The sequence below is a fragment of the Populus nigra genome, chromosome 1, assembly GCF_951802175.1.
Source record: "Populus nigra chromosome 1, ddPopNigr1.1, whole genome shotgun sequence".
Classification (NCBI taxonomy): Eukaryota; Viridiplantae; Streptophyta; class Magnoliopsida; order Malpighiales; family Salicaceae; genus Populus; species Populus nigra.
Window position 1 is genome coordinate 35,244,298 of NC_084852.1, and position 72,089 is coordinate 35,316,386.

At 32.4% G+C, this 72,089-nt stretch overlaps 4 protein-coding genes across 10 annotated transcripts; 3 read left to right on the forward strand and 1 right to left on the reverse strand.

The window, feature by feature from the left end:
- The first annotated feature begins 4,165 nt into the window (after positions 1-4,165).
- LOC133672610 (transcription initiation factor TFIID subunit 12b-like) lies at positions 4,166-11,460 on the forward strand. Of its 7 annotated transcripts, none has more exons than XR_009834882.1 (9): positions 4,168-4,905; positions 5,451-5,666; positions 6,316-6,915; positions 7,038-7,112; positions 8,550-8,628; positions 9,457-9,521; positions 9,943-9,978; positions 10,063-10,311; positions 11,088-11,460. XR_009834882.1 is itself a non-coding variant. In XM_062093082.1 (9 exons), the coding sequence occupies exons 1-8, from the start codon at positions 4,357-4,359 to the stop codon at positions 10,243-10,245; spliced, it is 1,803 nt and encodes a 600-aa protein (XP_061949066.1). In that variant the 5' UTR covers positions 4,168-4,356; the 3' UTR covers positions 10,246-10,254; positions 11,088-11,460. The 7 variants fall into 7 exon arrangements, 6 of the variants coding, with proteins under 6 accessions (XP_061949074.1, XP_061949081.1, XP_061949066.1 ...); XM_062093082.1 differs by having other exon boundaries at positions 10,063-10,254; XM_062093090.1 differs by having other exon boundaries at positions 4,166-4,905; positions 5,514-5,666; positions 10,063-11,460.
- Positions 11,461-33,401: 21,941 nt separating this feature from the next.
- On the forward strand, positions 33,402-36,318 carry LOC133696318 (ubiquitin-like protein ATG12). The gene is made up of 6 exons (XM_062118484.1): positions 33,402-33,534; positions 33,631-33,689; positions 34,657-34,725; positions 34,828-34,890; positions 35,800-35,896; positions 36,021-36,318. The coding sequence occupies exons 1-5, from the start codon at positions 33,501-33,503 to the stop codon at positions 35,857-35,859; spliced, it is 285 nt and encodes a 94-aa protein (XP_061974468.1). The 5' UTR covers positions 33,402-33,500; the 3' UTR covers positions 35,860-35,896; positions 36,021-36,318.
- Positions 36,319-46,111: 9,793 nt separating this feature from the next.
- Positions 46,112-47,412, reverse strand: LOC133701744 (transcription factor MYB114-like). The gene is made up of 3 exons (XM_062125810.1): positions 47,078-47,412; positions 46,807-46,936; positions 46,112-46,597 (listed from the first exon to the last, which is right to left on the reverse strand). Exons 1-3 carry the CDS (start codon positions 47,220-47,222, stop codon positions 46,288-46,290), a joined length of 585 nt encoding a protein of 194 aa, XP_061981794.1. The 5' UTR covers positions 47,223-47,412; the 3' UTR covers positions 46,112-46,287.
- An 18,970-nt stretch (positions 47,413-66,382) lies between these two features.
- Positions 66,383-70,285, forward strand: LOC133703140 (AP2-like ethylene-responsive transcription factor AIL1). The gene is made up of 8 exons (XM_062127580.1): positions 66,383-66,907; positions 67,031-67,697; positions 67,843-67,925; positions 68,301-68,389; positions 68,505-68,578; positions 68,671-68,721; positions 68,943-69,019; positions 69,378-70,285. Exons 1-8 carry the CDS (start codon positions 66,748-66,750, stop codon positions 69,821-69,823), a joined length of 1,647 nt encoding a protein of 548 aa, XP_061983564.1. The 5' UTR covers positions 66,383-66,747; the 3' UTR covers positions 69,824-70,285.
- Positions 70,286-72,089: the final 1,804 nt, after the last annotated feature.

Below are 72,089 nucleotides of genomic sequence, written 5' to 3' on the forward strand. Positions count from 1 at the left end.
TATGACTGGATATTTATACACTTAATTCTTGAACTTATCTTCATGAATGAGGATAATATTTTCCTGGAAAATTAAGTAATCACATAATGAGTTATACTTGTTATTGGTGGAGATGTTGGTGACAATATTTTCCTAGAAAATCAAAGGTTGTTATGCTATGCACGCCATTTATGAAGATGCTAGCTAGTTACAATACTATGAAAATAATCATTAGCTAGAAAAGTAAAGCTTCCACTACATAGAAAAAGTAATGCGTGCATAGAAAATAATGAGTGCATAGAAAGTTTGCGTTTGTGACTCCTGAAAACTTAAAAAATACACAACGATATGTGTCGTGGCTAGATTAGATAAACCAAGGTAAGTCGAGATCGAGATGAGACCTGAAATGCCATGTTTCTATCTATTTGGGCTAGGCCTAAATGGCCAGCGAGTGAATCACTCATCACCTTTGGGTTTCTTGTGTTAACCACTCCAGCATTCAATGGTGGCCTTTTACGATGTCTAAAATTTGATCTCGTCAAGATTTTTTGTATGGTATTGGGGGTTTTGTTATCAAAGCTCGAGTGTGACCTCAATATCCTATTCTTTCTTTATTTTATTTTATTTTCTCTTTTCTCTCGTTCCTTGTTTTATATGCCATGTCATTTAATTTTTTAGCCATTGAATTGTTTTTGTTTTTTTCAATAACCATTAGATTTTCATAATAATTTGGGTTGAGTTTTATTCATTATTTATGAGGATTGCATATTTTACATGGCCAGATAAAAAAAGCTAAATACATAGGACACGTATTAAGGGACATGTCTTAGTCGTTTGGGACCCAAATGACCAGAAAAGGTTTTTTTTTTCACCATCAATAACATTTAAGCATTAATAGTTGAGTTATAAGGTTTTGGCTTAAATGCATAACAATTGCATAACATATTATATCTTTATAAGCAAAGTGATTAATGTCAAGGCCATGCATATAAAAGTGTGAAATATTGTATAAAGAAGAATAAAAAAAATCAAAGAAGTTTGCTTAATGATTAAAAAAGCATACCTTTTTTTTAGTTCAAATATTAAAGAATTTTTAAAAAATTTTAAATGTATTAAACATTATTAAAAAAAAATTGAATTTTGGATGATTGATCGAAGAACAAAAAAACATGAGAGAAGGTTTAAAGGAAGGTAGTGTACAAATCTCCAATGATCCAAAATCAAACAATTCTTTATAGTTTGATTTTTTTTTTCACTTTGACTCTGTGTTATGAGAAATTACACTTTACATACTAAACTTTAATGATTTTATAGCACTTTACATCCCATAAAAAAAATTAACAAAAAATATCAGATTATTTATAGAACTATCATTATATTTTATTTAACGACCAAAAAAACCTTTATAATATTAATATTACAGCTTTGTCATTGATTTAAAAAAAACCCTTAGCCATAGTGGTTCATTTCTTCTTCTTCTTTTTCAATTTTCAATCTCTAACAATGAAAGGACATTATCAACATTTCTCTATACACAACCACCATCTTCTGTTTATTCACCATCATCAACAAATTTATTAAGAAAATAAATAAAATAAGATAATCTTTGACACTAAATATAGTACTTTTCATTTTTCTTTTGAAAATTTAGCTAAGAATTCAAGTTAGTCTCATCTTTCATATGAGAATTATTTATGCTTTATATAATCCCTTTTTCTTGTTTAAAGCCATTAAAGGTTGGAAATTTCTTATTATTTAAGTAGTTGGTATATTCCTTGAATTGACTTATTTTTCTAATCCTAATCTAATTGTTAAAGGAAGCTTCTAAACAATCACTCTAATTATTGATAGATTGAAAGGCTTTTTCATCTGCTCCTAAAATCTTCCTCTTAGCAAACAAAAGCTTTCTTGGTGGTTGATATACTTTTAATTAGGTATTCCCTGCTAGGCATGCTTCATCTTCTTATTTTAATAGAGTCTTTGGAAGCATGGTGCAAACCGCGTTTCAAAAATTTAAAATTTTTTTCTTGTTTAAAATGAATTGTTATTTATATTTTCAGATCGTTTTAATGTGCTGATTCAAAAATAATTTTTAAAAAATAAAAAAAATTTATTTTAATACATTTCTAAGTGAAAACACTTTAAACCATCATCTCTACTACAATCTTCAACAAACAGGCCCTAACTAAACAACCTTCTCTGGCGAAAAATTCCTTCATCACTAACATTGATAATTCCCCATCCCTTGAGTATTACCTTCGAGGAATTCTTTATGTGTTCTTTATATTAAAAAAACTTACATATCTCCAGTTGTTTAAACCACCTAATTTTATTTTGATTTACTAGTGATATTGTCAATCCAGATCTAGCAAAAATAGGATGGAACTTACAAATTTTTTTTTGCACAGAAAAGAAAGAAGAAAAGTCTTGAGGGGGAGGGGGGCGTATAAAAGAAGAACCCAAATCTATGTATATTGGATTAACAAGTAATTTGTGTATTTATTTTGTATTATATATGATGATAAATTTATTTTTTTAAAATATAGAGAAAAAAAATCAAATTTTAGAACGCCAAATATAATTTTTATTTTTTTCTTTTTAAGCACTCCTGTGCAGAGAGTACTTATTAGCCATTAGAAGGTGTCACTTACCACTCACTCTTCTTTCTTCGGTTAAAAAAAAAAAGGTTTAGCACTCACTCCTAAGAAATACAATGCACTTACTGGTTACTGCCATATTAGGTTAAACAAGGGGTGAGAAAAAAACCAAAAAACCGAGAAAACCAGAAAAAAATAACCAAAAAAATCGAATCGTGAAAAAAAACTGATTAAACTGATTAAAATTTTGAAAAAACTGACTGGTTCGATTCGGTTTTATAAGCCTGAAATCAAAAAAACCAAATCAAACCCAAACTGGAAAAAACCAGAAAAAAAACTGAACCAAGTCAGAAAAAAATCGAGTCAAACCAAAAAAACCAAGGCAAAATAGGTTGAACCGATTTTTGTTCTAAAAACCAAACCAAAACCAGTCGGTTTGAATCGATTTTAGTTCTTTTTAAAAATTTTGGTTTGGTTTTGTTTTGATAAAAACTTAATCGAACTGAAAATGATCACCCCTAGAGCAAATGTATGAGTCTTTTGTAATTCTAACACAATTTAACAAAATTTTTGAGAAAATAATACTTGTTAGAAAAATATTTTAAAAAATAGTACAACTTAAATACAACCGCTATTAAAAATAGTAGTTGTTTCAAAAGTTATTTTTAAACTCAATTAATTAACAGCTATAAAAGCCAATTCAAAATTTAATGAAGATTCAATGACCAATAAATAAAATTAAAGATCTAATGCCCAAGAAAGAAAGGGTCACCAGGGATACACCGAAACTTAATTTTCAACATACCCAGTACCGTTATAAAGATCTCGATTCTAATTACACATTGATAAACCATCAAATGTAGTCCTAATTTTTTAGGGGTTTTATTTGGGGTTAATTCAAAGTTAATTACAACCTCCTTTAGTGATTTTCTAAGATGTAGTTAAAATCATTTTATCGATATCTTTCTAATTGTATTGAGTGTGTCAAAAAAGAATCCCCAGTGTGTTAGCAATGATTTATTTTTTCTTTTTATTTTTTACTTCCCTCATTTTTCTTTCCTGCAACATTACTTTATCTTTTTAGTTATTAGATCTTGAATCTTATCTTTTAGTCATTGAATTTTTATAAAATTTTGAGTTAGTTTTGAAAAGATTAATTATTTTAAAAAAGTTAATTATTTTGAAAAATAAAAAATATAACTCTACAACTATTATTCCTAATAGTGGTTGTGTACGTAATTAATATTAAAAAACAAAATTTTTATCGACCACTATTTACAATTGTACAAAATTAATATTATATTCAAACAAAACTATTTTTCAAAACTATATTATTTTTCCGAAATTTTTACCTCATTTTGTTTTTTTTAAAAACCAAATGTATAGTGTATTTACTACTTTACCAATTGCTTATTCTTATGAATTATGATTGACTTTTCATTAATTAAGTCACTCTTCAATCTAATCAAGCCACATGTTTTGACTACCAAAAGTCTTTTGACCCCCGCTTCCCATTTGTACACGTGTACAGCATACAGTCTATATGATCACTCGAGCATCCCCTGCGTCTACTACGTGTATGGCCTAGATCCCCCATATGCATTATTCCCTCTGCTTATCAGCTAGACCGAGTAATCCTCCTCTTCTCTCCCTCTCTCCCTCAACTCTCTCTCTACAAGCTCTGCAAAAAGAAAGAAACCCAGACTAGAAGCACGGAATTCATCGAAAAGAATGGATTTTTAAGTAGAATTAAAAAAAACCCATAATCTTTTTCCAATCCATGGCAGAAAATGCAGCCGCTTCGCCTAAACCTCTCCCTTCTCAGAATACAGTAATAGACCCATCGTCACAAGCAGCAACCTTATTGAACACTAACACGACAACCTTAACACAGACACAAACACCAAACGTATCCAATTTACCTCAAAACACACAAATCTCTTCCTCTTCTTCACTTGAACACTCCCAAATCCCTGCTTCACCATCTCTCCCGTCGCAGCAGCAGCAGAATGTCACAGCAATGTCAGGATATCAAATCCAACAAACCCTTCAAAGATCTCCTTCTATGTCGCGCTTGAGTCAAATTAACCAACAACAACCGAACCAATACGGTGGCGTTTTGAGGCAGCAACAACAACAGGGCCTGTATGGGCAGATGAATTTTGGCGGGTCTGCTTCAATTCAACCGAATTCACAGCAGAATCAACAACTGGGTGGGGCAAATTCGTCTCGCTCAGCACTTCCCGGCCAAACTGGGCACCTTCCTATGTTGACCGGGACAGCTGCCGCCGCTGCTCAGTTGAACTTGCCCTCACAGTTGCTGGCTTCAGTATGTGTTTGATTGCTTTAAAGTTCTCAAAGTTATAGTGTTTTGTTTACAAAGTTGCTGTTTTTGGTTAATTGGCTTGTACTGTTAGTGTAATCTGTGCTTTTGAAAAGTTTGTTAGCCTTAGTAAGAATTTTTGGATTGTGCTAGTGTCAATCAATTTATAAATTATTGCTATTTGGGGTATGAAATCTATTTATTGCACTACTCACAAGTGATAAATTACTTGAAAGTTTTACAAAGGTATATAAAAGACATTTCTGTGTGATAATCAATTGACAGTATATCACAGTTTAAATACTTATATTTTAAAAATATCCAATTATATAGGATTTCTGAGCTGAATGAATTGAATTCAGCGGGTGATAATCTCAAAAATGGTGTGCTTCTTCTTCAATCATTACATGATTGAATAGTTGATTGGATCAATAGAATCTGTTGGTTCAGTCTCATGCTCATTATGCAACGCATTTGTGATTGAGCTAGCAAAATAATTTAATGATCATAGTAGCTATTTTTTTCTAAAATAAGTGCACTCTTGGATGTAGCCAAGGCAGAAAGCTGGGTTAGTTCAAGGGTCTCAGTTCCATCCTGGTAATTCTCCGGGGCAGTCTTTGCAGGGGATACAAGCAATGGGAGTGATGGGATCACTAAATATGGGTTCACAAATAAGACCTAATGGGGCACTCACATATGCTCAACAGCGAATAAATGCAGGGTCACTGAGGCAGCAACTTGTGCAACAAAATCCGCTCACCTCTCAGGTTTGAGTTTTCTCTGATCACATTACCTTCTTATCTTTCTGGTAACTGGATTTGGTGACTCTAGTTTCTGTAAAGCTTGGGCTCAAGTTTTTTAATTAAAAAATGAGGTTATTAGTCAAAATTTATTTGTTTAGTTTTTGCTAGCAAGTCCCATTTCTCTGAAGAACCATATTGTATGAGTGTTGCTTTGTTATAAAGGGTGGTTTTCCAACCTTAGCTCTCTCTAATGCTTTTGCAATTTTGTTTTAGTATTTGTCATCGTTTGTAGTTCTGCAATTATATTTGATAAGCATAAATGGAGTGATTGTGAGAAGCAATGTGTATTCTCATGTTATTTGGTTCTTGCACTTACATGTGGATAAGCACATGCCTCTTTTGATGAATTGGTTATTTTTATTTTTATTATTTTTTTAATTTGAGCGCTGAGTGAATACATCAGCACATTACTGCTAATTGTAGCCATTAGGCTTTCCTAGAATCAAGCAATCTTCTTTTCTATGATCAAGTATTCTATCCTTTGTTTTTCAGTAAGCACAGAAAAATGTCAACTGATCATTCTACTTTTAGTTTTGTTGTTGGAACGGGAAACTTTTGCAATCATTTGCATTACATTTGATTTGTGTGCATGATCATCTCCCTGAAACTGCAGGTTCAAAGTCTACAAAGGACACCATCAATGGCATATATGAATCCTCAGATGTCAGGGCTGGCTCAGAATGCACAGCCAACTATGATGCAGAACTCTCTGTCACAGCAACAGTGGTTGAAGCAAATGCCAACAATGTCTGGTTCTGCCTCACCTTCATTCCATCTTCAACAGAGGCAATCACAGGCTCTCATACAGCAGCAATTGGCTTCATCTGGTCAACTGCACCAGAATTTGATGGCACAACAGTTATCCCAACTGGTACAGCAGCAGCCCCAAATGGGACACCAACAACTTCATCAGCAGAAGCAGCAACTACTACAGCAACAGCAACTGCAGCTGCAGCAGCAGCAGCAGCAGCAGCAGCAGCAATTGCAACAAGTGCCTCTGCATCAGCAGCAGCAGCAGCAACAACAACATCAACAACAACAGCAATCTCCAAGGATGCCAGGACCCACAGGCCAGAAATCTCTTAGTTTGACAGGATCACAGCCAGATGCAACAGCATCTGGTACAACTACACCAGGGGGAAGTTCGAGCCAAGGAACAGAAGCAACAAATCAACTTCTCGGGAAGAGAAAGATACAAGACTTGGTTTCACAGGTCTGTCCAGCATTTCACTTTGTTTTCTCTGTTCCTTTTCTTTTAGCTTTATACCATGTTCTTTTTTCGTTTCTAATTCTTCATGATAAATGTGCCATATTGTTCATCTTTTGGTTACTCAGGTGGATTCACATGGAAAGCTAGATCCTGATGTTGAAGAACTTTTTCTGGAAATTGCTGACGACTTTATTGATTCTGTGAGGCTTGCTAACATATATAAATTTTTCTGCATAAGAGTGTGTGTGTGAGTGCGCCCACGCGCACAAGAATTCCTCCAGTTATAAAGATGTAGCCCCCCCCCCCCCTTCTCTCCCTCTCTCTCTCTCACACACACACACGGGATGTTTCTCTGTTTTTTTTGTGCTTCTATTTTCCAAAGTTTCACTGCAATAAGGTCTTAAGTTTATATTCTTGCACATTTTTTTATTCTGCATTTATATGGATATTACTATTGAGTTCATGATTGAGTGTGAGGTTTTTACTTTTAATGAAGGCTTGAATGCAAGTGGTAATTGTAGCCTAATGTGAGGCCAGGGCAGGCACCAGATATTTTTCTAGATTTTCAATTGTTGCAGTTGCTTGGTTGTAGATGTACTTAGGAAGATCTTACTGTTATAGACTGTTGAAGATTAACCATGGTAGGTTTCAGAAGAATTTCCCTTTTGGTCATCCTTTCCTTGACTTCATTCCAATCAAGAAAGAATTTACTCGTAGTTAAGTATGAAGGACCATTGACTGGTGCAATGGGAAAACATTTTGACTTGCAGACAAGAGGTTGCATGTTAAAGGTTGAGAGGATCCACTTATTGCAAAAATGATGGAGGGTATATTATCCAATATTAACCTTAGTGGGAAATGGAATGTGATCAGACTGAAACCTTCTCTAGTGTTGATACTTCTTAATTTCCTAGTTGCATGAAGGTCCCTTATGAAGCTTTGTTTGATGTAAAACTTGATGGTTTGAGTATTAGAAAAATGAAAAGCTTGTTTTCGATGTCATCAAATGTCACCTTCTATGAGAACCTCTATAAATGCATGCACAATTTCCCTAATTTTTTGCATGAAAACTTCCACAGTAATTCTTCTGCTGCATAACTTTCTTCATTGTATCGCTCAACTTCTCTTGTACAGCCTCTCACTTTAGGGTGAAATTTGATTGGGTCAACTGCTCAGGTTTTGTGGTGGAGTATGAAAACAGTGGCCTGGTACACATACATTCATTTTGATATGTAGACTACTCAAATCCTGCTTGGTTTATTCTTTCTGTTCTAATGGTCCTAAACACCCTAATATTAGTGGAAGAAGTGTTCTTCTTTTGTTCATGGATTAGTGGTATATCAGGTTCATTCAGGAGAAAAAATAAAATTAAGCTTGGATAAATTATAAATCATGTAGGAATAGGATAAAAAATTAAAGATTGCCTGGAGTTTTTGCCTTTTCAGTTGGATTTGTTCTATCCTGAGAAATGTTGACCCATAAATCATGGTATTTTTATCAGTAATAATTGCATACATGATCATGTTATTACCATCTAACTTGTCCACCAAATATTCTGCAATAATATCCGTGGAGGATGAATTAAATCCTTTTCTTTCAAATTTTTCATTAAGATACTTATTTTTACTAAAATGCAGGTGACCACATTTGCTTGCAGTTTGGCTAAGCATCGGAAATCTTCAACTTTAGAGTCCAAGGATATAATGCTTCACTTAGGTTCGTGCTTCAACATATAGTAGACTAGTGTTATGTGATGCACAGATTTAGTCGTTGATTTTATAAAATGCTCTTATGGATTAGAGCAATAATGATAGTAGACTATCTGATTTAAAAAATTGGAGCAGCACATGTGGTTGTGGAATATGCATGGTAAGAAATGAGTGAACTCCAGTTGCTGTAACGCTTAGCATTGGTTTCATTTAATCTGTCAGACATCATTGTTATCAAATCTGCTTTTGTTTTTTAACACTTTTTTTTTGGCTTCTAATCTATATTCAAGAAGTCACGATGCATCTTTGCTTAGATGTGTAGCAAAATACTTTTGTTCAGCTGACTGAACTTTAGGTTTCTGCCAAGGATGTTATAGTTAAAACTATCTTTTAAAAATTAATTATCGTGAAAAATCTGATTAATTTTGATTTGTTATCCTTTATGCATCATATATAAAGGGTAGGTTGTTGATGAAACATTGGCTTAAATCATATTACTTGAGTGTAAAAACTGGAAGTAGCTGAAATTACCTTGGCCCCTTGGATACAGTTATGATCATGCAATCGATCATACAATTTGGAATCTGTCCCCACTAACCTGCTAACTACTAACTTCTAATGTTAAATCCCTGACTGCCTAACCACTGATGGTGGCTGTAGGGTTCTATCTATTGCAGAAAAATAATAAATAAATAAATAAATAGTTATAGCACAGAATGCATTATAGTTGATAAAATCAATATAACAAAGATATTGGTAAATTTGCTTTTGCTGTCTTATTTTGGAGTGAGGCAAAACAAGTTTTTGATGAGTATGATGCTTGAAAACTGTGTAGAGAAAAACTGGCATTTAACCATCCCTGGATTTTCAACGGAAGAGCAGAAGCACCAAAAAAGACCTGTAAGTATCTGGGATATTTGTTATTATGATATATATATATATATATATATATTTTTTTTTTTATCAATGTCAAATAACTTGATTAGGATGAAGTACAATCTAAGCTGGATGAATCTGATGGAAGTCCAAAATTTTTTATCTACAGTTCTTTTTATGAACTTTTAAAATTTAGTAGTGTAAAATATCATACAAATTATGAAGCTTTTCAATTTTTTATTTTATTCACTTCATTTGATTTTATCATAAACCAATATAATCCTTTAGCCAGTCCTGTCTTCCCCCACGAAAACTCACTCTCACACACACATCTCTACAGGTGATCATGTTGGCCATTCTTGTACCACTATGCAAAAATTCATTAATATTTTATGTAAAATACAGTTCAAGAGATCCAATTTGACCCTGGGTTTAAAATATGCAGTTGCCTAGCGATCTCCACAAGAAGCGTCTTGATATGGTAAACCATAATCTCTAGATATTTTTTTTCCCTATATTTCTCTCTTATCTGAAGCTTCTACTTTCACTCTCAATGTTGGTTCAGATTCGTGCATTGATGGAGTCCTCTCAGTCTGAAGGAAATAATATCAATCCTAAAGAGATGTTAAGACAAGGGCTTGGCAACCCAGTTGTTACCAATCACTTGATAAGACCTTCACCAAGTTCAGAGCAGATGGTTTCACAATCAACTGGTTCTCCAATGGTGCAGCAGATTACACGGTTTTAATTGATATAGGTTTTTGTTTCTGATATGGACTCCATTCTGTTGAATTTAACTCGCTATACTTTGCTGGTGAGAATTTAATGTTTTATATAATATGTAGTTATCTACCACAAAAAAAGGGGGGGTGGGGTGTGGGTGTGGGGGCCTTCCTGCCATGCATTTATACATACGTAGTTTGGATGGACTACATGCACTGAAATAAAAGAATTAATGTCAATTTAGAGTATGAGATTTACAGTATAGGCAGATTGGAGATATCCTGGGAGTCTGGACGGAAGAGGTTAGTATGTGGTGTTTGGGGTGGGTGTTGTTCTATGATGTCTTTTCAATGTCGGTAAAGGTTGGTATATAGCTTGCTAAGAATGCAGGCAAGAGATGTCTGGTCGCCTCGCATTGTCCTAATGACAAGAACCAAACACGGGTCCAGAAAGAAAATCAGTGCAAAAAATCATTATGGAATTTGTGATATAATGCAGGGAAGGATGTGCCTTTTTTCATCAGTGTCTGTGTTACTGTGATTTTCTGATTTAATAGAATGCCTAAAATCATGTTAGTTTTGAATAATATGCATATTTCTTCTTCACCACCACCACCACTGTTATTTTGGATTTGAACGTGAATTTGAATGTAAGAATTAGCTGCATTTTTCACTGATAAAATTTGGCATGTGAGAGAGATGGGTTTCATTTCTTGCAAGGTGCATTACTGTTACTACATTTGTCTAGTACGTACCAACTTCACATGGTTTAAGGGTATAGTTTGACTAAATGGTATTTACTATTTCTGCGAGCATTTTAGCACCTGTGTTCCTACTTTCCTAACCTTTTAATCACTTTGTTCCACAGTTTGATTTGGCAGAAGCAAAGCTGTAGTTGGATAGAACGCAAGCAAATCTGTAAATTATTTGGAGTGGTAGATTCTTAAATGGCTGCAGAGATTGCACCAGTGGACAGTCTAATTTATTATAGCTATTTTTTTTTTAATTGTGTATGATCATTTGATTTGTGTTTTATTTCCTTTTCTTTTGGGGGGTGGCCTTGGGCACAAATGAGAAGGTGTAGGATTTTTGTGAAATTAGTTCCTCTGCCTGCTTTCTTGCAGAAGGAGACTTCAATATTTATCACGAAAGGCATTCTCTTAAATTCAGGATTTGGTGAACTTGTATCTCATCACATTGTTGGGTTAATGCTTGCTCGTGGATGGCTTTAAACCACTCAATTTCGTCTGGATTGCATCTTTTTTTTCATGCATGTTTGAGGGGAAATATAGATCTGCTCAACTTTTAGATTGTGTTTTGTCAAATTTTTCAAGATAGAAGAGACAGAAATAGGAAGGATTGGTAGATAAGATTAAGATATAAAAATAAATATATTTTTATAGTAGTTTTAGAATAAATTTATATTCTTTTAAAACAAAACATGAAGGACAAAAGAAATGTCTCATTTATATTTTTTTTATTAAATAGTAATTAAACATTACCTCTTGATTTCTTTTTGAGTAAGATATCTTTTAGAAATTTTTTATTTAATTTAATTAACTTAAATATGTAAAATAACCCAAAACTAGAAGCTGCATCAAGATGTTAATTTTGACAAAAAAAAAAAAAAACTTAAAAAGATGATCCAATACAAGTTGGGAAAAATATTCATATAAATTTAGTTGCACTGAGCTTTCTTGGTGAATGATTCTAAATGGGATTACCTGTAAAAAAACACTCTCTGGCCAAGTCAATATAATGTTTTAAGAGTTTTTTTCATGTATGGAGAAAATATGATTACATGGAGTAAGTGAGAATGATTCAAGATCATTTTCCTTTATATATATACTAGTTGGGTGCTACATGGCGGGTTTATTTTTTATTTTCATAAAAAATACTAAAAAAATTATAATACAAAAATTAATATTTTTTCAATATTAATAATAATATTTTTTCAAATTTATTAATTATTTTATTAATAATATTAATTATAATAAAAATAATAATATTTATAACACAAATAATACTATTTTTATATGAATATTTAGAATTATAATAAAAATATTAATATTATTATTTTTATTATAATTCAAAGTAGAGGGTTGCAGGTTGGGTCCGTGGCCGGACCTAAGACGGTTGGGGGTTGGGTCGGGAGGGGACCCAAGGGGGTTCGGGGTTGGGTCAGGCGGAGACTCAAGGGGGTTGCGGGTTGGGTCCGTGTCTGGACCTAAAAGGGTTGTGGGTTGGGTCAGCGTCCGGATCCAAAGGGGTTGGGTTCGTGGCCGAACCCAAAGTGGTTAGGGTTTGGGTTAAGAGTCCAGGTCCAAGGGGTTTGGGGCTTGGGTCCCTGCCCAAACCCAAAGAGGTTGGGGTTGGGGTCCGTGTCCGGCACCAAGGGGGTTTGTGTAGGGGTCCTTTGGAGTTCGGACCTATGGGGGGTTGGGGGTTGGGTCCGCATATAGACCCAAGGGGGTTGGGGTTCGGGTTAGGTAGGGACCAAGGGGGTTGAGGGTTAGGTCTATGTTCTTCCCAATCGGATTGGGGTTTGGGTTCGGCATGGGGCTTGGGTATGTGACCGGACCCAAGGGGTTTGCGGGTTGAGTTTGCTGTCGAAACCAAGTGGTTTGGGGGTTGGGTCCGAGTCCGAACCCAAGAGGGTTGGGGGATGGTCCAGACCCAAACGAGTTGGGTTTGGGTCTGTCATGTTCGGACCCAAATGGGGTTGGGTCCGCGTTTAGACCCAAGGCCGTTGGGTTTGTGTTCGGGCCCAAAAAGGTGGGGACCGTTCGTGTCCCGACCCAAGTGAATGGGGTCCTTAGCCAGACCCAAGAGGGTTGTGGTTTGGGTCCGTGGTCGCACTTAAGGTGGTTGGGTCCGAGTATGGGTACTTACAAATGACCTAAGAAAAATGGTTCCTCACGCAGGACCTTTTAGCCCTGGGTCTGACGACGGACCTAAGAGCACTAGGTCCTGATGCCGGAACCAAGAGCACTGGGTCCTGTTGCAGGAGTCAAGAGTATTGAGTTCGAATGTAGGAACCAGGAGAACTGGGTTCTAACGCTGGACCTATGAGCCCTGGGCCGCGCTAGGGTCTGCAGCTGATGTTTTCTTCTAAGTGTAGGAGTGTTGAAGTAATAAACAACCCGTCAAGACTAGGGTCGAACCATAGGGAGGTGAACTATATAAAATTATAAACAATAAATGAAAAGGAATTGAAGAGAACTTTTGAGATCTGATATTGATGTAAGGATTTAAACAAATATACAACAATTGTCAAGGTTAGAGGATCCACTAATGGTATTTCAAATAAGTATAATATAAAATCTTTTTATTATTCAATTGGAAACCACACACAAAGGAGGTTCCAATTCAGATTCTAAATTCTTAACATGATTATATTAATTATCTTATTTGAGTAATGTTAATACTTGTAAATGTTGTCAGGTATTCATGGTGATAATTTATGTTAATAACAAATCAAGTTCCTTTGATAGCATATGTGTCAGTTATACCATATAGTTGGGCTATGAAAGTGCCAAGTATTTGTTGTACTAAGAGTTGTTCAACACAAATCTAGATTAGCCATTTAACAAGCAAAGTATTAAGAGTGTGTAAGATAACAAATACAAAACATGTTAGTATCAAACATTAAAGTCCATGTTGAGTTTATACTATACTTATTCTTACACCATTAGTGTAACCTTTTCACATTGACATAATAAACTTAGTTGAACATTATGAATAAGAGAAACATAGATAAACAAGATAAGAACATAATTATATAAGTATAGTAAAGGAAATGAAAGGTATAAACAAGAGATTAAGGAAAATATAACATGGAATAAAACTTGAACATTACAAAATACAAAGAAAGAAAACAAGAATATGATCTTGATCTGAAAACCAAGATGCCTAAATGCATGACAAATGCCTCCTTTTATAGGCCAAAATTCAGAACTATTGATTTGATGACTAATTGTTGAGTGGGTGACCACATCTTAACTTGAGGACAATCCTTATCTTTTTGTCTGAACAAAACGTCATTGCTAACATCAGAATTTGAACAGATAGTCCTCATGAAAGTTCTGGGAAATTGTCTCAACTTTCCAACAAAACAAGAATCGACGCATTTAACTTCTAGAACTCGAGATAGGCCTATGTCTTAGTTTTCCATATATAAACCAGACCTAAATCCAAGTTCTACAGCTTTAGTTATGATCCAATAACTAAATGGTGTTCCAGTTTGGACTAAACCATCTCTTTTTTAAGCTTAACCCTCTCTTTGTCTTCTCAATTTCAGTAGTTAAACTCATCAATCAATCCTTTGATTTATATGATAGGCCTGTATTTAAAATGAATATTTATCATAAATTAAAGGTATCTTATATTATCAGACTTGTTATTATAAAACATGCTCTAGTTAAGGAGTTATTAATACTTCAAGTGCAAAATGATGATATAAAACCTTGATAAAAATACACTTTTAAGTACTAATCAGCAGCCATGTGCGTGGGCCAGACCCAGCGCACAGGTAGGGCAGACCCATCGCCTGGTGTCCCCGCGTGGCGTGCGGGTCTAACCCAGCGCACAGGCAGGGCAACCCAAACGCCAGGTGTCCCCATTTAGGGGTGCAGACCTGGCTCATGCCTAGGGCAAGCCAGCCATAGCGCCAGGTGTCCACATCTAGGGCCTATAGCCCTACCAAAACTTGAGCTGACCATTTTCTCCTCAACCATCTTTTCAATGCTAAATGCATCCCAGCAAAAAGACAACCCCATCCCTCCCCTGCTGCCCTTGCAACTTTCTGTGGCAAGGACTAGTCTAGGTAAACAGTAATAGGGGTACTGAGCACTTTATATATATATATATATATATATATATATATATATATATATATATATATATATATATATAGAAGTAGCTTCTTAGGTGTACCATTTTCTAATAACTTTATGAGTTGTAGCCACGTTATATAGGCTAAAGGTGTTAGTGTAATGCACAATATCAACATTAATAATGAATTACAAAGAAGATAAAAAAAAGGGGTAGGCTCAATTAAGTTTAGTTTAACCATGGTTAAACCGAACATAAAAAAAGTGTTACTCGAAGTCAAAATAAGTTCGGTTGGGTTCAGTTTGATCTGATCAAATTGGCTTAAGAGTAAAGAACCGAGACCAATTAGGTTCGATTTGATCTGATAGGCTTAGTTTGGGTTCAGTATGACCGTGGTCAAATCGACTGAAAACCGTTTGAACAAATCCTACAAATAGGATTGGTTTGATCATGGTTAAACCAAACTAAAACCCTTTGAATCGAGCCAAATAATGGGCTCGGTTTAGGTTTGGTTTGACCTAATCAAACCAAACCTAATGGGAGATCTTAGGTTCGATTTGACCTAGTTAAACCAACCCAAAACTATTTGAACTAAGTCAAAAAATAAGCTTGTTGTTCTCGATTTAACTTGGTTAATCCGAGCTAACATGTTTTGCACAAATTCACATCATATTTTTTTTCTTATTCTTTTTAACATGTTTCATCATTTTCCCCCTAATTAATTTTTTAACACTGTGTTAAAAAATTAATTAGGGGGAAAATGATGAAACATGTTAAAAAGAATAAGAAAAAAAATATGATGTGAATTTATGCTTATTCTTTTTAACATGTTTTATGCTTATTCTTTTTAACATGTTTCATCATTTTTCCCCTAATTAATTTTTTAACACTGTGTTAAAAAATTGACTTGTGAAAAATAGTGTGAGCAATGATACCTGACAACGCATGCTAAATAAAATAATGCTTAAGATGCGAGTCTGCAAAAGTCTTATTGGTAGATGGTAGACGTTTCATATGTTAGGTGTACTAAGTCACTGTACAGGGTCATGGTGAAGTGGAGAGAGACAACACCATATGATCTTACCATTCTCTCTCCATAACATACAACTTACTAATCCTCAAGATTTCTGTACGTTCTTTGCTTCTTGTTGAGTGTGAGATTTCAAATATGAGGAGTGTGAGATTTCAAGTCTAAGAAAAAATTCTTCTCTAGTTTTTTTCATCAATAAAAAGGCAACTTCTCCATTTTCAACACTTGTTTATAATATCAAGAGACAACTATTAAATGACCTAGCTCAATTATCAAACAAAAGCCAAAAACTTGGACTCTGCCAAACTGAACACAATTTAGGTTCAGTCAATCGAGCCAGTTGGACCCACTTGATTCATTGGACCAAGTCTAAGAAGATTGAAATATGGAGGAAATCTAAACAAATGATGAACTTAGGAGAGAATAACATTATAGGCATATTTGGTTTCGGTTGAACCCAAAATGGAGAAGAGAAAATTTAAACATGTAAACTTGATGAAGAATATCATGGAGACATTGGAGATACTTTCAACTTGGAGATTACCTTGGAGAAATAACCAAAACTTGGTTCAGTTAGTCAAAGCTAAACTAGACCTATTTGGGTTTGGTTGAACCCAAACTGGAGAAGTATAGAAAATTTAAACAAGTGATCAACTTGGTGAAGAATAACATTAAGATAGTAAAGATACTCTTACCATAGATTTTAACTTGGAGAAATAACCAAAACTAGGTTTAGTTAGCCAAGACCAAGCTAGGCCCATTTTTATTCGGTTAAACCTAAACTAGAGAAGCATGGAGAAAGTTTAAACATGTCAACTAGCAAAGAATAACATGGAGACATTAGAGATAATTTCACTTTGGAGTTTAACTTGGAGAAATAGCCAAAATTAGGTTCAATTAGCCGAGGCCAAGTTGGGCCCACTTTGGTTCGGTTGAACCCAAATTGAAGAAGTATGGAGAAAATTTAAATTTGTCATCTCGAAAAGAATAATATGGAGATATAATCTCGAAGACATTGAATATATAATAGAAAAAAAATAATTGTTTGGTGAGGAAGACTTATAGAGCCCTTTTGGTTTGGTTAAACCCAAACTGGAGAAGTATTGAAATAATTGTTATTTGATAACAAACCAGGCATGGTTGAGCAAAGAAGTATTGAAATAATCATTATTCGAGACAAATTGCACCTATTTAGGTTTAGTTGAGCCCAAACTAGAGAAGCATACCATTTGGGTTTGGTTGAACACAAACTAGAGAGGTATTGGAGAAGTATTTAATTAAGGAAATAAATGCTTTGTTATCTGAGGACAAGCTGGGCCATTTGGGTTTTGTTGAGACCAAGTTGAGAAAGACCGAATAATGGAGATTAAATTGGAGAAATAATCTTAAGAAAAATAAAGTATAAAAACTTTTTTAAGATTTATATAGGACATAAATTTTGGAGATATATCGTATTAAAGATTCTGGAGATTTAAAGATAACATAGCATAAGAGACTTTAATTGCAGTACATCTTCAAGTGATTAGAGTGTCATGCATGTGTAAGAAGTTTTTTCTTCTTTATCTTATATGTGATAAGTAGATTTAATCACCCTTATTACTTTGCATGATCCATCTTATTTTGACATCAACTTTCATTTTCCTACAACACTATTTATTGCTTTCAACTTTCTAATACCGATTTCCTATTTTAAATCTTTATTTTTCACTATGACGTTATAGTATTAATAGCTTGATGCTGAAATACCTCATTCTTTACTACAACACTAAATCTAATCTCCTCAAGAAAGTCTAAGTTTGCTCTTAGTTCTTGGTCATTGGTGGAGAAGTCAAGAGGAAAAGTGTTTCACCAATAGAATTATTCTGAGCAATTAGATGGGATCCTGGTATTATCCTTAAAAGTTTGGTTATCTCAAGAAGAAACTTGAGAATTATCTCACTTTGAAGATACTTCTCTTCATTTGTTAAAGCAGTTGTGTTCTTGTTGTGATGCACTCGCTTCCTCTACAGAGTATGGGTTGAATGGTCTAAGTCGGAACTAGATGTTCATAACTCATCTATTTGGAAGGTTTCTTTAGAAGTGTAAGAAGAGATTGTCTCAGAATCAATGATTTCAATGAAAAGGGTTTTGATATGATAGATGAATCATTCTTTTAATTAAAGTTTATGAAGTTTGGTATTTACTCGGCAAAACCTAGAGGTATGACCTTTCTGGTCATATTTGTAATAAGTAATGTTTTTTAGGACAAATTGAAAATTATCATATTAAATATGCTAGAATCAAATTTGTCACCCTTATAAAGTCCCAAATAAACTAGAAGAAATCTGATTTGGAAAATTTATGTTGCTTCCCCCTTTGATTTCCTTGTTTAATTTGGACAAATAAGAAAACAAATTTCCTCATTTGTTGCTGATTTAATTACTTTCCTTCCTAAGTTAGGGAAATCTTTAAATAATCCTCCCCTCTTTAGGAATAAGATCTAGCCAACTTCCTTACTTAATTAGGAGAATAAATTACAAACTTTCTTTCCTTGTTGTAGCTAGGATTAATAAGAAAATCCTTGTAAGAAAAGGATTTTGAAACATTTATGAATCCTTGCCACACTTGGAAACTATATTGCAGCGCTTTAAAGATCCTTGTAGAGCTAGGAGATTCCCAAAACAAGCTGTCATATCCTTGTAGGAAAAGGATCCTTGACAAATAGGAAGTCCACAAGTCAAAAGAAAGTAAATAACAAAATTCATACAGCCTCTGTTGACCCATATTGAGATACCTTTCCAAACTCTGATTGACTTAAAATTTTAACCCAATATAGGACAACATGTCAGGAGACTCCACGTAAAATATCAGCTTGATCCAACGGTTGGATTGAGAATTATGACTGTTGCTGTAAAACTAGATACTTGCACATTTTACGTCAAAATCAGAATTAAACCTTTCCTGGATCATACCATTCCCTCTCTCTTCAAGATAATTCATCCTCGAATCACCAATAAGTTGAATGGACAATTCCTTAGCCTTGTTTTGAAGCCTTTGGAGTTCTTTTCTTGCCAACAATCATCGCTAACAACTTTGGATGAAAGTAGAAGACGTTCTATTTCGTATATCATCATTGCAACGTATTTTCTCCTTTCTTTCTGAAGCTTGCTGGGCATTGACCAATGTCGTTAACATATCAAGTTCTTGTTTCATATCCCCTAGAATACAAGATAGACTATTGGATTCTTTTTTTAAACACTAATCTCTTTATTTCTCTCTATTTGATACCACCTCTCCTTTTGAATCCTTATTTTCTTTTGCCATAACACCTCATCAGAATACATGATATCCCTTTGGTTTACAGGCTGCAAAAAACCTTTTCAATGGCCTATGATCTCATCCTTAAAACCGTCATCACCAATATCATCAACGTCCTCCTCATAATCAACCCACCTTAACCTTTCGGCCCCACTGCCATTGTTAGATTTGTGTTAAGCCCCAACTTTTCTCATGTCTTGGGTACATGTTCCAGCCATGTTACCATGTTTTCCCACATTCTCAAGTTTTTCACACACGTTCCCCATCATAAAATTCATTTTTCTATCATCTTTGTCATGGCATGTGTCACATCCGGACATCGTGGTGACCGATTAAAAAAAAAATCTCTCGATTGGAAAAGGAACATATATTTGACATCTTATTTTTTTTGGGGGAAACGGTCTTGTTCAAGGAGTCGCCACCTAGTATTATGGTCACTAGAAACCCTAACTGTTCAATAAAGATTATATGGTATGAGACTGGTTATGCAAAAGGAAAGATGCTATCACCCCTTAAGCGTCCTACCTAAGGCAGACTGCATTGCTGATTTTGTCTAAAATTGATAAGATTTTTTCCCCCTTTTCCCTTTTTTATTCTTCCTTTCATGTTCCTGACTCTAGCATCACTGAACAATTCCTACGAATATTTCCAACTCTAGTGTTGGTAAATATCGCACAAATCCAAAAAATACGATACTCCTGACTCTGACATTAGTGAATATTTTCGTAAAAAATAAATTTGAAGAAGAAATTTTTTATGTCATTTTTTTTTGTTTATCCTTTATTATTATTTACCCTTTTTAGATGGAAGTAAAAAAAACATTGCACGACATATTTGTTTTCTTTTTGGGTTGGATCTAGCCCAGCCATGAATGAAAGGTTCATGCATGCATGCAACAGTAACCAGTTAATTATTTTAGCAAGCAAGGAAGGAAACTTACGTAGACGTGCGGTTGCTGGAGGCGAAGTCGAGAGAGACTGGGCTAAAAAAAAGGGTTGAGGGGGGTGGCAGCTAGTATAAGGTTTGCCACCCCTTTTTTTTATGTTTCTCTCTTTTAAGGTTTCTGGTAATGGCCTCCTCTTGGAGTTTATTCTTTTAGGGTTTCTCTCTAATCGTCCCTCCCTTTTCTGCATACACTGAGATCAGTATTTATAGTGCAAGAGTCTTATCGCTTACGAGAAGTAAAGTCTAAATCAAATTCATTCTCTTTTTTGAAGTTCAAATTAGAATCGAATTCGAAAGCAGAAAATTATCATTATCTTGAAGGTAAGGATTATCTTAAAGATAAGGATTATCTTGAAGGTAAGGATAGAATGGAAAAAGCATATTGTAGTCTCTAGTTTCAGTACAAGCTGACAAATCACCTTTTTTTTAATTTTACAATTTAAACCCCGTAAAAATTAAATTAAAAACTAATAGGCCAAAATTGGGTTACAATAGTTGCCCCCTTTTTACAATGCTTACGGTGCAAGGGCATTAAAATCTTATTTTTTTTTGACTTTGTATAGTAAGTTTTGTAAAGAAGAATAATTGTGAAACCCTTCCCCTTTTTCTTTCTTTCTGTTTTTTTTTCTTTTTTTTGATTGATTTTTTTTTGAAGTGGTCTCATTGTAATGGGTGACCTACTAAGGTGGAAAAATACAAAGAAAAGGTCTCATTGTAATGGGTGACCTATCCAAGTAAAAAAAAGGAAAATGAGGGTTTGAAGGCGCACTCAAAAGGATGGTCGAGGGCTTGAAGGCACACTAGAAGGAAGTGGGGGCTCAAAGACGCGCTCGAGAAAGAAACGAGGGCTCAAAGGCACTCTAAAAAAGAAGCAAGGGTTCAAAGGCGCGCTCGAGAAGGAAGCGAGGGCTCAAAGGCACGCTCGAAAGGAGGTAGGGTTAGGAAACGCATTACCTTGGATGGTTGAGAAAAGGTGGTGGAAAAATATTAAGAGATTTCTTTTTTTTTGTAGCCTAATTCTCGTGGGCAGCCTGCCGAGGCTAAAATTTCTCAAAGGTGAAAAATTTCCAAAAGAAATTTCAATCTTGGTCATTTCAAGGTGGCCTTCCATTGAAAGATCTCATTAGAGATTTCTTTTGTGAAATTTGCAAAACTCGCTGTCCAATGTTTTAAAGTTTAGATGATATGCATGCATTTTTACCTGATTTGAAATATAGGTCCCCATTTCTTCTTGATCTTCTTGTTTGCTTGATGGATGAGGACTTGCTATTTTTGATTTGGGTCATCTTCGTCATTTAGCTTCTAGCCTACTCGAGTTGGCCCATGTAAGTCTTTGTCTAGATTTGTTTACACAACTCAGCCTTTATAGTACCCATCGTGACCCACTTGCTTGTTAGAGATTTTTGTCTCGTCAAGTAATTTAAGAGGATCATTCATTACTCCTCGTCTCATTGCTAAAAACATTCGGTGTCACTTGCTGAAAGGATCAAGCTGCCTGTTATAAACGATAATGCCCCCTTGTCTTGTTATAGGAAATGTTCCTCTTTCTTTTTTTTTCTAGAAGGGATCGATTTTCCTTCTAAACATAATGTTGCCCCTTTATATTGGTCATTGCCTTTAAGTGTGTTCTGTCAATGACTTAGACAAATAATGGTTTTAAGTGACCATTCTCTCATTTTTCTCCTTTTAGTTTGGTGAAGGAATATCTGTTCAGAATGAATCTTGAAATCTTGATCTTGCATTTTGAAAACAAAAATTGCTTTGATGTAAGTTTGAAACAATTTGCTCTTGAATTCTTGCAACTCCTTGTTTTTGTTTTTTTGTTTTTTTTTGAAAAAGAGATTATTTGCTCTTGTGTTTGGCAATATTGTCTTTGGTGAAAGTATGTCATGAGGTGACTTTCTATTTCTTATAGGTTTCCAAAGTGAAGGGCTCGAGAAAAAGCTCGAGGTTTTGTTTGAGAAAAACTTGTCTCTTTTTGAACACTTATTTTATTAGCATGAATAATAATGAATATCTTGTTTTCAATGTCATAACTCTAATAAAGAAGTACTCTTTGCATTTTGAGAGCTTTGCTTATTAATCTAGGTTGCTTGCTTGATTAGAAAGGACTTCTACAGGTATGTAATGTAGGCTATGGTTTTTTTTTGCTATAAAAGAAAAGGATTCATAAGGCTCAAAGAGTGTTTTAAGGTTTTAAAGACTGAGGATTACTATCAGCAGTTCGACTATTTGTGTCATTCGTCTTTTATTTTGCCGCTCTTCTTTGATTCGCCCTTTTTATTTTTTTTGCTTTTCTAGGGCATACTCACTTTATCTTGTGATTTGGGCATGCCCCTAGTCATTGAGTTTCTTGGGCTCTTTTGCCTTTTTGGCTTTCTCATGGCTTTTTTTTCATTAAAATACTCACTTGCCCCTAGTGTAGGGTGTGATCCTAGTTGGGATTTTTCATGAAAGAAAAAATTATTCAGGCTCAAAGAGAGAGTGCAAGGGATATATTTTTTAGAATGTGAAAGGAATAACAAAGATGGCCTTTCCTTATTTCAAACGCAAGTAGTTAAGATCAATAAGCTTTGACCTCGTCCAATGTGATGGTTTGGTCTTTGCAAAGGGATGCATTTCATGAATCTATGAGCAATGAGTTCACTACATACCATTAATCATTCATTTAAAACACTTGGTTCAAGAGTCACGGGATGAGGGTGAAAGTTCATTTTTTATTCGTGCACTTTGGTTTAGAGTTTAGTCACCTCAATGAAGGAGTTGCTTGATTCATGTGTCATTCTACAAATAAAATGTCAAAATTATCATTTTAAATAAACATCAAATTATTTTTGAAATCAAAATGCAAGTTCAATTTTTCAAAACTCAAATGGGGAAATTGATATTGGTAAAAGAGATGAATTGCGTCTATGAGATCCGTGAGGCTTCAAAAATGTATTTGTGAGTTCTTAAAGGGAATCTCCTTCAAGATATTTTGGTTGTAAATAAAAGAAAGAGACACAATTGAAGGAAAAACTCATTGAAATCCTAAAAAAAACCAACAAAGACCTTATACTAGCAAGGTGACACACAAAAGGGCTAAACACTTTGCAATTATCGATTGGGAATCTTCCAACCGTCCCTCTCCTATGAATTCCTCAACAATGGCACCTTTGCAATAGTTAGTGAAGGTCACACATAGACCATTCTTGGCCTAATGACACTGTAGCTTCATCTTCAGAATGAGTGATCTCTAGATGTCTTTGTTTTGACAGCTATTTCTCTTATTTTTGTAACCACCTTTGACATTGTGAACCTCAGTTTATTTCTTTTCTCTAGTGGAATGTTTCTCCTTAGTTGAGTCAGCAATCCTTTCTAAATGGATAGCTTGTTCGATCCTCTCAGCCATAACAACTATGTCAGAAAAATGTTGTGCAGAGCTTCCAACCAGGTATTCAAAGTACGGAGCCTTGAAAGTGTTGACAAACAACTTGATTATCTCTTTCTCTAGATAAAGGACTAACTTGTATGGCTGTCTCATGCCACCTATAAGTGTATTCTCTTATGGACTCCTTGTTATCCTTTTCCATAACTTGCAAGCTTGACCTATCAGGGCCTACATCCATATTGAACTTATATTACCTAATAAAGGCATCAACTAAGTCCTTCTAATTTTTTTTTATCTTGGTATTGTCCAACCGCATATACCAAGTATGGGCAACGTCACTCAAACTATCTTGAAAGAAGTGAATCAATAGTTCTTGTCATAGACCACCTCAGCTATTTTGTTGCAGTAGGCCTTGAGATGAGTTACAGGGCATTGAGTTCATGTATATTTGACAAATCCTGGCACCCTAAACTTCTTAGGAATGACTACATTAGGTACCAAATACATCTCGACATCTTTCATATGGTCATGTAGGCTAGTTCCCTCGACTTCCCTTAGTCTTTGTTTCAGGGCAGCCCCGTTATCCAGGCCATCTTCTTTTACTATCTTGTTCTTTTGAGATTTCTTTACTGTAAGGTCAATGGTAGATGACATTCTTATGGGATATGTTGGTTGAGCAAATTGGGAATACATAACCTGTTGAGACACCTCATTTGCCCCTAGATTTTATGGATTTACGAGCATAGGTTCAGGCTGAGCTGTAGATTTTGCTTCTTCATGTTTAGATCTCAAACTTGTTCGTGTTGGCTAGTAAGCTTGACGACTTCTTCTCTAAGACTTTCCATCTCTTTTCGGTGTTAGGCTTTCAACTAGGCTTTTTCTTTGTTTTCCATTTATCTTTTTTTTACAGTCGAGTGTCATAGATATGTTTCAATAGGGGACTCGTATTTCACCCGGAGTGTGGTATCATGACAGTTCATAAATGCATGTTTGAACATGCATGAAGATAAATGCAACATGTTGGGTATGGATTCACCTTTTATGGGGTGATATAACGATCGTTATTCTTTGGACGTGTGGTCAGATTCAAATATGATATTCATTGTATTGCCGAAAAAAGATCTATTTAGCCTTTTGTTATCTGAACTTTCAACCTTATTTTTTGGTGTCTTTTATTATGCATCTAATGTCTTTGAGTAGTGGCATCCAGTCTAGGGTAGTCTCTCTCAGTCATTTGCAAGGATTCAGACACGAGTCTATACTCAACAATTGTTATCTTAGGAATAATGACCATTATATCACCCAAAAGCCCTTTAAGAGGAATGCTTACACTTTTAAGCTTATCTCAGTGAAATTACACAGTGATCAACCTAAATGATAGGTTCTAGTAATTTAAATGCATCAGGGTAATTTTGCTATCTAGTCTCAAAGGTTTTTCGCATACTTAGTGATCGTTCTCAAAAGGTTGATACGAGGTTTACAAGTAGCGTAAAAATAGAGGCCCTGAGTAATATCAGTTTGACATATCGACCACTGTCAAGCAAATAATCATGCGAGAGTTTGATAGTTTCGCGACCACTGTCGACCATTGGGGTGTCGTTACTCCTCCACTTATCTTAAAATTGATACCACATGTATTTTAAAAATGAGATAAGTGATGCGTGAAGACCTTGGATCTATATCCAATATATATGCATGATAAACATGAAACACAATGCATGCTAAAATAGTAAAAAGAGCATAAATAAATACATAAATAAATAAAACTTGATAAACTCAACATAGCCACAACAAGAAGAAAAAAATGGTACAACAAATATAGTTTAGCAATAAAAAAGACAAATTACTACGAGCAAAGCTTAGTCCTAAATTCCCCAGTGGAGTCGCCATTCTGTCACACCCGGACATCGTGGTGACCGATTAAAAAAGAATAATCTCTCGATTGGAAAATGAATAGATATCTAATATCTTATTTTTTGAGGGAAACGGTCTTGTTCAAGGAGTCGCCACCTAGTATTATGGTCATTAGAAACCCTAACTGGCAACAGAGATTATATGGTACGAGACTGGTTACGCAAAAGAAAAGATGCTATCACCCCTTAAGTGTCCTACCTAAGGCAAGCTGCATTGTTGGTTTTGTCTAAAATTGATAAGAATTTGTTCCCTTTTTTTACCTTTTTTCATTCTTCTTTTCATTTTCCTGATTCTAGCATCACTGAACAATTCCTACGAATATTTCCAACTCTAGCGTTGGTAAATATCGCAAAAATCCAAAAAATACAATACTCCTGACTCTGATGTCAGTGAATATTTTCACAAAAAATGAATTTGAAGAAGAAATTTTCTATGTAATTTTTTTTGTTTATCCTTTATTATTATTTTCCCTTTTTAAATGGAAGTAAAAAAAAACATTGCACGACATATTTGCATTTAATAGTATTAGTCCACAGATTGAGGACATCTATAAAAAATACAAACACAAAGAAAAAAATAAAACAAAGTGCGAGGGGCCCACAAATAAATCAACGAAGGCCCCAAATATTTTTGGAATGTTCTGTTATCGAAAAGAGATTCATTTGGCCAAATATCAAATTAGAATGGGTATAAAAATTATGGCCAAGACATAAGGGTGTGTTTTGCCAAGCACACTCTTAGCGAACACAATTTGGGTCAACTAGGCCTAAAGCCCAGACCCGACCCACTCTTTTTTTTTTGGGCTGGATCGAGCCCCGTCATGCGTGAAAGGTTCATACATGCATGCAATAGTAACCAGTTAATTATTTTAGCAAGGAAAGAAGGAAGCTTACCTAGACATGTGGCTTCTGGAGGCGAAGTCGAGGGAGACTGGGCTAAAAAAAGGGTTAAGCGGGGCGGCAAGTAGTATAGGGTTCGCCACCCCCTTCTTTTTTTATGTTTCTCTCTTTTAGGGTTTCTGTCTAATCATCTTCCCCCTTTTCTGCATACACTGAGATCAGTATTTATAGTGCAAGAGTCCCATCGCTTGTGAGAAGTAAAGTCTCAATCAAATTCATTCTCTTTTTTGAAGTTCGAATTTGAAAGCAGACAACTATCATTATCTTGAAGGCAAAGATTATCTTGAAGGTAAGGATAGAATGAAAAAAGCACATTGTTGTCCCTAGTTTCCGTACAAGCTGACTAATCACCTTTTTTTTAGTTTTACATTTTAAACCCCTTAAAAATTAAATTAAAAACCAATGGGCCAAAATTGGGTTACAACAGCATGCATTTGGAATTTAGGTTCTACATCAGGAGGGGTGGTGTGTTGTTTTACGCTGACATGATAGTTCCTGTAAAAATTGGTAAAAACAATCCTCACATCCCTCGTGTTTCGCTCAAACACTCTTAAGCTCACACCTCTCGTCTCACCTTCTTGTGGTTCTTGCAGAACTCAAACCAATACCAAATAAAACCAACTTGGCAGCGCAATCCAAATATGTATATATGACCCAAGAAGCAATAAAAACCAGAAAACAAGCAAAACAAAACTGTGATGATAGTCTCGCGAGTAGCAAACGAATCTATCTGAAATATGAACAAAACTGAAGACTTGAATAAAAACAGAAATGAAACATGAAAAAATGATGAAACAATACCCAAATATGTTGGATATATTGAAAATATACAGCAAGAAATGAAAACAACATAAAGAAAGCGAATTTCAAAAGTTAACGCAAAACAGACTTGTTTATGACGAGTTAAGTCTGAATCTGGAACCTAAAGTGAATGATATGAAATTGAGCTAAAATTTAAGATATAGTGCGATATCAACCCAAATAGAAAGAATATGAATTTTGAGCAATTTGCGATAAGTTTTGATATATTGACACAAAAACGATAAGACTCAGACCTGATTAAACCCGAAATTAAAAACCAAAGCAAACAATATCCAATTGACCCCAAACTTTATATGTGATGCAATTACAGCCCCAATAATAAAATTATCAAATTTGAGCTAATTCTGAGTTGATTTGGTTCATTTTTCCCTTGTTTAGTTTTCTGCGGTAGAAACCAATAAACGTCTCTTTAAATGATTTTTTCTTTTCTTTTTTCTTTTTTTTATGCTATTGATATATTTTTGACAGTAACCAAATGAATAACTATTTTTTTATATATGCTGCAAAATCAAGGAGAAGAAGAAATTAGACACTGAGGAATTTTTGCGAAAACAACAAGAAAGGAAAATTTCAGAAGGATATAACTTGATTAATGGAGCCAAGCTCTGATACCAAATGATGCAAACCTCATGATCACATGGTCACACAACCCACACGCAAAGACATCAATTCTCGGAAAGCCAAGTAAATCAGGTTTGATAGGAGTGTGACATAAAGATAACTTGTACCTAGGCACCTGCACTATTGAAAACGAAGACCCCCACCCAATGAATATTGATTCGCGAATGAGAAGTATAAGGATGACGCCACGAAGATAATTGTTCTTCGATAAGTCATTTTTAGTCCTTTAGAGAACTAAGGAAGAGAGATTATCCCACCAACACACAATAAGTGCAGCAAAGAAGTTTATTGATCTGAAAATTGCATAACCTTACATGTTTGGTTATGCTTTTATTTATAATGACTCTAGACTTAAAAAAAACCCTAATGGACCCCCCTTAGGTGGACTTATATGGAGCCCACTTACAACTGACCCAAATAAATAATAATAACCTAAAAACTAATAAAAAAAATAAAAAAAATAAAAAAAATAAAAAATTGCTAAATATGCTAGAATCAGATTTGTCACCCTTATGAAGTCCCAAACAAACTAGGAGAAATCTGATTTGAAAAATTTGTGTTGCTTCCCCCTTTAATGTCCTTGGATTTCCTTGTTTAATTTGGACAAATAAGAAAACAAATTTCCTCATTTGTTGCTGATTAATTACTTTCCTTCCTAAGTTAGGGAAAGTATTAAATAATCCTCCCCTCTTTAGGAATAAGATCTGGCTAACTACTTTACTTAATTAGAAGAATAAATTGCTGACTTTCTTTCTTTGTTGTAGCTAGGATGAATAAGGAAATCCTTGTAAAAAAGGGATTTTGAAACATTTATGAATCCTTGCCACACTTGGAAACTATATTGCAGCCCATTAAAGATCCTTGTAGAGCTAGGATATTCCAAAAACAAGCTGTCATATCCTTGTAGGAAAAGGATCCTTGCCAAATAGGATGTCCATAAGTCAAAAGGAAGTAAATAACAAAATCCATACAACCTCTATTGACCCGTATTGAGATGCCTTCCCAAACTCCGATTGACTTGCAATTTTAATCCAATGTAGGAAAACATGTCAGGAGACGCCATGTAAAATGTCAGCTCGATCCAACGGTCGGATTGAGAATTATGATTGTTGCCGTAAAACTGCATAGTTGCACATTTTACGTCAAAATCTAAATTTGACCTTTATTGGATCGTATTAGAAGGGTTCTTTAGAAGTGTCAAAAGAGTTTGTCTCAGAATCAATGGTTTCAATCAAAAGGGTTTTGATATGATAGATGAATCATTCTTCTAATTAAAGTTTTGAAGTTTGGTATTTACTTGGCAAAACATAGAGGTATGACCTTTTTAGTCATATTTGTAATAGGTAATGTATTTTAGGATAAATTTAGTCAGGGTTTTGAAGGGGAAGGTTTTGTGGGATTTTTTATTGGTCTTTTTGTAGTAAGGCTTAATTTTGGTATTAAACCTTTCCTGTATTTGTGGGCTGATTGTTTATGAGGGAGTTTGTTGGGTTTTGTGTTAAGCTTGGAACAATTTTTACTGCAAGTTGGCTTATGTATGGTTAAGTTAAACTATTGACAAAAACTACCTAGTTCTTGTCTAGATCTTCTCATTTCCCACTTAAGATGTTTTCAGAGTTTAAGGTCTTGACATATCTAAAGACCTTCCTTTTATGTAAAACTAACAAGCTCACTATAAATCAACTGGTTATAAGGAATGGTTTTTTTTTTTTGTAATAAAAGTGTCTTTGATTTTTAATTTTTGACTCTTTCTCCTAGAAAGGTTGGTAAACTAACAATGAATTTTTCTTTCTAGAATGTTTGATTTGAGTCTTTTTGGAGCATGACACAAGCAAGGAAAGTTTTTTTTATACCATTAAAAATCACTAAGTTTTTGGTATCTAAGGTTTGAAAAAAGTTCAACATTTTTGTTTCTAAGATGGGAAGGATCACTTACAAAATGCAAGGAAATGGTTAAGATAAAGGTTGAAACTGCCCCTTGAATGGTGTTTCCATCAGATTCTAGGATAAGTATTTAGTCTTCAGTCATTTGGATGGAGTTTAAGATTTTAAGGTGTTGTGTTTCAGTGAGATGGTAATCTCACCACCTTTTTAACTCGCCAAAATAACCAGCGATAAGGAGTTCAACTATAACTTTGTTTGGGGTTCTAATTTGAGTTTTATAAGCATTGGCAGTCATGGTCATTTGTTGTAAGGTGTTGGTTTATAATGGTTGATTCATTTTGGATTGTTATATCTAGAGTAATAGATGTTTCAGGGTTTCTCCAAATCAATTTGTTGATTTTAGGACTTTCTTCTTGAAAGGCCTTTTCATTTGAAGTTTGGATTTTATTATTTTTTATAGTGTTGATATGGCTTGTAGAGGTTGGGGGATGGTTACTGATTTGGGCTGTGTCAAGAGCAATTAAAGTGGAAGATGAAGTTTTAAGGTGGTTGAGATGATCTTTGATAGCTTTAAGGAATTCTTTTTTGTTGTTTTGTAATAGGGTTTGGCTAGTTTTGGTAACCTGATATAGTTTGAAAACTGAGCTTTTAAGTGTTTGGTCAACAAGTTTTGATAAAGTTTCAATAAGAGAAACTGAAGACTTCTAGGTATGTTTTTTTTTTTTTTTTAATTTTGCTAATTGCTTTCCTATGGTGTTGAGGATGGTATTTGTAAAGAATTTTGTTGGATGGTGTGTTCGGTATTGATGGTAACATCTTTATTTGGGGATTTGTAAGGAGTAACTTCTATTGTCTAGTTATTGTGAGGGATTTTAAGGTTCTCAAAGGAGGATGGTCAGACTCAATGGGAGTGTCATTTACTAACTCTCAAATAGGGGTTTTATTTCTAAATGTAATGGGACATGCATGTTTTGTAGATGGATATGCAATATGATTTTCAGACACATAATACATTTGAAACCAATCAAAGAATAAGATTTGTATTTTATTTGATGCAATGAAATCATAAAAATATTTTTGTATTTCCTTTTTTTATTGCATTTTCTTTTTGAAAAACCAAGATCTATTTCCAGAGTTAGGATAGGCATAAAAATTATCAATAAAATATTTTTCGTTTACAACAAAATCTGTTTGAAGAACATTAAACTCATTTAGGATATTCTCTGTTATAGAAGATAATGTTGGAGAGGTTAGTGGAAAAGGTTGGTCAATATTTGTATATAGTGGCTTAGGCATATTTGTAGTATAATTTGCATTTTAAAAACTGATGATAGAAATATTAGAGGTTGATTTATTATATGTGTTTGTGTGGTAAGACATGTTTATAATAGAGGGAATCTCATAAATTCTTCTAGGATTTATTGTATTGGATGTAAAAGATTTATCTAAGAATCTAGAATTGGTTGGATGTTTATGGAAGAACAATTTAACCTTACCATCTCCATACAATGTTATTTGTTCGAGTTGGATGTTTGGTTATGATAGTTGTAAAGGTTCTGATTGGATGACAACTTCAAGGATCTAGTCTTTTGGTAGGGTTTCCTCTGAATAGATTTGGATATAATTGTATTTGATCTAAAAAGGTTTGTTTGGAGGAGTAAAGTTTCACCTTTTTAGGATTGGAATTTATGTTTACCAGCAAAAACAGAAAACAATATAAGGCCCCGTTTGTTTGCTGGAAAGTAGTTTTCTTTTGGAAAGTGAATTCCAGGAAAGTGAATTCCAGGAAAGTGAATTATTTTCTGATGTTTGGTAGTGTAATGAAAAATAAGTTGAAACACTTTCCAGTGGTTGGTTATGTCATGGAAAATGAGCTGGAAAATAATTTATTAATGTTTTATTTTTCTCAAGTTTATTAAAATAATAAGGAACAAATCTTACAAATTAAAAAGTTGAATGGGAATGAAATTGAAAAAAAATATAATTTCATAAATTATCTCAAATAAAATAAATAATAGTCAAAATAATAGAGATCAAATCTAAAAAATAAAAAATGAATAAAAGATGAAGAAATTAAAATAATAATAATTAACATTTCATAAATTATTTCAAATAAAATAAGTAACAATCAAAAGAATAAAGATCAAATTTGATAGATAAAAAATTTCAATAAAAAAATGATAAGGAAAAAATAAATAACAATTAAAAAAATAAGGACCAAAGTTAATAAAAAAATTAAATTTTAAGAGATGAAATTAAAAAAATATATATTCAAAACAAAATATATATAGCAATCAAAAGTTTGAGGACCAAATTTGATATAATCAGCAAATAATATGACATTTCTAAATTTTTTACAACTTCCAAAAGTATTAACCTTAAATAAATTTTCCTGGAAAACACTTTCCTGGAAACCAAGTCAAATTTTCCTTTAACCTTAAAGTATTTTCCGTTGACCAACTTTTCTAATAGCAAATAAACATAGAAAAATTTGGAAAGTGATTTCCGAGAAATCACTTTCCAGAAAATAAACATTGCCTAAGTAGAATCATATTTTGTAGGATGTTTTTCTTTAAGAGATATAGTAATGTTTAGATAACAATAAAAGAAAATAGGATCACTATATAATCTAGATTCTATGAAACTTAATAATGAATCTTGAAATTTAGAATCTAGCATTTTTTTAGGACAATTATGATGTAAGTATTTTAGATATTTATTGGTAAGGAGTTGATCCCAACTTGTATGAGACCATTATGAATATATTTATATTTGAGTCTTGATGTTTTTGTAAGGATTTTTTGGAATTGAATGGTCTTAAAAAGTTTTGTCATCTAAATATAAATTTCTTCAATTTTTATTGTAAAATTAGTTTTGAAAAGATTATAAGAAGAATTTTGATAAATCTAATTATTTTGAACTTTTAAATTTTTTCAATCAACAATATTATTTGTAAAAATCTTCTATAGGAATTTCTTCACTATTAATAATTCTTTTATTTTTAGAAGAATCAGAGGTAGAAGATATTGAAAGAGAAGTGGTTCGACAAAAAATAGAATTCATGATTTTGAAAAGATAATTAAAAAATAAGACTTAAGTTTTATGAGTTTATTGTCGCCTTAACTCTTAAATGAGACTTACAACCATTCAGTAGGATTGATCTATATTTCTAAGGTTCTTTTTTCTCTACCAGAGTTCTTGTTTTAGCTTTATCTTTAATAATTTAATAAATATATATATATATATATATATTTATTTTTAATATATTATTAATTTTACCTAATCGTTTTTATTTTGTTAAATTTAGAAAATAATAAAGGATAATAATTTTTTTTAATTATTATACTCTGAAAGTGGATACTAAAAATATGACTGCCAAAAATATAACTTGTATATCATATAACATAAGGTGTAATAATAATTAATTAAAGATTAAAGAACATAACAATCAATCAAATTTTCTTATAACAAAATTCACGTAATAATACATGGGCCTTACATTTAGCTATAATAACAGAGCTGAGCCCAAAAGATGCTTAAATTTGGATTTGGGCCACGTTCTACAATTAAAATATTGGAAACAGCAAAACCTTTCGTGGACGTATCAAAATCCCTGACTTGTATGTTTCAACTCTTGTAGCTTTCAAATTCTAAGTTCACAGCAACATGGAGATTGAATCACAGGATTCTGCTCGAAAAGGTGAGTCAAACCTCGAACGAGTTATATACCCATTAATAAATACTCATCAATAATGCTTTTTTAAGTAATTAAATTTATGTTTTCGATTTGATGCAGTGATTATTCAGTTAAAAGCCACTGCTGATGCGCCTATTCTCAAGCAAAAGAAGTTCAAGGTGTAGTTTTTCCCCCCACTCATATCTACATAAATTTATACATGTGTTACGTAATGAATTGTCGGTGGGTTTTGTATTTCTGTGTTTCTATGCTTGTGGGTTTGTCTAATAAGGATAAAATTTAGATGCTAATAAATAATAATGTTGGCTGGTAAAAATAACTATAAAATCATAGAGATAGAAGGAATCGAGGGAAGATCTTGCCAATTGTTATCTTGGTATAAGCTGGAATATCATTGAATAAAATTTTTTCAAGCAAATAATTGTAGCTAGCATGAGTTGTGGCAAAAGTACTTTGGGGAAGAACAAGGTTTTTTGCAGGAGGAATTTTGAATTTTCACTGGGAAACTATGTTTTGGTTGTAGATTTTTGCATATGAATGCGATCATGTTTATGCCATTGAACTCTATGCAATTAGAAACATGTCTGCATAGCAAGTGTGATGATTACTGTATGATTTTAGGTTTGTGCGTGTCCTTATTGAGCTTGATTTATGTTTGCGAGACGAGCCACAACATTAGGGTCAAATTCACACATAATAGAACTGATCATAGGTTTTTTTTTTCTCGCAATTATAAATAGAGTTTATGTGTGCCTTGTAGCCATTGCCATTGGGCCACGAACTTGAAGCTTGGAAACAAGTTGCATGACAAACTGCAAGTTGAAACACACCCTTCATTAATAACTTTCTTTTGCTCTTCTAGAGAACAATTTGACTGCTGTAACGTAGAACTCCCAGGAAGAGCATAATCAATGTGACAGGGCTTTTGTGCTTAAGCAGAAAACATTTCGCTAAATTGCATTGGAAATACTTTTTAAAATCAGAATAACTGGAAGTTGAACTGTTTCCCATACAAGAATTGGCTTAACGTTTCCAGATACTGGTTTTTTTTTTTGCAACTAAAACTTTCTTGCATTTCATTATTATTTGATGATGATATTTATACACATTGAGTGAATGTGGCAGATGCTTGGAACTGATAAGTTTGCTAAAGTGATTGACTTTTTGCGTCGGCAAATTCACAGGGAGACCGTGGTAGCTTATCTTTGATGTTGATTTCTCTCCAATTTAGTAAAGTATTAAAAATAAGTCGGTTTCTGGGATAGTGATGCTTTCTGTTTCTTCCTTATTCTTTAGTTTGTATACATCAACAGCGCATTCTCACCAAATCCAGATGAATTGGTGATTGATCTGTTTAATGTAAGTTTTTGTAGCAGTTATTTTTGTTTTATTTATTTTATGTTCTCTCATTATTTGTCGCTGTTATAGATCCCTGCTGATTTTAAAAATATTACTTGGTTTTCAGCTCATACATATTCATGTTAAATTTTAAGTTCAATTATGCCGTCCCAGACCCAGATTGCATTGTCAGAGCACTGATTTTTTTAATTTTTTCTGGTGACAGTTATGAAAGACTAAGTAATTGCAACCCAGTTATGTGTTGACTGGTGATTTTGGCCAAGACGATTCTTTTATTACTTATTTGTTCATTGTGCTTAAGTTTGGAACAAGCGACATTTGCTTATCAACACACTACCAGTTTTAAGTATGGAGCATTTTGTTAATCTGACTCTCTGGAAGAAAACAATTGAGCTACATCAAATGGTTCACATGAAATGAATTGTTACTTCCCCAAATATTGTACCCGACTACCCATGTGCCGAGCTGTGTACTCGAGCACAAATATTCCATGCAAATGACAATAGATGTAGATTCTCCCTGTGGTTTCTCTCCTTGCCCTTTTAGCCAATTGTACTAATCTGTACTCAACTCTGATGAACATGGCTTGTGATGTATCGTTGCCTAATTCTTTTTAAAAAATAATAATTAAGACTGACATTTCAGAAATGATATGTGGCAGTGGACAGATGGTTCACTCATCGAACAAGGTTCAATGAAGTTCTCTTGAATTTCTTAGTTTTTTTCCCCCATGGTGACCATAACATGACTAAGATCCTTTTTTTTTAATTGGTTTGTTTGGATTTTGATTTTTTCTTCCTCTCACTGAGTTGCTCCTAACCTTGGTTGAAGTCATTTTTTATTAGATGCATAATTGCTTTATATGTCCTTGAATCTCCCTCTTTTAACCTTTCCACTTCATCAATTCAGAATTTCGGCGTTGATGGTAAACTGCTGGTCAACTATGCCTGTTCAGTGGCGTGGGGCTAACTTTCACGAACAGCTATGCCGATACACTGTTCATACTGTAAGATCTTTTGCTATACATTATTAATATTTCTTGGACTAGTTGAGTAACCATAGAACTTCACTACAGCAACCCTGCAATGTCCTTTGCGCCGAGTACTGATTTCTACCTCACTGTTCTGTAGATTTCATGCAAGAGCAGTACATGATTTGTCGACAGACTGAGAATATGATTGAAGAAATGGAGATTACGTAAAATTCACATGCATCTGTCAGAATTGCTTTATTTTTTTATTTCCGGTTGATGTCCCACTTCGATACTGTTTGGACTTGCGATTCATCTTCTGCTTGGATGCATATAGTTTAACTTAAAAAAATTCAGTTTGGTTCCTATGGAATTTTACTTTTAACCTGGCGTGCATAGACAAGACTTGTACTGGTTTCACATGGTTCTAGTAAAGGCTGGAAATTTCTTTTGTATAATTTGGTTTTCAACTCTTGGATACGACACAGTTTGATGTTATGATGACACGTCATGTAGCACTTTACCACCCTTTTTGGAATGTTCACAGCAGTTCGAGAATGATGCCAATCATAATTCCAAATTCGTTCACAAGAATCTGTAAAATAATGGAGCCATGTCATTGCATCCACAAGTTGTTACAAAGTGCATTTGAAATTCTATGTATTCTCTCATAATATTATTAAATTGTGAGGATAAATTTCAACTTAATGGTTGTGAAGGTAAACTTTACAAGATTTTTTGGGTTCTTTTACAGTCTGGTTCTCACTCCTATAGACTGTAATTTGAAAGCTGAATTTATTTAAGCTTGTGGGGTTGCTGGAGATTAGGGTTGATTATTTTTTGTTTGGTTTTGTTTTTTTTTTTTTAAATAACTAAACTGATTTAAAAAAAAATAAAATAAAACCGAACTAAAACCAGATCAAACTGACCAGTTTCGGTTCGGTTCGGTTTTTTAGGGCAAAAACTAGTTCAAACCGGTTTGGCTTTGCTTTTCCGGTTTGGCTCGGTTTTTTTGGTTTTGCTCGGTTTTGACTTGGTTTTTCTGGTTTGGCTCGGTTTTTTCTGGTTTTTTTTAGTTTAGTTTGGTTTGGTTTTTTCAGTTATTTTCTTATAAAACCGAAACCGAACCGAATTGGCCGGTTTTTTTTTAAATTTTAATCGGTTTTTTTATCGGTTTGGTTTTTTCAGTTATTTTTTTTTGTTTTCTCGATTTAATCGGTTTTTTGGTTTTTTTACTGCCCCTGCTAGAGATTGATATATGATGTTGGAGATTATTTTCCAATCACTTACTCTTATATTAATGTCCCTTCATTGAAAAAAACATGTTTTCAGCAATTGTTGTAAATTGGACTTAAAACACGTACTCTTATACTAAAATTTTCTACGAATCTAAAAGCTCTGCTGCTTGTAAGTTAAAATTTTGTAACCATACGAGGTAGATAAGGCTTTCAAATTGGACTTAAAAATTATTGTTAGGGTTTAGTTATATTTTTTTAGTTAATTTAAGATTTTTTTCTTTTTAGTTTAGAGTGCTTTTATTATTTTTCATGTTTTATTTAGAACATTTAGTGTATTATTTAATGAGTCTAAGAGAGATGTTATATTTAGTTTTGCTATTTGAAAATAAAATTGAAAATACTTTTCTCCGATTGTGAGAAATTTGTATGGCTAGGGTATCTCAAGCACTTTACATACAACCCTTCCTAGTAACCTTTGATATTGTTTTTATCTATGTTAGTTAATGCAAAGCACAACGATTCTTGATAATTTATTGTTGTTTGCTATTGAAAAACCTTCTTGAAAACAAATACAAGGTTAGATGTGTTCATGTAGGAGGTGATGAGGAGGTTTCATCTTAGGAACAATACATCCAAGGTCACAACATTAATGAAATGAAAATTAAAGATTCTCAAAGCAGGTTGCAAAACTAACTTGTCGACTAGTTGAGAGACTTGCAGAGGTAAGTTGTGAGATTAACTTGTCAATTGACATAAAGAAACTTGGAGGATTATGAGAAGAGTGATCACAAACTTGTAGTCAGTTTTTGAAAACTTGTTTTAGAGGCATGAGCAAAGGAGATGACCTCGTGATTAGACTGAATATGATATTGAAACTGTTTTTTTTAGGATTATAGTTTGTGGATTGGAATCAACCACTAAAATTTAATTAATGATAAAGAATCTTAAGATGTCATTGAGCTTGATGGTTGTAGAAATCCTAAAATTTCTTTTAATTAGGATCTAAAAGGATTTTCTCATGAAAGTGAAGACTTCTTTGATATTTCAAAAGAGTTCTTAGGAGCTAACTTTAAAAACATCAAAGTAGTAGAAATTTCCAGCCACAAAGAAATTAATGGAACATTTTATTGTTCCTTGTTAACAATCAAGTGTCAAAAGTTGAGGTTTGAATAATTTCAAAATGGTTATAGTATGGTTAACAAAGGTGTGTTGCAAAAAAAAATAATATTCTAATTGTTGCCAAAGACAATAGCATCATGCTTGATTCCAAATTTAATGCTCAGTAGTTATGCAATTTTATTTTGCTAAGAGGTTAATGACACTCTATTTCTTGTAAGGATAAATCTTCATAACTTTATGAGGTTTGTAAGGACCCTAAATTAGGTATAGAAAATGTTATTTAGGATTAATTGTATTTTCCTAGTTAATTTTAGATACTTTTCCTTTTAGTTTAGAACTCTTTTATTATGTTTTTGTTTATGATATTTATTGTATTGTCCAAGTACCTTAACAAAGATGTAATATTCAGTTTCGATAATTAAAAATAAAATTGATAGAATTTTTCTCAAAATGTAAAAATTATATGAAAAAAATGGTTTTGGGTCACCCATGATGGGTGAACCAATCTATATTAATATTACTTATATTACTAAGGTAATATAAAAGAAAAAAGATAAAGCGTTATTATATTTTGACAATAACTGTCAAAGGTTGTAATTTTTTCACCCTTATAAATATATTTCTTAATAGTAACAAATAATAACAAGAAAGTAAGAGAGAATTAAAAATACAAGAAAAAGATATATTCTTTCTTAAAAGATGAGAAGAGACTCTTGAAGCAAATTCTTTACTAATTCATATAAGAATTTTTTTGCAAAAACAAAAAACAAAAAACAAAAAAACAATACATTTAGACCATGAATAATAAGCATGATTCTTTATTATTTAATGTGATGATGCTCGGACTAGTGATATAAGTTTCATGGGACATGATTATGTTGTTTTCTTCCTTCTGTTATATGTTTTTCCAATATTGGTATGAGAGCCTGTTGTTACTTTTTTTTCTATTCTAAATAATATTTTTTTCAATGAAATAAAATAGAAGTTTAGTGGGGTTGTAACATGAACTTATAGCATATGCCTTAATTCTATGAATATATATACTACTAGAATTTATATGCATATGTGCATCTAACTATTTGAACTTGATGTCTGTGAACCGATGGTGTAATTCCTTACATGCTTCTCTTAATTTTTGGCAATTGATACATGTTTTTATGAAATTTTGTGCTTTAATTGGAAAAAAATGTTGAGTCTACCTTCATCGAAAATAATTAGGGGAGGGGGGTAGAACTTGGAAACATGTTCCATGTACATCAATATTGTCATTATGTTCTATATATATCAAACAAGTTGTCCACTCAATTTTGGATATTTGCTATGCTCTATTGAAAAAAATAATATTTTATAGATATATTTATATGTAAGATTACTCAATAAAGATAAGCCTTACAAGGTGGTGCACATCACTTATTTCATTAAGGTGATAACAGATCAAGTCTTTTTGTCAACATTTTGTTAAACTAAACCTCAACAATTAAATGTGGTTTTTTAGGAGAAACGAACTAGAAATACGGTTGAAATCGTATTTTTTTTAAAAAATAAATTTTTATTGATTTTTTTATATTTTTGGATCGTTTTAATGAATTGATGTTAAAAATAATTTTTTAAAAAATATATATATTTTTAATACATTTCCAAGCAAAAACAAAAACCATTAGGTTGTTGCTTGAGTTTTTTTGTTATGTGTATACAATAAACTTATATAGAAACAAGGCTCAGTTAAAATAGAAAACATAAGCATGTTTGATGTGTTTTAAACATGAGACCTTGCTTACAAAAAGATGACCCTTAACATCGCTAGGCTTTTACAAGGTGTTTGTCCCTTCTATGCAATGAAATTATATAATGTATTGATTCTGTAAAAAAAATAATAAAAACAAGGATCTGTTTGCCCCGTGTGTGCAGTTTTTTCTATGTTTTACGTGCACAATAGAAGCACTAATTGTCATATAAGCCAACAACGGATGAATAGTCTAGCCAAAGAAGACTTATAAGAAAATGTTAAAAACGTAGATTTATCTACTTGTGAATATTGTCTAGCTAGAAAAACAACAAGGAAACCATATGGAAAAGGAACTAGAGTTGAATTTCCATTGTAATTTATTTATTGTGACATTTGTGGTCTAATGAATGTGAAGGCCAGACATGTGGATATCTATTTCATCACCTTTATAGATGATTTTACTCAATATGGTTATGTATTTTTTATTTCTCATAAATCAAAAGCTTTAAGTTGCTTTAAAATTTCATGAACCTAGTGAAAAATCAATTAGACATGAAAATAAAATCTTTGAGAATCGATGAAAGTCATGAGTATTTATCTGATGAGTTTTGAAAATTATGTGATGAAAAAAAGATAGAACAACAATAGATTATTCTTAGAATGCCACAAAAAAAAATGAAGTTGCGAAAAGAAAAAATAGAACCATACTTAAAATGGTTAGGTCAATAAAGGCACAAGCAAATTTGCCCATCACCTATTGGGGTGATGCACTATTAACTACCATGTATATACCTAATCGTTTACCCTTTATGTCAATTACAACTACACCATATGAATTATAGACAAAACAACAACCTAACTTGAGTTTTTCAAAACATTGGGGTTGTGCTACTTATGCTTATGATGCTTCTCATAAGTATAGAAAACTAGGTTTAAGAGGAAAGAAATGTATCTTTATAAGATATTATAAACACTCAAAAAAATATGTGTTCATATGTGAGAAATAAGGTGAAAATATAATTGAATTTGAATCATGAGATTTCACATTCTTAAATAATAATTTTCCTAAACAAAGGGAAGTAGGTCAAGATCTATTTGTTTATAAAACTCGGGACTATAATGCGGCTACTATACAAATACAAATGGGCTCACTTTCAAGTGGGAGCAATTTAGAGGAAGATGAAATAGTTTCAATTGAACCTCAATTGATATATATATGGTGAATCCATCTATGATTGATAGTTTGAGTAAGAGTAATGTTTTTATTGATTCATCAATGAATAAATCTCAGCTACGATGAACTGATCATCATAACATTCATTGTTGTCATTTTGAGATCGAAGGGGAAACATTTATTGTTACTCCACAAGATAAAGAGGAGCCAAGAATATAAATAAAGCTATGCTCAAAGGATGTAAGACTATTAGTAATAAGTGGGTCCTTAAAATAAAGAAAAAGGTAGATGGCAATATCAAGAAATATAAGGCTTGATTAGTGGCTAAAGGATATACATAACATGAAGGAATTGATTATGAAGAGACATTTTCACCTGTTATGAGATTTACCTTTATAAGATTAATTCTAGCTATATTATCTAAATTGGATTTTGAACTAAATCAAATGAATGTAAAGATTGCTTTTATTAAAATAGTTTAGAAAAATAGATATATATGGAACAACCTATAGGTTTTGTTAAGGAATGCCATGAACATAAAATGTGTAGAATTTTGAAGTCAATTTATGGTCTAACGTAGTCTTCAAGACAATGGTATATTAAGTTTCATAATGCAATCATATCATTTGGTTTAACTATGATCAATGAAGAACATTGTGTATATGCTAAAAGATCCAAAAACAAATTTATGATCATATCATTGTATGTTGATTACATATTGATAGCTAAAAATCATAAAAAGTATGTTAACAAAATTAAAGGATGGTTATCATCTAATTTTGAAATAAAAGACATGATTAGAGCTTCATATATCCTTAAAGCTAAGATTTCAAGGGACCGTTTAAGAAAGATATTATCTTTTTCATAAGAGTCATTTATTGACAAAATCTTTAAGCGATTTAATATGGAAGATTGCAAACCTATAAAAACTCCTATTTTAAAAGGTGAAGCTTTAAACCAGAAATTTGTTTTAAGACTTCACAACAAAAGGAACAAATAATAAGAGTTTCTTATGCCAATGTAGTTGGGAGTTTGATGTACGCAATAATATATACAAGACCTGATATCTATTATGCCATTAGTCTAGTAAGCAGATATCAATCTAACCCAAGTCAAGCACATTGAAAAACAATTAAAAGAATACTAAGATATGTAAAAGGCATAACTAATTACTCATTTTGTTATCAAGTGAATGATCTTCGATTAAAATGTTATATTGATGCTCATTGGTAAGGATATTTGGATGAAAAGAAATCTACATATGGTTTTGTTTTCTTATTAAATAATAGTGTCATATCATGAAGTAGTAAAAAATAATCATGTATATAGAATTATCCATGATGGAAGCTGAATTCATGGCACTTTTAGCTATAATACAAATGGCTATTTGGTTGAAACATTTTCTAGTTCATTTGGGAGTATTTAATAATGTTATTAACCCATCACAAGTAAACTGTGATAGTCAAGCTGTAATAGCATATACAAAAGACCCTAAGTACTATGAAAAAACCAAACACGTGGATATTAAGTTTAACTTTGTAAAGAACATGGTTGCATATAAGGAAGTGAACATGAAGTACATATCTACACAAAAAATTATTGCAGATCCATTTACAAAACCTATTTTAAGAAATGTTTTCATTAGTCATGTTAGGTCACTTGTATTACGTAAATATTGATGTACTAATGTATAATATTTTTCCAACAATGTTCATAAATGTTTTTATTATTAATATTGATGTTTTAATGCCTAATTACATAAGTTGTGGGACATATATAAATGTTTGTGTTTAGTACACATGTTAAAAATAAATTATAAGAAATATGTCGTATAAATAAAAGATTGGCTTTCTGATATATACAATCACCTTTATTATATTATGATGAATGAAGATGAAATAATTTTAAACTTGTTATTATAAGTAATAAGATATCACTTAAGCTTAATATATGAAATTTCTCCTTAATAAAAAAAGAGGTCATTGGAATATGTGTTATAACTTTGACCCTATGTGAATATTTAAAATATCATTTTATTTATCTTATCACTGGATGTGGGCTTTGATAAATCAAAAGTGAATGAGCAGATAAGTGAACTCAAAGTTAGACATTGAGTACGTATAAATTGTCATCTGTACAGTATTATTGATAAAAACATACACTTCAAAGAAAAGAAGATGATACCATAGTTTGTGTTTTATACCACAAGTGTGTAATATGACCAATAAGGTTAATACAAACTAAGATCCATATTTAATATTATGTTAGACCCTAAAGATTATTAGTAATCTTTATTTGTGCCCTTATAACTCTTGTCTATTGCCGAAGGATTATGAATGATTCAATCTGCAGGGATAGTATTAGAAAAACAAGTCAAGTAGAAGTTGAAGGAATCGAGAAAAGAGAAAGATCATTTTGGTATTATTATATTAACTTGTATTCATTGGTCGACCAATTATATTTGTTTTTGTGATAAGACATAATTATAAATACATAAAGTATAATAAATGAAATCATAAGAAATAAAAGATGTGATAAATGATCTAAGGTACTACATATTGCATCTACTTTATGTCTTATTATTAGAGAAGCTATATACTCCTAACAAATGTATAGCAACTAAGCTCTTAAAGTATGCCTTGATCACACAATCTATTTGTCAAAGTATGAATTTTTCAAAATTAATGAGAGAGCTGATCCCATCATGTGTGAGTGGGAGATGAAGAAAAAAATGGTTTTGAGTCACCCATGATGGGTCAACCCAATCCATATCAATATTATTTATATTACTAAGGAAATATAGGAGAAAATGATGAAAAGTTACATTCTAACAATAAATATATTTCACTTTTATAAATTTATTTGTTAACAGTAACAGACAATAATTGGAAAGTAAGAGAGACGATAGAAAGAATTAATAATACAAGAAAAAGAATATATTATCTTTCAAAAGATGAGAAGTGACTCTTGATCAATTCATAAAAGAATTGATTCTGCAAAAGTTTGATTCTTTATTTTTTAATATGATTACGCTAAATTAGTGATACAAGTTTCCTGACACATATTTGTTTTCTCCTTTTCTGCAAATTGTTTTTCCAACATTTTATATAGCTAGCGTTTCTCGAACCCTTTTCATATCTAATATCTCTATTATTTTGTACCAAGGATGTTTGTTGGGAAAATTTAAAGAGATACCAGTCTGTTGTACTTCCTATGATATTTTCAGCTGCTACAGCTTTTACTCTCATGATGTGGTAGATTAGACAAATTGGTATGTAGAGTTTAACAGGAAAAAAGTTGCGCGACCTTTATGGCCATTTGATTCTTGGACATGTGAAATAGCTCTTCTTTGTAACCCGTTAGGCTGGACCACTCTGGTCTACGAGCCAACTCCTGAGGTCATAACCATGAACGTATCTAGAAAGATTTTAGAGACAGATTGTATCGAGCAAAGTAGCAGAAGGGAATCCTTAGCAACTCAAAAAAGGAACAATGCATAGCATAGTTCATCATCAAAGCTGGTCCTGAGAAAGATGAAGATAGAGTAAATAGATTTTGTACAGTTTATGCTAGTTCAGGTCAGTTGAGATTTAAGTGTAATCAAGCAGGTGGCTGTAGTTTTCTTCTTGTAATTCTCGTACCTACAGCAAGAATGATGTAGTAGGAAATTCTGCCCTTCTCATTAAGCAAATATTGTGTTGGAAAAGACTAGAAAGAAGGCGATGCAACAAATCGGACTAGATGACAAACAAGGCATCACAATGCGTTTCTAATCATGTTGCATGAACAAATAAAAAACAATTTAATGCTCGATAACGGTCCACAATTTGTTTATAAATTATTCTTTGGACACCACCATTAGGTAGGAAATCAAAGACCATGCATGTAACCATCTAGGTGGTGGCCTAGTGGTAAAAGCTTGGGACTAAGGGGTTTGCTCCCTCTTAGGTCTCAGGTTCAAACCCTATGGCTGCTCATATGATGGCCACTGGAGGCTTACATGGTCGTTAACTTCAGGGCCCGTGGGATTAGTCGAGGTGCGCGCAAGCTGGCCCGGACACCCACGATAATCAAAAAAAAAAAAAAAAAAAAAAAAAAAAAAGACCATGCATGTAAATTTTCTAACAACAAAGGCGATACCACAAGTTCAGCTCTAAAATCAATCCAATATAATTTTAAAAAATATAATTTAATTAGTCAGGTTTTAAGTTTGTTTTTTAAAGATTACTAGTTCGAGAACCATAAACTTTAGAGCTACTGGAAGTTGATCTGATCATTAACTTTAAAATCTTAAAAAATTAATTAAGATATACGTAAACAGGCCTAGATATATATTAAAAAAATATATTATAATAATCAGTCCTAGGCTGTATCTTAGGCTGTATCTTGAAGACCAAACGTGTCGATATTGTCATGGCATAGACGCATGGTATGCTGGAATGTTTACCAATTTGAAATATACGGCAACAATTTGGAATTTGGATTCATATTCATTAGAAACACTGGCTTACATACTCATCCTGCAAAGCTTGGAAAGGATGTAGATGTCAGCTTTGCGACCCTTAAATGAAAATTTGATGATGAAAAAGAAAAGGAAAAGAGTTTACTACCCTTGTAAAAAAAGAGAGAGAGAAAGGAATGTGATGTTATCGTTCAGAGCAAAAAGATTGATATTGTGACTCACATGCATCTTTTGTCTATCATGGAGTCCCGTCAGGCATGCGTAGCATTTCATAATCACATTTATCATTATTATTTTATTTTTTTGTCTTTACACCACCCTTCCATTGACAACAAATCTAAGAACCAGCGGCCAAAACTTCCAAGTTTTTATATGCTTCTTTTAACGTTGTAAATGGCTATCCACGGTTTCTTCATTTCCATTTTACAGTGGCATTATGGCCAAGTTGGCATCTAACGATTAACGTGGAAGGAAAAAAAAAACAAAGAAAATCAGTCCAAAAAACGCCTACCCCAAGAAAGAAAGGAGCCCACACACAACATAAAGTGTTCCAAATTCATGAATCATCATGCAGAAGCCACACACAGTACTCTGGATCGAGCGTTACTCTCCCCCTGAGCAATTATTAATAGCAACTACACTATAATTTACAGCACTAAAATCAAGAGAGAAGCAAGTTTACACACTTTCATGACAAAACAGAACTTATTAAGGCTCGTCCATTTCAAGGAATCGGCTCATCCATTCCATGTTCAAAGTATCTTCATCGGTGAAATCAAAGAGATCGTCTATATTAAAATTTACATTTGAGCCTTCTTCACTTCCATTATGTGGCTTATTATCTTCTTTCAACTCCAAACTGATCTCTATAGTCTTTTTCTCAATTTTCTGGCATTCTCTATTTGAAGCTTCAATCTGTTTCTCTTTTTTGTTTATTTTCTTGCTCAAATGAGAATTCCAGTAGTTCTTGATCTCATTATCTGTTCGACCCGGTAATCTTCCGGCAATCAGTGACCACCTAAACAAACGAAGGGAAAATAAAATTAACCTTGAAAATGTTTTTCTTGAACTAAAACTGACCAAGGAGCTAAATATATATGTTCATGAACCAAATAAAGAAAAAAAAATACCATCTCCCCAGAAAAGGTACTGCTAAGCAAGAGTAATAATTAAAGCAATTGGGAGTGTATAACTATTTGCCGTTGATGTTTGGATAACAATAATTACCTGTTTCCTAGTAGTTTATGAAGCCTAAGTATGAGGTCCTCTTCTTGGTCAGATATATTGCCTCTCTTGATGTTTGGTCTTAAATAATTCAACCATCTTAGCCTGCAACTCTTACCACACCTATTGAGAGCTGCGAAAATTCAAAGACACATCAAGCTTGAATTAGATCACAATACAGAGCACACATAATTCAACTTGGGTCGTAAGCTGTTTATTTCCTTTGTAAGAAAAAATAAAATAAAATAAACAACCAAGTATGTACATGTATTACCTGCTTTGGATGCGATTGTCCTCCATCTTTTGGCACCATGATTTGCAATAACCTCAGCCAGTTTCCTGTCTTCTTCAGCTGTCCATGCTCCCTTGTTGGGCATGGTTTCCACGGGCTTTACCGACTCTTTCTTCATAGTAGCCATTAATACGCTTGTCTTTTTCTGCGAGTGTGTGTTAGAGAAGAGAGACGAGGAGGAGAAAAGGGGAAGGTGGTCACTTCTCTGGGTTGCTGTTTCGGTCAGTACTACTGTGAATCTAACATTCCAAGTGGGGAGAAGGCACTCAACTACCACTTATTTATATTTTGTTCGTGCGAGACAACGAGGTGTACGTAGTTCGTGATTAATAAAAAAATAAAAGTAAGGAACTATGGGTATTGATCATGGCCTTCATGATTGCTGTAAAGTTTTTTCGAGTTACTACAAAGGCTGCTGGAGAGAAAAAGATTTTAGATTTATTATTGGAAAATGACCTCCTTTGTATTTTTTACTAAATTATGTGCACATCCACTTTAAGTGACATGTGGACAATATTTCTAGTCTTCAATTTAATAAAAGATTTCAAAAAGTATAATATATTTGTCTGTTATATTTTATAAAATAAAAATTATTTTTTTAATAAAATATACTTATAAGTGTAAAGTATCCAAGATCTCATTTCTCAACATATATAAAAAATAAAAAATATATATTTTTAAAATATTTTAAAAGCTTCATTTATAATTTTGCTCAAGATTCATATTCATCTAAAAATCAGCTCTTATTATTGTCCTCTATTATGATGCGGGTTAGATTATTTTTAACATAAAAAATATTTAGGCTTTACTAATATTTTTTTAGTAGAAAAAAAAATTAAAACCATGTAAGGATAGATTCAATGTGACCCCGCCAACTTGACGGGTCCAAAAGTAACTCAAATAACAGATAAAAATATAGTTTAACTCAAAATAAATATTCAAGATGATATTTTTTTAAACAAATTAAGACGATAGCATATTAGATTGATTCGAGTCAACCTAAGTTAACTTATCAATCCACATGTTGGGTCATAAGACCATAAAAAGCCTCATAGAAAGCAATTCATGAGGTCTAATTTTTAATAAATTTAATATTAAATGATAGAATTAAAAAAAATTGATTAAAAAAATAAAAAAATAATCCAAGTGAACTCATGTTATAAGATCAAGATAACTGAATAGAAACCAAATTAAAAAAAATTATAAAACTTAATCTCTAATAAAAATAATGTTGAAGGACATAATTGAAATTGAAAAATTGATTAAAAAATACATAAAAAAAACAACTCGAATCAACTCAGATTAATAGTTAAACTCGTGACCCAAGTCATAAGATTGAAATAATATCATATAAAGCAAACCGAAGCAAATAACATAATTTAATTCTCAATCAATCTAATATTAGAGGATAAAACTAAGAAAAAAAAAAGTCAACTAGAAATTAAAATAAAAATCTCAAGTAAATTGGTTAAATTGTGATCTAAATCATGAGATTTGGATAACCTCATAAAAAATAAATAAAAATATTAAAAAATAAAAATAAAAATAAAAATATTATTTAAAATGAATAGAAATGTGAGGAGGGGTAAAAAAAAGTCCCCTCCTCTTTTAGTTTTTTTGTTTTTTTAATATAATTTAATTTTAATATTTGGAAATTCATAAAGGTAAAATGAAAGGAGAGAGTAACATGGAGGGGTAAAAACGTCTTACAGATCCGATGGCTGTAATAAAAGTCATCATCTACATATGTTAGGGGAGGCTGTCATCTAGTGGCTGTGGATGGTAAATCTTTAATTGACCACCGTTTCTTTTTCGCAATTTGGTCATTAAAAGGACTAATCTGATGACAGAAGGGTAGATGATTAAGCATATCCAAGTAGTAGTTTTAAACGAAGTTCTTTGCAATATTGCCATGCGTTGAAGGTAAGAAGGACACCAAAATTACAAGCATTTTCCATTTTCCACAGACGAATCCCAGAGCCGTCTGTAATCCTGCATGGCTATACAACTTCTCAGAGCAATCTCCCTTAACATGCTCGGAATCATGTCATCTGGCTGATCAAGCATGAACGGATATCTCTGATTCCACAGCCACCGGTACCTCTCTGCTAAACTTAGCCAGTGCTGCATAATTAAGAATCGATGAGACCTGCTCTGCTGCATTGCATAAGCAAGCACCTGCATCTGCAAATAACAGCAATAATATCCAGACAAGAAAAAGCAATTTGTTTTGTTTTAAGGATTAGGTGAAAAGAGAGGAGCTGACACTGTTTCGACAGTGTACAGCGACAATTTTCTGAAAAAAGCTCAACACATGACTCGCGAGGTACAAGTGAAAAATAAAATATGAAAAATAAAAGTTAGGGAATATTGTGATTAAAGCTAAAGCAGACAAAATCTTCTGACAGATTAGTCTGCTAAAGGCCAAGCGGAGAAACTCTTGGTTGCAATGTAATTCAACAGTGGGGACTGCCTTCATATTGGCCAAGATTTTTGTGTTGATTAAGACATGGATTTGTTAAAGATTAGGTCCCTTAAACAAGGAGAAATTGTACGTGGACTAAAAGCCAATCTTATTGCCTTTTTAAGATTTTTTATTATACCAATTAGTGTGTAATAATGGCCGGACTTTTTATTCTTCTTCATTTTATTTAAATAAGAAGATATATAGGTTAATTTTGATGGAAATCGCGCTTGAACACCGTTTGTCAACATGGTTGCACCGTGATTTCGGTAAAATTTGAATTCCTTGTTTTAAATTAATTTTTTTTAATGTATTTGAATTGTTTGGTGTGTTTGGTGTTAAAAATAAATTTTTAAAAATATAAAAAGTATTATTTTAATATATTTATAATAATAAAATATTATTAAAAACAACTTCTAACACCGTACCTAACACTCCCTTGGTCTCCTCGGTTTGGTCATCCAAAACTATAAAATCCGTTCTAGAAATTCTACCCCTCACCAAAACTATATGGCTCCTAGGTTTGTGTGTGCGTTCATGTGAAGACACATGAACGATTTCATAGACAATAGCTGCATAGGCTGTCATAATGAACCCTGGATCCAGAAATTGATGACTGAAAATATTGCAAATATACCATGGCTTGATGGGCTGGACAAAATGATTCAGCAATATTACAATCGATACCTCCTAGCTAGCCTCGCACTACATTTTTCATTTATTTTCCTCCAAGGCCCAATCGAAAGAAATTGCTGCGAGATCTACTTAGCCTTCAAAAGGTTTTTTAGCCCAATCGTTCCTTGTGGCAGCTTCAACCTTTTACTCTCAACTTGAAAAACAATCCGGCAAAAATTTAAACTTGTTTAAGAAAATTAAAAACACAAGAATATGGTCTTGAATAAATTGATTTAACAACTCCATTATTCAAGCACCTAATTAAATATGGTCTTGAATTAGATTTCATAGCTATAATTTCAAGACTCTTGCAATCTATTTGAACAACAAGGCTTCATCCGAATGACTTTTTTTTTCCTAGCTGCATTTAAAATTAAAATTAACTCAATGCAATGAACCATAAATTGAACACACTATTTATTCTCTAACGTAATACTTAATATTATGGGGCTATTACTAGCGCAGGTAGCGATATTGTTGCAGCAGAAATCAATGTTGTGTTATTCTTATAATCATCGTGAATTACTATAGGAAATTTACAATGATTTTTTTTTAATTGCTCAAAGTTTTTTAATTTTATTTTTTTTATGTTTGGTTGATGTGGGATTCCTTATGGTTTGCTTCTGTTGGCTTCGCATGGGATTCTCGCGGTGTCGGGAAAAGAATATAGTATTCAATTGGTGCTAAGTTTGAGACAAAAAAACAAATGTTATTCTATTAATTTAAAATAATTAAAGCTTTAGGAATGAAATAAAAACTTTCTAATTCATGGACTGATTTGAAAACAAAAGGAAAAAAAAATTAAAAACATTGTTGGCTTGTGTAAACGAATGAGAAAGGTTGCCATATTTTGAAGGCGCATACGATGTCCACTAACAATCGATTTCACCTGTCCTTTATGTCATCTGAATCGTCTCGCTATAGTCTACCTCCACGTGTAACCATAGTTTTGAAATCTGACCTGGTCGTCGACCTGGTCTAACGTCTTGGGTTAGATGGGTCGACCCGGGTCAACAAAAAAAAATCCTTGAATTCAAAGTAGAACAAACAAATTCAAACGAATAACACACAAACACGGTTAACGAACAACCAGCTTGAATTCGGGATTGCAGAAGCAACAGAACAAACACACAAACATAGTTGCACTACTAAGTCATCTTCTTTGTCAAGCAATTCAAACGAACATAAAGAAGACAAATGAGATAGTTAACTAAAATGAAGCTTACAAAGAAATAAATCAAGAAAAAAATAATCCTTTATTCAATTCCAGAAATAACAATGAGAAAAGAAAAGAATAGCGGTCAAGTTGCAGAAAAGAAAAGAACAGAAAAAGTGAGAAACATATATGTGGGTGTGAGAATAAGGAAGAATCGATGCCATTGTTATAGTAAAGAGGTACAAGTTCAAAACAAATAGCGATCAAGGATTTGAAACAGCGGCACAAAAGAAAGAAAAGAGAGAGTGAAAGAAAAAAGAAACAAATAACAACAGCTCATCTAATCTTATTCGCAGATTTGAAACAGTGATCAAGGATTAAAGAGTCTTCTGCTCCTCTGCTCTTTTTCGCAACTGAAATAGGTTTAAGGATTTCTTTAATTAGGTTTGAAATTAATTAGGTCTTTTGCAGTGCTCGTTCAATTGACAATTCTTCTCATTTTGGCCTTTTAACTGTAAAAGGCTAAAATGACGTCGTTTCTGTCATATATATAAGGCCGAATCTCACCCGGGTTGACCGGGTTCCGGGTCGACTCGCCAGGTCGACTGGTCTCACCGGGCCAATTTCCAAGCTTTTTTTGCTTAGACCTGACCCGGCCCCAGGACCGGGTCGGCCGGGTCCTAGGTCGACCCGTCGGGCCGGGCCAAATTTCAAAACTATGCGTGTAACTCATGTAGTTTCAAGAGCACTTGTTTGGCTTCGATGAATCATTCCTCTTTTCTTCATTTTCCTCTCTCTTTTCTCTCCTCTCACCTTGATTTCCGCACATGTATTCTCCAAAAAACCAAAATGGGTTACCACAAAACTTTTCTGTCAAATTTGATCATTGTTTTTATTATTGTTATTTTTACAAACCATTTTTCTCAACTTCATCCTTTAATATTGAATTTATTGAGAATTAGAGTTTGTAATTTTCTTACTATCTATGGCGTAATCCTGGTCTCATGACTCATTTTGCAAGTTTGTTGGGTTGACCCAAGTTTGATCAAGTCTTTTTTATTATTATTTTTCAAATAATTTTTTTTCAATTTCAACCACTAATATTAGGTTGGTTTGGAATTGAGCGTCACAATTGTTTTTCATGATTTCTCATCTATGAGTTAATTCCAATCTTCTTATCTGAGTCTCAAGTTTAAAAGGTTGACCTACATTGACTTTTCATCATTCGACATTGAGTTGATTGGTTATTAAAATTCATATTTTTTTTATTTCCTTTCATTGATGTTATCCTAGTCACATGACACGGGTCACGAGTTTGACAGGTTAACTCGAATTGTCTTTTTTTAAATAAATTATTTTTTTTTCAATTTCATCCTCTAACATTGAGTTGATTGAGAATTGATCTTTGTAATTTCTTTTAGTATTCTTTCTTCGAGGTTATCCCGTTCTCAAGACTTATATCGCAGGTTCATAGGGTTGACTCAAGTCTTTTTTTAATATAATTTTTTCTTTAATTTCATCATCCAATATTGGTTTAATTGGGATTTATATGTGGAAATTTTTTAAATTTGTTTTCCAAGGTTTTACATTGTTCTCATGATCCGTATCATTACAAGTTTGATGAGATAACTTTGGTTGACACGTGTTTTTTTTCTTCTTCTTTTTTAAAATTTATTAAATTTTTTTTTTCAATTTAATCTTCCAACATTAGATTAGTTAGGAATTGGACTTTGTTAAATCTTTTTATTTTTTTTTCCTCTAGAGTTATCTTATTCTCATAACTTGTGAAACAAGTTCAACTGATTTACTCGGGTTGACTCAAATCACTTTTTTTATCCTTTTTTAATTTTTTACTCCAACAATTGTTGTTTGAAATTTGGGTTTTATGATTTTTTTTATTTTCTTTCTATGGGGTTATTGTAGTATCATGAATTGAGTCGTGAATTTTGCATTTTAATAAGGGTTACCCTAGTCAATTCAGTATGTTGTCATCTCCAACATAATATGTCATTGTCACAGTATTTAAACAAGATGTCTTATTTCATGATTAAAATATTTTTCTTACTAGGACACATTAGCAACACATTTATTTTTATTTTTAAGTTTATAAAAATTGATCAAACCCACAACATAGTGTGATCCATAAATTCGATAAAATATACTAAATGGTTGGGAAAATCATTGAAACAATCTATAGTGACACGAAAATATTGATTTCATCCTCAAGCTTTTATTTTTTAATTATTGTCTTCGATGCTCAAATTAGTGACAAATTTCTTAAAACTTGTAAAGGAAAGAAATAATTTAATAAAAGAGGATAAAAGTATAAATCAAGGAGAAGTTTTATGGGCAATCTCTAATACCCTAGAAAAAGTTATGTTTAGTCTATATACTTTTATTTTTCTTCCTTTTCAGTCCCTTTAGTTTCTATAATTTTAATTTTGGCCTCAATTTTAATTTTCTTAATATTTTAGCCCCTTGAGTTTGAGAGAAGATAAAGAAATTCATCTGAAAATAAAAAAGGTGAACGAAATTTGTTGGCTCGCCATAAATTAGCAACATTTGAAAATTGTAGATCAAGGTTGAGAGATGTTTTGTTTATTTAATTTTGTGTTTTTAGGCCTTTTGAGGTTTTTTTAGGTTCTATAATTGTTTAATATGTGTTTCTAGATGAAAATAAGTTGAAAAATAGATTTTTAGGCAAAACAATCACTTTTAATTTTCCACTCACCACCATGGTGGCCAGATTCCAATCTTGTGAAGGACCTGACCCTTAAAAAAAATGAAAAAAGGGTCAAGCATGCTTAGGTTTCTTTAAAGGCCTAAGTGAGCTAGGCTAATTAGGTCCACATGCCATTTTTATTTTTCCTTGATTTTGTTATTGATTTTTATCTTAAAAATCCTATAACATTTGGCTAATTTTTAATTAAACTTTATAATTTACTTATGTTTGCTTTTTATATGTTTATTACGGTCTCAAATAAACATCCCGACATTTGATTGGTGCTCAATTTTATGAGTGTCAATTTTTTTGTAATATATTTAAATAAAAAATAGTTTAAAAAATAAAATTATTAAACACAGTGAAGTCTATAACCTGATTGCAGGTATAGAGGGTTAACTTGGGTTAATTAGAAATTGAGCTTTATAATTTGTTATAGTTCGCTTTCTATTGGGTCCTCTCATTCTTAAACAAATGTCTCAACTTTGAGTTGGTATTCGATTTTGTGAGCGTTTATTTTTTTCATCATATAATTAAATAAAAAATATTAAAAAAATATTAAATCTAGTGAAGTTCATGACCCGAATTGCAAGTTTGGTAGGTTAACTTGGTCTTATAAAAAATAAACTTCATAATTTGTTTCGGTTCGCTTTCTATTGAGTTATCACATTGTCAAACAAACATCCCATATTGGGCGGATGCTCGATTTTGTTAGCGTCTATTTTTTATTACATAATTCAATAAAAAAAATTCTTAAACTCAATGGAGTTTATGACTCAGATTGGTGGTTTGGAGGGTTAACTTGGGTTAATTGAAAATTGAACTTTATAATTTATTATAGTCTATTTTCTATGAGACTATCTCGTTCTAAAAATATCTCAACTTTGGATTGATGCTCGATTTAGTGAACGTCTATTTTTATCATATAATTAAATAAAAAATGTTAAAAAATAATTTATTAAACCCAATAAAGTTCTTGACTCGAATCAGAGGTTTGATGGGTTAATTTGAGATTATTGAAAATAGAATCCATAATTTATTTAAGTTTTTTTTCTATGAGATTATCGCATTCTCAAACAAACATCTCTCATTGGGTTGACGCTTGATTTGGTGAGCATCTATTTTTTTCATTATATAATTAATTAAAAAAATTATTAAACCCAGTGAAGTCATGGGTTTGGTTGGTTTAGCTAAAAGCCTAAATTGATTCAATATGTCATTGTCTCAATATTTACAAAGAAGATATCATATTGAAAAAAGATTTAATGTTAAACCATGTTTTTGCATGTCGTTTGGGCTACTTTAGATCTGTCATGTGATTGGATCATGTTGAGGCAACTTTCAAATTGTTTAATTTGAAACCAGGTTAGACAAAAAGTCAAGTCATATAGTTTCAAGGTTAGGATCGAGTTTAATGAAACTTGCCAGCAATTCCTTGTGACCTGAACATTGTTTTTTAACGTTAAAAAAATATTAATTTGACCTGCAATGTTACGCAATCTAGTTGTCTAGTTTAACATCTATAAAGAAATTTACTCATCTATTAAATAAATAACATAGAATTTAATGGAGAAAAAAACCTTAAATATCCCTCACATTATTCTTATAAGTTGTTTTATTTGTTTATACTTCTTTTTTAGGGAAACTTTATCTTAATTTGACTAAAACTTAAAATAAAAAAAACAAAAAAAGCCCTTAAACATTTTTCACTTGTTATTTCAAAATGTAATTATTAAATTACCCACACATCGTGATGGGTTCATTGTAATTTTTGTAAATCATCTAAATTTTTTATTAGATATTTATTATTGAGTAATTTATAATTTCCACTTACATATAACATATATTATGTTAGGATGAATGAGAAATTATGTCTATGAAATATCTATTTAAAAAAAAGTGAATAGAAAATCAGTGAATCAACTATTATGACAGCAAATAAAATTCATAAAAGTTACTCTTTATAAGATGGAGGTAAAAATTTTAACAAGAAATTAAAAAAAAATAAAAGAAAATGGTTTTGAAGAGGCAAGAGTTGTTTTGAATGTTAAAAATCTTTTGGAATATAGACAACTCTAATAGTTAATTTAAAGTTATTTTATTTAAAAATAAATTATTATTATTATTTTATTTTAACAAACACAATTCTTTATTTTAAAAAGACATAACTTTATTTTAAAAATAGATTTTTAACAGAAATAATTTCTCATCAACCCTAAAAATTAGTGATAGTGGAAGTGATGATTAAAAAGCTAGCACCCTTAAGAAAATACTTTAAGAATTATTTGGAGTAAAAATGTAAGGAAATAGATATAGAGGACCTAATAGTATGGTTGAGGATTGAGAAAAACAATCAAGTTTCTAAAAAAGAACTATGGTAGAACACACTCACAAGACCACTAGTGGAAGTAACAAAAGACTTGAAAGGACCAGTTTTGTATATGATAAACAAGGACACCATGCTAAGGATTTTCATCATTTTAAAGCAAAAAAATATGCAAGCCAGCATGATTGAGAACATTGATGGAGAATTTATATAACTTGATACAATTGTGTCATAAGTGAACTTGATAGACAATCCTAAATAATGATGGATTGATGTTATAGTCTTTTATCATATATGTTTCAACATGAAATGTTTTTCTAAATATGTAACAATTAATGATGGATAGTAGCTATCCATAAGCAACCACGTGCAAGATCCTAGGCCATGAAAGGGTGGTGCTAAAGATGACTTTTAGGAAAGAATTAACCTCGAACAAAGTGGTTCATGCTTCTAATCATAGTTTTTAAACCCACCCGGTCCAAGGCCCGGATTTCAGGTTTTGACCAGGTCACCGGGTGGCCCAGGTCAATTTTATTTTTTTTAAAATCAAAACGACGTCGTTTTGATTTTAAAAAAAAGAGTCAACAAGTTGAAACCGGTTTTTGACCTGGTCTTGTCAAGTCGCTAGATCACCCCGGGTTTTGCCTTTCTCTAGTTTTTTCTTAAATCCAGCCTGGTTCCAGCCCTGGGTCGACCCATCGAGTCGGGCCGGGTTTCAAAACTATGCTTCTGACATATATTATAGTTTAGTTTCTAGCTCGATGTTAAGCAAGATTGTGTTTAGAAAGTTTATGGGCAATGGATAATTATGTGATGGGCTATTAAGCTTAATGTTATTTATTATACGTAAAAATAAAAAGATTGATTAAGCTTTTTCTTTTATTTATTTAGTTGATTTTGTAATATATAACATAGTAGATAAGGTAATATTAATTTAAAAAGTTTTTTTAAAATGTAACATTGATTTACTCTTAAAACTTCATGGAGTTGAGAACATGATTAATATTATTTTTTATGAGTTTTATTATGAGCATGGCATAACCCATCAAACCACGACTTCTTATTCATTATAATAAAATAATATTGTTGAATGCAAAAATTAAACAATGAAAGAAATGATGAATGCTATGTTAATAAGTTCAAAATTATCTCAGAACCGATAGGGAGCTATTTTATCAAATACCTAAGAAGAGGATGAACAATACACCATTTGAGTTATGAAAAGGTAAAAGACCATCTAATAAATAGAATAAAGTATATGGATGTTTAGCTAAAGTTATGATTCCATCATAAAAAAAAAAACTTAAAATAAGACTTAAAACAATTGATTGCATATTCATAGGAAAGTTTAACAACAATGTTGCTCATTCTTTTCTTATGCATAAGTCAAATGCTTTTTATATTCATATCAATATTATAATTAAATCCATGAATGCATGATTTTTTTTTTAAATAAAAATTCCAAGATAACTTTACTCAGAGCTCTGTTAATACTTTTTATGGCTATTAATATAAAAATTTTTTTAGGATGTTAAATTTTTGACAATGCTTGTTCTTAAAGAAAAAAAAATCTCTTTAAAGCTCTTTTAACCCCCCCTTTTAAAGTTGTCATAATAAAATCATCTTCAAGATATCAATTTTTTATAAGGTTTATTTATAAGGTAATTCTCTTAAAAGTCTTATTAATACCATTTTTAAGGTTGTCATAAAAAAAATTTCTCTTTAAGATTTCATTCTTTGATGAAACTTATTTTTTAAGAGGGAACTCTCTTTAGAGTCCTCCCAACACCTTTTTTAGGGCTATTATCTTGAAATATTTTTAAGGATTTTAGTCTTTGTCAAGGTTTATTCTAAAAAAGAAATTCTTTTTAGATCCTCTTAACACATTTTCATGAATTGTCATCCTAAAATTCACTTTATAATGTAAGCTTTTAACAAGACTTATTCTCAATAGAAAACTTTTTTCAATACCCTTTTCAAGGTTGACATAATAAAAAAAAATTACAATAAATATCTTCAACACAAAGTTATATCAAAAGACAAATCTTTCTAAAGTCTTCTCAAGTGTATATAATACAAAACTCACCTTATGGTACCCCTTCCAAAAATTTAATATAGGGTTTAACGTTACATATCCCTTTTAATTGTTTGCTAATTTCACTTTTATCAAAGGGGTTTATTTTTCATTACTTTCCTAAACATCTACTAGTTTCACCCTTGTCAAATGTATACTTTTCCCAACTTTTTTACAAGTTTGGTAGTTTCGTGTTTATCAATTAGTATATTTTTCCCACCTTTTGATGGTATGCTAGTTTAACCCCTATCAAATATCGACCTTTTCAAACCATCTTAATAGTATGTTAATTTAACCACTACCAATGGATTAATTACTCCTAATCCTTTTAAAAATATGCCAGGTAGAGGTTTTTAAAAAAAACAAAATTGCAAAGAATGCTTCTAAGATACATGATGCCATTTTCTATCTCCAAAGGATAACATGTAATAGGGTCATGGATTTTTCATTCATTTAATATAAAGGAGATGCTCTTAAGTAGCATGACATCCCTTTTTTTCTTTTCTTTTTTATGCTGAAAAGTCTTTATGAAAAGGGATTTATAAGTTGCATGACCCCTTTTTCTATGTTAAAAAACCTCACTTAAGGGATTGTAAATTTTTCATTCATGTAAATTCCAAGGCTACACTTAAATCAAAGGCAATGCATGATGCCTTTTTTTAATTAAAAAATGCCATTATGCAATGAATATGAATTTTCCATTCATGTAAATTCCAAGGTTAGTCTTGAATCAAAGGTAATACATGACACCCTTCTTTGTTAAAAAAACTCCCATATACAAGGAGAATATTAAACCCTTTTGTGAAACCTTATAACAATATCTTAAGTAACTCTCAAAAGATTATTATATTTTTAATAATCTCAACAGTACTTTAACCAATGTCATTCCCTCAAATAAGTTATTCTTTAAATATAAGCATCACATAAAAATCCTAAATTATTATGGTTAAAAGGGTGGTATTAAAAAAAATGATACTCTTTTGAACAAGGGGTTAAAAAAGAAGGGTTCATCACTCATACCCCCTTTTAAAATCTACAATGGATCATTCATTATATCCCCTTTATAAATTACTCACAAATGATCATCCCTTCTACACCCCCTATAAATTTTATGAGATATTCACCATACCTCTCCTTTTAAATTCTAAATAATGAGTTATTTAGTATACCTCTCTTTATAAACTCTAACAAAGGGATCATCTTTAAAAAGATTCTACAATGACTTATTACTCACCCTTCCTTTATAAATACTAGCAAAGGGTCCCTTATAACTTTTAATAAGGAAGTACCTATTGTACCACCATTAATTTTCTCCTAACTTTTGAACCCTCTATTAAAAAAGACTAATCTCTCAACCCCACACTCCTAACCATATATACCCATCCTAGTAAAGGAGGTGAATGATCTTATTGGGGCTTTCTAAAAAATATATGAATTTAAAGAATTTCATGGGTGTAAAAGTTCCAATGAATTTAAAGATTACAAAGGTATCAAAAAATGAATGAATTCAAAGAAATTCATGGATATAAAATTTACAAGAGTCAAGAATTTCAAAGGGTTTAAAGGTTACAAAGTTGTCAAAAGATGGCATAAGTACAAATATATATGGCCTATATAGAAAAAAGAACCTAGATACGTTACATCTTGCATGTTTTTTTACCTTTGTTTCCAACATATTTTCAAAAAAATGAGAAAAAAATGAAAATTAAAAAACAATAATGAGATTAAGGAGTTAGATAATGAGCAAAGATGAAAATAGAAAGCAAAATAAATATAAGAATTTGAGTCCCTTTCCAAAACTGTTATGAGATGAAGAGATAAGGAGAGATAAAAGATAAGAAAAACATAGGAAGATAAGCAAATAAAGGCTATAAAGAAATTAGATACACAGAGAAAAAATTCACGAGAGAAAACACAAAAACCCAAAAAAAAAAGAACATAAAGAAAAAAAGAGAGACACAACAAAAAAAAAGAAAAAAGAAAAATTTAAAACACGTGACTAGAGATGGAAAAAAAAGACACTCTCTACCATAAGATCAAAAACCATAATAGACTTTTCCTCTTCTTTTATTTCCAGTTGGATTCTGAGTGTTACCTTTTTTTTTCCATCAACCCTTCCTAGACCGCTGATCCAGTAGCCCTTCTCTCTAAACCCCCTCATAAACTCATTGCCCCTTTTTTTCCTTTTCTTTTACAAAGTACAATAATTAAAGCCATCATCACTGCCAATCACAACCCCCTTCTCTCACAAGATCTGCTCATCTTCTTCACCACTATCATATATAAATCTCTCAACATAAATAATAATCATCACTACAACCAAAGAATTATAGTTTTTTTTCTATAGATCAATGGTGGCACATGATGCACACGCTCCATATCATTCGACATATTGAGCACATTGATCGTGTGCACACCACCTGTCTACACTTGTTATCCCATATCTTTTATTATTTAGTCCATCCAAATAGCTTTTGAAGTTCATTTTCAAATCCTGATTTTTTTTTGTTATTTTGAATAAATTATAACATGTTATGGATTTGTTTTATGCGATTGTTAATATTTAAAGTGTTGGGATACACTTTGTTGCATGGCATCCACAAGGTATGATGCCATCGAGAATTTATTTTTGGTGTGCTAAGGTTGGAATTAATACCTTGCGATAGAGTTGAGAGGACGAGTTACAAAAGGTATGTTGTTTGATTTCGCATGTGGATGTTTTGATTTTATACGTGAATGTGTCAATTTTATGTCATAAAAATTATTTTCAACAAATCTTCAAAAAAAGTTAGGATTATTTTCATATATAAAAAACATTTTTTTAATTAAAAAAATCAATCTCGTGGTAGTATGATCCTTAAATGGATCCTATAACTTGAATGTTGATACTTTTTATTTTCATGTAACAAAAACAAATATTTTTGATTATTTTATGATCCTTAAATGGATCCTTTTCCTCATAAATTGACAAATATTGAATATGTTTCACACACACACACACAATATATATATATATATATATATATATATATATATATATATATATATATATATCAAAAAGAGTATGAAAACAATACGTGTTAAGAAAACAGTGTGTGGCGTTGTTATACCTGAGAATGATCTTTAGATCGGGTCACAGGTTTTCAGCCCATATACTGATTTTGTAAAGTAAAAGAAAAGAAAAGAAAATAGATAACTTTCTGATGCGAATGAATAAGGCAAGACCAGCAATGTCAGGATCCTTGATCAAACACAGAGCATACTTAATTTGCAAGAAAATTTAAAGAAATATAAATACAAAGCTAGTGATAATTTGTAGGAGATATGGGTTACAAGTTTCGGGAATTGATACAAAGATTAAATTACAGAAAAAAAATGATTCGTTTGTAGAGAAGCGAGATAAATGGTTGTATTCTGCTCTGCCCTTGGAATGGAAAGAAGCCCTCTTTTATAGAAGAGGGGAGTCCTTGCTTTTGTAGTAGTGGGAGGCACCTTTTGTAAGTGGATGATGTCTTTTTACAGCAGTGGGAGACACCTTTTGTAAGTGGATGGTTTCTGAGCCAAAAGTATTTTGTAAGTTTCTGCCGACACTTTTTTTTTAATGTCTCTTGACAGGTGGCAGAATGCCAAAACAATCATTTTCATTATCGTCTCCAAGGAAAATGGCAGAAGATGTCGAGTCAGATGAGCTGGATTGGGACAAGACTGTTTTAGGGTCTTGGCTTTGTATAATGTTTTGCATGATTTAGAGGTATTCTTCCTTAGTTCTAACAGAGGCATTTGAGCCTTTCGGGCTAGAAATTTGGATTGAGGATGATGATCAATGATGGGAGCTGTTTGATTTTTTTGTAACCATTCCGTAACAACTAATTTGAAACTTTTGGATTTAGCTGCAAAGGAATCCCACCATTTGATTTTGAATTTACGAACAAGAACTGAATGTCCATTTTGAAGATTGTAATCATAGAACCATGAATATACCTAGGGAACAAAAAACTTGTACAGAAAATAAAGAGGGAGGAAAACTTATGTTCGGAAGGAGTTGGTTGAAAATTATTTTTGAAATAAAGAAAACCATTTTCAACCAGAGGGTGGTCTTTGAGGTAGTCTACATGACAGCCAAAATAGTTCCACCATTGAAGGAACTAGAAGGGGAGGTTTGTAGTGGTCATGGTATTATGGAAGTAAAAAAGCCAGGAGTGGCTGTGATTTGTGTTTTGGAGGAAGAATGCATTGAACCAGGCTTGTTGGTAATCCCAGTAAGTATATGTACCATAATTCTGGTTATTTTGGTGGAGGTGTGATGGGAAGAAGATAGGTTTATGTAAGAGTTGGCCCCAATATGAAGGGTGGATTATTTTGTTGATAATGCATATGGAATATGCTGGTTCAGAGTGGGTTGAATGAATTTTGAAATGTTTGAATTTGACAGAGTTTGTGATTTCAAGGATGGCGGCATAGTAGGATTGAGATTTTGTTAAATCCCAGGGTTTATAAATAGTTTTGAAGCTGCAATGGAAGGGTTTTCATGATAAAAGCCTTTTTCCATAGTTAAAATATTTTGGAATTTAGTTTTGAAAATGTATTATGACTTAGATTTGGAAAAGCTTTGTTGCGGAGTTTGTAAAGCAAGCAGGGGTTTTTAAGGAGGAAAATCTGCTTGTGGTTTTGAAAGGGGTTTAGAAATACTACATGTTGGTTACTCATGGTCACTGAAGGACTATTTGGAGATATTTTTGTAAAGCCAGAAGTGATTCTGGTGAGTTGGAGAGAATATCAACCCAATGTTGAACTGAGTTTGTGTGTGTGTGTGTGTGTGTGTGTGTGTGTGTGTGTGTATTGTTTTCTAAATGTGAATTTGAATCTATAAGTCGAAGGGTTTGTTCACTTCTCCACATATAGTAAACCGCTATCATATCAGTGGGGTTACCTTCATTTGAGTTAAAAAGAATAAAACACATCATAGATGTAGTCTTTGTCTATAAATATTAATTGATTTTTTCTTGAATTTTTTCAATGTGTAAAAATGCTTATTTATGAATTTTTTGGTTTCAGTGCATATAAAATTCCTTTTGCGGTGAATGAACTTTGGCTAGGTCAATGTGACCATATCACGACCTATTGAGTTCGAGTGGTTGCTTTTGAGCCCAATTTGGACATAATCAAGAAAAATGAGTCAAAATCTAAATTTATCATTTACTATCATTTCGGTGCCAATACCTATATTCTAAAAATAAAGATTGGACTCTGTTATTGAACCTAAGCCCCAAATCACTACCTTTGATTTTAGTTACACATAATCATAACCCTATAGAAATAGTTCTACACCTCTTTATCTACCATGACATATTTTCTTATTAATATTGCCTACTCTTCCTTTCAAACCTCTTTTTATAAATTCTACCTATATATCTAAGACATTGTTAATATAAAACACTATCTTATTCAAATGCTCTTAAATAACACTTATACCTACACTTTTTTTCAAATTTCAAAATTTTCAGTAAATTATTCATAATATTTGGCTAAATCATATATATATATATATATATATATATATATATTACATACATACATGTCTTAAATCAATTAGGGTAGGTTGTTTTTACATTTAAATAGGCCTTAACACTTTTTATCATACCATTAAAGGCTTTTTATTATATCTTATATCACTGTTTTTCTCTCTTCCATAATCCCTCTCCAATCTTGCTTTTATATTCAATAATCTTTCTATTTTTGTAAGAGAGATATTGGGTAGGGGTGAGCAAAGAAACCAGAAAACCGATTAAATCGAGAAAACTGGAAAAAAATTAACAGAAAAACCGAACCAAAAAAAAATCGATTAAACTTATTAAAATTTTAAAAAAATCGGCCCGTTCGGTTCGGTTTCGGTTTTATAAGCAAAAAACCAAAAAAACTTAACCGAACCGAACCGAAAAAAACCTAGAAAAAAACCGAGCCAAACCGGTTTTGCTCTAAAACACCGAACTGAACCAAAACCGGTCGGTTTGACCTGGTTTTGGTTTTTTTAAAAAAATTAATTTGGTTATTTTTTTTTATAAAAACCGAATCGAACTGAAAATAATCACTCCTAATATTGGATGGAAATATTCTTATATTCTCTTTTCTTTTTGTATTCGTTTCTTTCTTCAAAGTGTATTTTAAAAATTAACTCATAAAATATAATTAGTTATTTTCTAAACATCATATTTTTTTATGTCAAAATAACTAAACCCAAAACCTTGTCTACGAATAATTGAATTCCATGATGTCCTCGCAATAGCTCCCTTTAGACATTGATAATAATGCACAAATTGAGCTCCGAATCAGTCATAATCTAATAAATTTTAGAAATAAATCTACATATTTCTTTTATTTTATGATCTATCATCTTTATAGAGAGAGAGCAAATGGTATATTGATGTTTTTAAGTACCCAATGATGTACCAATTAATGTCGAGAGAAATGCTATTGAATTACCATGATAATGATAATTAAACATAATTGATAGAAATTTAATTTTTAAAAGGAAATTAGTAGACTATATAGGAAGTTAAGATGAAATTTACACTTTTGTAATAACAAAAGAAAAAACTAATTCTATTTTAAATTTACTTACCATAACACCAATAAATTGCGAGATTATTTTATACCAGAATAAATATACTAATTCAATTCTTTCACTTATGGAGAGAAAAATTAATTTATCGCTAAAGTAATAAGAGTGTGTTTGGTATTGCAGTAGCTGTTGTGGTTGTGGTTTGAAAAAAATTGTTTTATAAAAAGTACTTTTAGTTGAGGTTGGTTTAAAAAAATATGTGTTTGGTTAAAACTGTGGTTGAAATTAAGGTTGAAAAAAAAGTAGTTTTAATGTGTTTGGTTAAAAAAATACTTTTAAAATTGAGGTTATAAAATAATTATATATATATATATATATATATATATATATGATTTTGCACTTAAATATTGTAGATTTAACTACTGTTATTACATTATGAAATAAATAATATTGATATTAAATATTTTTTTATTATTCCATTAAACTATGTGCAATGTCATTACATACAAAATCTATACAACAAAAACTATATTTTTCATGGTTTCTTAAGCACGCAACAACAAAAACTGATTTTTTTAATTTATGCAGTGTTATTAAATAATAAAGATTGTGATATCTTTATTATTGGAATTGCGATCAAATTCCACAAGTGTTACGTCATCATGCGATATCTTTCTAATTTATGTAGTGTTATTAAATAATATTAAATACTAATTTTTCAAGTACAACACAATTTTTTTAAAAAAATTTACAATTTCATTACAGTATGAGTAGATTTAATTTATCTTAAATTAATTTTTTAAAAAAATATTGTTCACGATTGCACTGGTGTTGTTCGGGAAAAAAAAATAAATTTTTTTCATTGGTTTTTCAAAAAAAAAAACCAATGTCCACTGAACACTGAACAGTGAAGTCATGCTCCACTATTACTAAAAATGACCACGAGAAGCAGCATTTTGCTGCTCCAATCCTGCTGGGCAGCAAAAATCAATGGATCCTATTAGGCAAAATCAAGTTTGTTTTCTTTACTAAACATAAAAATGTGTAGCTACGGATTAACCTCATTCTTAGTTACAATACCAAACGGCATCTAAGAGTGTGTGTATTCAAAAAAGATTGATTCAGATGACATGGAAAAAACTGGTTTACGGCAACTGTTTTCTTTTTTTCTTTTTTCTTTTTATTTTTCCATAAAAAAAAGGGAATATACAAATAACGATACAACTTTTAGAACACCCATCCTTTACGTGTGAAAAGTAAGAAAAAAACTAGGAAAAGAGTTCAATTTTACAGAATAAACGAGCATCAAATTTGGCCACACTTGCATCCAATAAATAAATTTCATGGCTATGTATGTCATGGGACTCCTGTCCACCTCTGCAGAAGGACCGAGAGGAAATGAAAGAGAGGGCACGAAACCCAAAGCATCCTTGGCGAAACAGCTGACACAGAGATGTAGAGGCTGAGAACATTAGATGAGAGAGTGAAAGAGAGACAGAGCACTGCTCACCAAAATTTTTTGAAGTTTGAGCTTTAAAACCAAACCAAAACCTTAAGTCACGGTGAAACGAAGGAACAAATGAAAAGGAGGGACACGCTTTGAACAACACAGGTTTTGGGATTGTTTGTGTGCGTGTGAGATAAATCGCTTGTAGGTTTTTGTGTGTAAAGATCACATGAGTAATTGGTTGGGGTTTTCTCTGAGTCCGCACTTGAGAGTTGATGAAGACTTTGGTAGAGAAGATCAAGCTGCTAGTTTCTCTGTCATGCCTTTGCTATCTGATGGATCTCTTTGTGTTGCTGATCCCTTTAGACGGCCATCTAATGGTACCCCAGGTACTGCATGCCCCCCTTTTCTTTCCTTCTCAGTGCATGTGTTTTTTTTTTTTAATGAAAACTTGAACATGAATTATGACGATTTTACTGTAATATTCCACCTTATTTGGTTGTGATTTGTAGACTGGAGATATGAAAACACTATGGATGAAGGTAGAATAAGTGAAGATGGTCCAAAGCTTGAGGATTTCTTGGGGTGTTACTCAAACTCACCTTCTGATGAGACCGAAGTTCACTGTCAGCAAGAAGATCACCACATTAATCAAAACCATGCCAATAGAATCAATCCCAATCTAGCACCAAGCTTCAACACCAATAAAGATATAGAAACTGGGAAGAATAGTCTCACAAGCCATTCTTCTTTCATCCGAAGTTACCATTTCAATGACAATGCGCAAACCTTAATCCCTAGTGACAGCCTTCAGCACTGTGATCCAAACCCTAGCCATAGCCATAGCAACAGCCATAACCATAACCAAGAAACTGGCATGTACCATGTGCCTTTTGAGAGTGCTAGTTCTTTTTCTGGGTTCAAGTCATGGCTTAGGCAGACGTCTGCACCATTTTCTTCTAGTGGGGAGTCTCCAAATGAAGCAAACAATTGCAATTTTCAATCATTATCACTCACAGTGAGTCCTAGTTCTCAAAATGGATTAGTTGCTATATCTCCATTGCAAGTGGTCGATAACAGTATAAGGCCAGTTGCAAAATCACTTGCTAAAAAACCAGTTTCTCGTAAATCTATAGAGACATTTGGACAAAGAACCTCACAATATAGAGGTGTAACAAGGTACTCAGAATTTCTTTCAGTTTTCTTTATTAAGTCGTAGGAACATCTTCCTTAATTCAAACTTTTCTTCACCATATAAGTATCAAAAAAACTTTGTTTTACCATATATATGCATTTATCTGTTTGTGTGTTCTATGATTGTTAGGCATAGATGGACTGGGAGATATGAGGCCCATTTGTGGGATAATAGTTGCAGGAAAGAGGGACAAACAAGGAAAGGAAGGCAAGGTGAGGGGAATTTAGCTTTTGATATTTTCTGTAATTATCTATGGTATACGTATATCTTGTCCTCTCTTCTTCTTCTTTTTTCTTTTCTTACAAAGAATAAACTAACGGGTTTTTTTTATTTTATTCATGCACTTTTTGGTATTCATCTCTCAATGTCACCCAAACCCTTGTGCAGTTTACCTCGGTAGGTGAAAATCTTATATCCATATTATTTATATATTATGTTCTTTAATATTACAAAATGGTCCATATTTGTGGACCTAAGAGTAGGATTTATTAATTGCCGACTGACATGTTTTTGTTTGCTTAATTAAATACATTTAATATTGTGCTTGTTCTTCTGCGTCATTCTTTTTGTTTAAAATCTTAAATCAGGTGGGTATGATAAGGAGGAAAAGGCAGCAAGGGCTTATGATTTAGCTGCTTTGAAGTATTGGGGTCCAACAACGCATATTAATTTCCCTGTAAGGCTGTTGGTCACCCTAAGTTGACGTGTTAAAAAAAAGGTTCCACCATTAGATTTGCATTTATGTAATAATATCTTAATCTTTTTCTTTTTTTTTCTTTTTTAAATGTTAGGTGGGAACTTATGAAAAAGAGCTTGAAGAGATGGAGCACATGACCAGACAAGAATTTGTAGCCAATTTGAGAAGGTAGTTGCCATTTTATAATATTTGATTAGAAAAAGAAAAGAAAAGGGGACGAGAGCGGAGAAAGATTGATTGCTTTGTTCAAATTTTGACAGGAAAAGTAGTGGGTTTTCAAGAGGAGCTTCTGTGTACAGAGGAGTGACAAGGTAATGGCAAAAGGCGACTTCAATGATAGAGCTTTTTTCCATTATTTACTGTAATAGCAGGCTTTTTCTCAATTATCATAGGCAATAATAGGCAGACATGGTTAACCATGTGCATATATCAAGTGTGAATAGTTATTATATAATAATATTAAATATGAATCCCCCACATATCTTTCCTTTTGCCCCCTTTTTTGTTGAGTTGCTTTCCTTTATCCTGGCAGGCATCATCAACATGGAAGATGGCAAGCTAGAATAGGAAGGGTTGCTGGAAACAAGGACTTGTACCTTGGAACATTTAGTAAGCCTTTGTTACTTTTTTCCCTCTCTTTTTTTCCTTTTATTTTTCTACTATACAAGTGTATGGTGCAGTATCCTTTCTAATGACATCATATCCTACGTTTTGCACATAGCTATTTGGCCTCCATTTATTCCAAGTGTTAAAAATTTCCAATCCCTCTTTGTTGCGATATTGGTGTTAATTTATTTAGCTCATGGTTTTAACGTTAATGCATGTCTCATCGACATGCACTAACATACACTCTAGTCACACCATTTCAATTCAGCCTTAACTTTGAGACCATTTTTTATGCACATTAAGGATTTTATAGCTTAGAAACGTAACTCAAATATATGCCTAAACGCTTGTTCCGATATAGGCACACAAGAGGAAGCTGCCGAGGCCTACGACATTGCAGCAATTAAATTTAGGGGTGCCAGTGCTGTTACAAATTTTGGTATAAGGAGGTATGATGTAAAGAGAATTTGCTCAAGCTCTACACTCATTGCTAGTGACCTAGCTAAACGTTCATCAAAAGACTCGACCCCGACGACTCTCGAGGATTACAATTCTTGTGCTTCATCATCATCGATATCTCCTCAGCCCCTGCTTGCCATAGCAGGCTGTGAGGCCTCCGATGAATTGTCTGACATGGCGTGGAGTGCAAATAGATGGGAAAGTCAACAGCAACAAAGTGTTAACAATAATAGCATTGATTCAACACTGATGGCTTCAAGTAGCAGGAATTCCTCCAATGCTGCTAGTCCAAAATGCTCCGTTGGTTTAACCAGTGATTTTGGCCATGGAGGCGGAAGCTACTCTTAGGGTTACTTCCCGTTGCGGGGTGCGACGTACGAAGATGGTAATAATGGAAACGATAACGGAAGTAATGACCAGAACATTGGTAGCTTTGATTTGGTACATCAAGCCTCTAAAATGGCATGACTAAAAAATAGTGAATCAAGATGAGTAAAGATTTGAGAACTCTATACAAGGATGTTATTTACAGAAGAAAAATAGCTAGGTACGGAGATGGTTAGCAAAATGCAACATGGAATTAGAGGCGTTAATGTTGGCTTGAACATGGATGCGATGGTGTTTTTTCTTTTTTTTGGGTGCGGGTCTATGTTTTATCTTAGATGCTTTGACAACGTTGTACTAAAAGCAGTTGGAAGATGATCATGTTCTTTGTTAGAATGAGTTTAGTTGTTCAAAAAGCAGATTTAAAATTTCAAACCTCTGTCATTATCATTATCATTATCGAGAAACTTAAAGAAGGTTGCTTCATTATTTTGTCGATGCTAAAATAACATACAAGACACATCAGCGAATTTGGAGGCAGGTGTTAGTGGGACTGGAAAAATTGATAAAGGGGACTTGAATTTCTAATGATAAAGCGAGGGTGATAAGGCCAACCAAATTAAACTGTAGAGAAGACAAGAACTTTAAAGCATGTGTTCCCCTTTCGACTTTCTAGTCCCAAACCAGGCTAATTTTACAGTAAAAACTAAGAACCTGGTCTCTCCCGGCTGTAAGACTGAAGACCACAACAATCACTTTGCATGCATTCACAGAGACCACCTGAGACATGGAACAATTTCACATCCATCCCATCAGAACCAGGCCCTACAAGCACAAGCTGCAATGTCTCCGGCTGGTAGCCATTAGGGACCACCAAATCTCCATCGGGGTGCCTGCCACAAACACAAAACAAAGAACAGAACTGCCCAACCTTGTGCTGGTCTTGTTGCAACACACCAATACATAATAAGTATTTTCTTTTTTACTAACACGAATATCCGAAACAGTTTGTCCGTACAAATTCTGAATAAATAAGACGTATTATTATTACATGATGTGCATCGGTTGTTTTGGCTCAAGACACCACTAATTTTGCTATCATGCACTAGCTCTTGCCGTATAATGGGCACCATCAAGGCAAAAAGTCAAAGAACATGTGGATGCCTTTGACTACTCGAGAGAAATAAAAACTTTACAAAAAAGGGAGAGAATCCAAGATCGCCCCGTTGAAGAGGTGCCATAAATTGCGTGCCCTATAGCCATATTGCAGTTATTCTTGGATCTTTTTATTCACTGCCAGGATCACTTCTCTTCATGGCGCGTAGCATTCCAATAATATTGTCGTAGCTGTGTTTGTTTTGCCGAAGCTTCACAATTTTATTTTTTTATAGATATGCGTAGATATTATTTAGAATTGTGATATTGTTTTTTAAAAAATATTTTTTATTATTTTTAAAATTTATTTTTGACATCAATATATTAAAATAATAAAAAAATTAATTCTTTTTTAATTCTTTACACTTAAAATATTTATCACTCTACACTTCACCTATTTATACTATTCTTTTTGTTTTTATCTCCATTCTTTTGTAATTTGTTTTTGTAACTTTTTCCTTTTCTTTCTTTATATATTTTTTAAAATTATTATACAAAGATTAAAAGAAAATGATATTTTACTATAGCAATGGCAACATTGTTTTATTTTTCTACTATGTTAAAAATGAACTTGAGATCTTACCAGTCTTTATTAACATATATGATCTTCACATTATTTTATTATATATAAGCATTGACTTTTTGATTCATGGTTATGTTTTAATTCGAAGTAAAAAAACACGTTAAAACACCTACACATTCATTCTCTACATTAGACAAAAAAAAATATTTGTAATGAGGCGAGTCGAATCGACACGTTAACACTTTTTTGTATTTATTGACATATATGGTTCTTGATTTATTTAATTAAATACATGCATAGGTTTTTCACTTTAAGATTATGATTTTTTTTTTGTAAAAAAATACATTGGAAAATGTTCTCTGTTAATTTTCTTTTTTCAAAAAAAAAAACTGTATTTAGCCTATGACAAAGCACGGGTCAAATAGCTAGTAAAAACTATTTTACATAAAACAAAAATCTCATGCTTTATAAATCATGTTTCATGCAATAGTGGAAATGGAACTATGATAAGGTGTTCACAACAATATTTTGATGGTTTGATGGTGGTAGTGGTAGATGCTTAAATTATGGTGGAGTTGGTAATTGAAATAGTTTAATAATATTATTATAATA

Coding starts and splice junctions, on each gene's coding strand:
- LOC133696318 (XM_062118484.1), top strand. CDS start 33,501: ATGGAGATTGAATCACAGGATTCTGCTCGAAAAG. Junction 33,535..33,630: donor ACAGGATTCTGCTCGAAAAG/GTGAGTCAAACC, acceptor GATTTGATGCAG/TGATTATTCAGTTAAAAGCC. Junction 34,891..35,799: donor TGGTGATTGATCTGTTTAAT/GTAAGTTTTTGT, acceptor TCATCAATTCAG/AATTTCGGCGTTGATGGTAA.
- LOC133703140 (XM_062127580.1), top strand. CDS start 66,748: ATGAGTAATTGGTTGGGGTTTTCTCTGAGTCCGCACTTGAGAGTTGAT. Junction 68,390..68,504: donor CAACGCATATTAATTTCCCT/GTAAGGCTGTTG, acceptor TTTAAATGTTAG/GTGGGAACTTATGAAAAAGA. Junction 68,579..68,670: donor TTTGTAGCCAATTTGAGAAG/GTAGTTGCCATT, acceptor AAATTTTGACAG/GAAAAGTAGTGGGTTTTCAA.
- LOC133672610 (XM_062093070.1), top strand. CDS start 4,357: ATGGCAGAAAATGCAGCCGCTTCGCCTAAACCTCTCCCTTCTCAGAAT. Junction 4,906..5,450: donor CCTCACAGTTGCTGGCTTCA/GTATGTGTTTGA, acceptor TCTTGGATGTAG/CCAAGGCAGAAAGCTGGGTT. Junction 8,629..9,456: donor GGATATAATGCTTCACTTAG/GTTCGTGCTTCA, acceptor AAAACTGTGTAG/AGAAAAACTGGCATTTAACC.
- LOC133701744 (XM_062125810.1), bottom strand. CDS start 47,222: ATGGCTACTATGAAGAAAGAGTCGGTAAAGCCCGTGGAAACCATGCCC. Junction 46,937..47,077: donor GACAATCGCATCCAAAGCAG/GTAATACATGTA, acceptor GAATTTTCGCAG/CTCTCAATAGGTGTGGTAAG. Junction 46,598..46,806: donor CATAAACTACTAGGAAACAG/GTAATTATTGTT, acceptor TCGTTTGTTTAG/GTGGTCACTGATTGCCGGAA.